The 70838-nt window shown below is 41.2% G+C and overlaps 5 protein-coding genes and 2 non-coding genes across 7 annotated transcripts; 1 reads left to right on the plus strand and 6 right to left on the minus strand.

The window, feature by feature from the left end:
- Positions 1–29578: 29578 nt before the first annotated feature.
- On the minus strand, positions 29579–31184 carry LOC122001541 (receptor-like protein 51). The gene has a single exon (XM_042556336.1). The coding sequence runs from the start codon at positions 31182–31184 to the stop codon at positions 29931–29933; it is 1254 nt and encodes a 417-aa protein (XP_042412270.1). The 3' UTR covers positions 29579–29930.
- A 118-nt stretch (positions 31185–31302) lies between these two features.
- On the plus strand, positions 31303–36728 carry LOC122001542 (protein CONTINUOUS VASCULAR RING 1-like). Its single transcript, XM_042556337.1, has 7 exons — positions 31303–31732; positions 32216–32268; positions 32993–33102; positions 34182–34349; positions 34419–34516; positions 36269–36398; positions 36471–36728. The coding sequence occupies exons 1-7, from the start codon at positions 31598–31600 to the stop codon at positions 36557–36559; spliced, it is 783 nt and encodes a 260-aa protein (XP_042412271.1). The 5' UTR covers positions 31303–31597; the 3' UTR covers positions 36560–36728.
- A 111-nt stretch (positions 36729–36839) lies between these two features.
- LOC122001539 (proline-rich receptor-like protein kinase PERK2) lies at positions 36840–40161 on the minus strand. The gene is made up of 8 exons (XM_042556334.1): positions 39149–40161; positions 38575–39039; positions 38426–38512; positions 38250–38320; positions 38103–38179; positions 37859–38006; positions 37538–37699; positions 36840–37221 (listed from the first exon to the last, which is right to left on the minus strand). Exons 1-8 carry the CDS (start codon positions 40077–40079, stop codon positions 36955–36957), a joined length of 2208 nt encoding a protein of 735 aa, XP_042412268.1. The 5' UTR covers positions 40080–40161; the 3' UTR covers positions 36840–36954.
- Positions 40162–41200: 1039 nt separating this feature from the next.
- On the minus strand, positions 41201–44555 carry LOC122000182 (mitochondrial adenine nucleotide transporter ADNT1-like). The gene is made up of 8 exons (XM_042554671.1): positions 44257–44555; positions 44011–44059; positions 43135–43298; positions 42821–42858; positions 42302–42414; positions 42094–42207; positions 41498–41842; positions 41201–41431 (listed from the first exon to the last, which is right to left on the minus strand). The coding sequence occupies exons 1-8, from the start codon at positions 44424–44426 to the stop codon at positions 41360–41362; spliced, it is 1065 nt and encodes a 354-aa protein (XP_042410605.1). The 5' UTR covers positions 44427–44555; the 3' UTR covers positions 41201–41359.
- A 2501-nt stretch (positions 44556–47056) lies between these two features.
- On the minus strand, positions 47057–47129 carry TRNAK-CUU. Its single transcript has one exon. It is a non-coding gene; the product is annotated as a tRNA-Lys (tRNA).
- A 15150-nt stretch (positions 47130–62279) lies between these two features.
- Positions 62280–62352, minus strand: TRNAK-CUU. The gene has a single exon. It is a non-coding gene; the product is annotated as a tRNA-Lys (tRNA).
- A 545-nt stretch (positions 62353–62897) lies between these two features.
- LOC122001543 (protein NUCLEAR FUSION DEFECTIVE 4-like) lies at positions 62898–66628 on the minus strand. The gene is made up of 2 exons (XM_042556338.1): positions 66126–66628; positions 62898–64289 (listed from the first exon to the last, which is right to left on the minus strand). The coding sequence occupies exons 1-2, from the start codon at positions 66579–66581 to the stop codon at positions 63120–63122; spliced, it is 1626 nt and encodes a 541-aa protein (XP_042412272.1). The 5' UTR covers positions 66582–66628; the 3' UTR covers positions 62898–63119.
- Between the last annotated feature and the right edge of the window lie 4210 nt (positions 66629–70838).

The raw sequence follows: 70838 nt of genomic DNA on the forward strand, positions 1-70838 counted from the left end.
GGTTCAATCGATTGGAACCCAACTCCAATCGATCCAAGTTGCTGATTTTGGTTGGGAAGGCCTGATTTAAGCATCTTTGAACCTCTTTGAGTCTAGGTAACCATTCCAAACCCCTTAAATACATTTGTATACATACAAAGGGTGTTTTCATGTTGAAAACAAAGATGGATTGGTTAACGACGACTAAGTAGAAGTTTAGGTTGAGGTTGTTTCAAATTTTGAATATTTGAACCTCAAAACTTCTAAATTTGGGTTTCCTAATGTTTTAGGGATTCCAAGTCATTGTTGGTGCAATGACAGAAGTTACCACCATGTCTTTAGGGGGAGGGACTCTTTAAAGACATGAAAATTATTTTTCATGAACCTTGGAAGGTGGTTAACCTTCTATTGTGGACTTGCTCAAGGTTGAGCATTTAAACTTGAAATGGGAAAAATGGGGAGTGGATATCCTCATTATTTCAAGTGGACACTCAAGTGGTAGATAATGCTCAAGGTTGGGTAGTTGTCTACATTGAGGGAGAAGTTAAGGATAAATGAAGGGTATGGGACCTTCATTATCGTGTTGATCACAACGAGTGATGTTGTGAACAACGATGAGCAACTCTTCAGGGGGAGAGTCTTCAACAAATGGATTTGGTGAAGTGTGCCCAATTGGAGCATAGGTTGATGTGTGTCCAACGATGGGTTGATGTGTGCCAATAGGGGAGAATGTATGGTTAAGCTTAGTCCTTCATTACCTATGGGAAGGTCATAGGGGAGAAAAGGACTCATGAAGAAAGTAAGTTAGGCTTTCATTACCTAGGTTTGCCCTCTTGGGGAGAATGAAGAGCTTAATGCTTTCATTACCTAGTGGCATGAAGGAGGCTATGGGATTAGCCTAACTTACATATGGGATTGTAAGTGTTATTGTGGTGCATCAAAAAGGGGAGATTGTTGGTGCATATCCCTCGGGTCAAGGTTGACTGCAACCAAGTGCGAGTCTTGGTTTGGGTTTAGATGTTTGACAATAAGATGATTGAGAAGAGTCAAGTAGGTCAGGTTGATGGGGTAAGTCCTAACTGGGATGTTAGGCAAATGAAAGTCCTGAGTGAGTAAAGTGAAGCGGAGAATGAAGCCGCGGGAGGAAGTCCTAGTGGTGGAAGCTAGGCGGATGGAAAACCACGGTGAGTGAAGCGGTGAAAGTCCTAGTGAGTGAAGCTAGGCGGATGGAAAACCCTAGTGAGTGAAGCTAGGTGGAAAGTCCTGGTGAGTGAAGCCGGCAAGGGAAAATCCAGATGGATCGAGGATGATCGGACATCCGGTGTTGGGAAGTCCAAGTAGGTCAAGGATGGTGGATACTTGGCATGAAAGAAAAGTCCAAGTAGGTCAAAGGATTGATTGGGATGCACAGAGAAAAGTCAAGTGGGTCAAGGATTGAGGACACTTGGTAGGGAGTCCTAGGTCAGGGTGACTAGATGCTGGCATGGTACAAGTAGGTCAAGGTTGGCCGGATGTTGGTTTGGGAGGTTTAGGACTTGGTTTTGGACAAAAACCAAGTCTTTGATCGATCGATGGATCGATCCGAGGCTGGATCGGTGGATCGATCGGACTGTGAGCTTACGGATCGATCGTGGATCGATCCGATGTTCCAATCGATCGGTGGATCGATTGGGGGAGCCTCTTCGCCGAGCGATAAGTTGGATCGATCCGTGGATCGATCATCCGGATCGTTCCAAGCGCGGCTTCTGGATCGATCCGTGGATCGATCCAAAGCCTCGTCGATTGGGAACATTCGAATCGATCGGGATCCGACCGTTGGCGTCGTTTATACTGCAGCGATCGATGTGAAAAGAAGATCTTCTCGATTCACTCCGAGCTCTGCCAACTCCTCCACAGCTCCAAAGCTCGGATCGCCCTTGATTCTTGAAGGATCTTGGAAGCTCTCCAAGTCAAGAGGATCAAAGCCAAGAAGAGAAGCTAGGGTTGGGTTTTGTACTCATTGTGAGCTGAAGCTTGTATTCTTGTATCATTTCTCTCTTCTTGTGTATTGAGTTTAGGGCTTCTCCGCCCTTAGTTATACAAAGGAGAGTTTTATTTAGTGGAGGGTGTGTGTGTTGGTGTGGATCCTTGGATTAGTCACCTCTTGTGAGGTGGATACCAAGTAAAACCAACCGTGTTAGTGTTGTGTGTTTGTTTCTGTATTTTCCGCTGCACATCTTTGAAGGAACAAGCAACGCCGAGCACCGAGCGAACGCGACGAGCTATTCACCCCCCCCCTCTAGCTACTTTTGGTCCTAACAGCTGAGGCGCAAGAGAGTAGACACACAACATGTGAATATACAATATATATACTTATAGAAAGTCTTTGCTACTACTAGAAATTTCATCTATTAGAGCATTCACAATGCTATATTAAATGAGTATTATAGTATCCCCTTTGATGTTAAAAGGGTTGTGAAGGGGTATTATAACACTCCTTCACTTGAACACGTTGTGGGGTGGGATGTGCCCCACCCCACTAGTTTATGTTTTTTTTATTTTTTAAATTTTATTTATTAAAAAAATTATAAATTTTAAAATTAAAAATTGAATAAAAGAGATAAAAAAATATTTTTTAAAAAATAAGACTATTATTAAAAATAATAATAATAATTTTAATATTTTAAATTATATTTATTTGATATGTATTAATTTTAAGATAATTGAATGAAATGTGATACTCATAAATAATTAATGTTAATGTTAAAAAGAATATAAATAGAAGAGATATATTATTATAATAAATATGTGATAGTGATGATGATAATGATAGTGATAGTAGATGAGAGGATGAAAATTATAATAAATTGACGTTATTGACACTCTTATCGCTCTTTCTCAGTGACATTTAACTTAAAATATTTAACGACACTTATTAAAATGGATTACTTTTAAAAATAAAATTTCATAACCTATATAATGATATTTATATATAAATGTCATTATACTATACTATACGTATATATTATTAAATAGATTAACCAAAGTCATTTACTTTGCGTACCCTAAACTTTCCAACTTCTCTCGCAGTACGACCTTCCCGCTCCTTCCCTTCCTGCGGCAAAATCTCTGCTCGCCAGGTCGGCCAGGCAACAAGGGGCGGCTGCTCGCGAGGCAACTTCTCCCGCAATACGACCTTTGCGCTCCTTCCCTCACTGTAATTTTTTTTCTTGTTCAGTAAATACTTCTGTCACCGACGAGGATGCAGTGAGCGCCGGTTGGCGAGGCAACGAGGGGCGGTTGCACACGAGGCGACAGCTACCTCGCCAGGCAACAAGCGACTGCTTCGCGTGCGACAGGCTCGCGAGTGGATGCACGCGATGCGGCCACTGCCTCACCAGGAATGATCGGCCGCCTCACGTTGTTGAATTTTAAACAACGCCCCTTGTCTTTATAGATATTCCATTGATAGATAAGTAGTAGCAATTCAATATGTTTCATATTTATCTTATTTTGCTCTAAATGATATGTCGTAGTCTAATCCTTTTCCTGATAGGGTTCAAAATGCACTGAATGAAACTCTACTAATGTGTTTATATAGACGAAATGGAAGTGATTTCTGCAGTGGTGCACTTCCCAACCCTCTGTTTCTCTTTCTCCTGTTTTGCCTTCGTTTCACTGCAATATGTGGAACCTAGCTTTTTACTGATTTAATTTTTTATCCTTTATGTTTGTAATGAAAATGCTCTTCATGTTCATCTCAAGTTGATAAGGACTGACAATATTCTTAGTGTTTGATGCACATTAGTAAAGTACACTCAAACTATCTTTGGATCTTGGATCAAATTAGAGAAGATATGAACATTGAGATTTGTATGAAACATAAACACTTTATTCTCTTCATGCAACCAACTCTTGAATCATTTTGGTATTTTCCTACGACCCTCAGTCACCTATCCTGCCCAGCATTAACCGTGATTTACTCCCTCTGGAATCTTGTGGGGCCGGGACCAGGGGACCGCTAGGGTGGCGGTTCCACCTTTTTGCCAATTTTGGTATTTTCCTAACTATCAGTTCTGTCTCTATTAGAATAATGCAAAATCTGCTACTTGAAATTATACTTTAGTAGTGATACGGTTAGTGATGGAGGGGCCCAAGAGGAAAGGATTAGAAAAGTCCAGGCTATGTGGCGGTCAAAAGTCACGAGGAGGTGGCGGTCAATAGTCATGGCGACTTGGCGGTCAAAAAGGCAGGCTGACAGGCGATCGGGGCTCGGCGGGCGGCGGGTTGGGGGCCGAGAGGCTGAGAGGAGTCGGCTCGATCCACGGGCCTGCAGAGGGGCCAGGACACACACAGCCAGGTAGTCGGGGTCGTGCGTAGTGGAACCACGGACACTGCGGTTGAGCCGAAGTACAAAATGCAGGATGCAAGTCGGTGATAGCGAACCAAGCGGTTGAGGGGGCCCAGTAGGGGTATGGGTGCAAAGTAGAGGCCAAGCTGGAAGGTTGAGAGGGCGTGAGTAAAGTGTATGAGTGGTCGAGCTAAGTGGGGAGGCGGAGGTCGGTCGACAGGCGGCCGACCACGGAACCACCTGCGGTTGAGGCCGGAAGTACAAAGTGCGGGATGTAAGTCGGTATCGGCAGAGCTAAGCGAGGCCAAGAACTGGAAGTATAGGCCAATGGGTCAGCCCGAACCACAGACCTGCGGTTGAGGGCCAGGAAGTACAAAGTGCAGGACGCAAGGCGGTATCGGCAGAGCTAAGCGAAGAGCTGGAAGTATAGGCCAATGGGTGGGCGGAGCAGTGCTCGAGCGCCACCAGCGGACTGGGTTGAGGCGGGAAGTACAAGCGGGCGGGAAGATCAGCGTAGCTATGTCTAAGAGATTAGGGCTGCAGGTCTGGTCTGCTGAGTCGGTAGGGGGCCTGAAATCTCGTCGGAGGAGCTAAATGTCAGGGGGCGGAGAATCTCAGCATCCGTCGGGGTAATCATTACATACCAACAATGCGGCGCAGGCGAAGGTTCTAGCGAAAGATGCCTCGTAGCGGTGGTAGTATCGCTGTCTCCTCGAGACAAAACCCAAGTCAGGCGGAGGTTCCTAAGCAGAAGATGCTTTCAACAAATAGAAGCGACAGTGTCCATGACTAGAGAGGCCAAGGCGTCAACGTTTTCGGCAGGAGGGGGTTCTAGCGGGAGGACGGATAAAGGGAGAAATCCTCCGCAAATGCGCATGCAGCACACTCTCGTCACTTTTCACAACTATTTTCCTTTACGCTTCTGTTCTTTATGGGAAAAAGGACCTGACTTGGCGTCGGAGGGCTGATCAGGACTTTCCCGGGTTTGGTCTCTAACGTGGAAGGGAGATCGTTTGAGTGTGTGGTGGTCCTGCGGCCGCCGACCACCGTGGCACACGCTCACGATTTCCGTCAACGTCTCGATCACCATGCGACCCCGTCAACTCGGCTCGGAGGGATCAAATTTGGCATCGTGGGAACACAACAACTGCTTCGGGCGTGAAGATGGAGGACTCGGTTGAAGCTCTAGCCGGAGGATCAGCGTAACTAATATGAGGGGAGTACGAGGCTTTCAAGGAGGTTAGGAGGCGGCGCCTCAGAAAGAAGAACAGTTCACGACCTGCTAACCCTCGAGGTATCAAAGAACTAGCTCATTGTAGGACCAAAAGTAGCTAGGGGGTGAATAGCTCGTCGCGTTAGCTCGGTGCTTGGCGTTGCTTGTTTCTTCAAGAATATCGGTGATACAAAGAAACAATCACCTGGCGCTAACTACGGTTGGTTTACTTGGTATCCACCTCACAAGAGGTGACTAATCAAGGATCACACCAACACACACACCCTCCACTAAATAAAACTCTCCTTTATGGTAACTACCAGGGGCGGAGAAGAGAAACAAAATACAAGCACAAGGCTTACAATGAGTAAAAACCCTAACCTAGCTTCTCTTCTTGGCTTTGATCCGCCTCTTGACTTGGAAAACTTCCAAGATCCTGGCGTCAGAGCTTTGTGAGTCTGTGGAGGGGTGGCGAAATCTGGTGAATCGGAAAGAGATCTTGCGACCCACGCGCTGCTCAAATCCAGTCGGATCCCGTCGATTCGAATATTCCCAATCGATCGGGAGGCTTTGGATCGATCCACGGATCGATCCGGCGCCTGTGCTCTGGAAGCGCTGGATCGATCCACGGATCGATCCGCTTATCAGCTATCAGCGTCAATCGATCCAGCGATCGATTTGGACATCTGGATCGATCCACGAATCGATCCGGCTCTCAACTGGAAAGGTAGGCAGATCGATCCACATCGACGATCGACTGTTTTGCCCAAAACCAAGTCCCAAGCCTCCAACCAACATCCGGTCAACCTTGACCTGTTGATACATCATGCCTAGCATCGGTCACTCCTTTGACGCTAGGACTTCCCACCAAGTGTCCTGGTCAATCCCTTTGACCCACTTGGACTTTACTCGTCGTGCCAAGTATCCGGTCACTCTCTCGTCCTACTTGGACTTCCACCGGATGTCCGATCATCCTTGATCCATCTGGATTTTCCCTGCTTCACTCACCGGGACTTTCACCTAACTTCACTCACGATTTCCTACCTAGCTTCCTCACTAGGACTTTCACGGCTTCACTCACGGATTCCAATCTGCCTAGCTTCCTCACTGGGACTTTTACGACTTCACTCACGGGACTTTCCACCCTAGCTTCACTCACTAGGACTTTCACCTTGCTTCACTACTTTCACCTAGCTTCACTCACTAGGGCTTTCCAATCAAGTATTCATTCAACGGGACTTTCACCTAGCTTCACTCACTGGGGTTTTCACCTGGTTTCATTCACCGGGACTTTCACCTAGCTTCACTCACTAGGGTTTTCCTTTTGCCTCACCGGGTCTTCCCTGTCAAGTATCCGGTCAACCTTGATCTATTTGACTCTTCTTGATGAATTTCTATTGTCAAACAACTCAAACCAAGACTCAGCGGTCACCGGTCAACCTTGACCGAGGATGTGCACCAACACCGGCCGGGGCTCAGAGGAAGCAGTAGGAAGAACTCCGTGCTTCATTCAGAGCCGCGCGATTATCATCGGGCGGATCTGGTAGTCGAAGAAGGAGCCGACCTCGGTGGGCGAAGCTCTACACCTCGGGATTCGGGAAGGGAAGGCGTGATCATGGTGAAGATCGCCGAAGATCCGACGATAAGGTACCTTTCTGCCCGGATCTTGAAAGACTGCCGCGAGGTTACCGAGCCCCAAACGATGGAGAATATGATGGGAGCAAGGACCCGGAAGAGCACTTGAGAAAGTTCAAGAACGCGGCTATATTGTATCAATATAGCGATGCTGTCAAATGCCAAGTCTTCTGCACATCTCGCTTCAGGGACTTCAAACGGCCTTCTTGCGTCGTTTCGCCAGCAGTCGTAAGTACCAAAAACCGACCCATCTTTTGCCCTCAAGCGAGTCAGCGGGCCCTGTGACTACATCAATCGATTGATCAAGTAGCCAACGCGTCCCTCGCCACCTCACGAGATCTCGATGGCGCCTTCTCCACGGATTGCGAGAATTCTTCAGGATCTCAAAAACCCTTGGGAGTTTGCGATATGGTAGAAAGCCGTGCTACATTAAAGTGAAGAAGAGCGGTGACCAAAGGCAGTGGCACGAGGCAGCAGACACGAAGAAGACCCATTGACCCTTCGGCGCATTATTGCTGCCCCGACCGTTCGAGAGCAGGAGCCGACTCCGCGATCGCCGCCATATAAGCGGCACACTGGACCAAGGGAGCACCATATTGCATATCATCGGTCCAGACACACGATCTACAAGCGCTGGTCGCCGGGATTCAGGAGGCTGCGAGCAAGGTTGCCCGGCTGGCGCTTCATCTGAATGGAGGAAGAGGTGGGCGTGCTGGGCGGTGACCCGACCCTAGGACCTAGGTGGCCCGTGAAGAAGCCGCGGAGAACTCGATAATCGAGGCAGCGTGGGCATCTGAGAGATTGGTATGATTTGGGAGGCCCATGGCGGAGACTCGGTAAGGCACGTAAGCCTGGCCGACTATATAGGGGAGTGGGATGCACTGAGCAAGCATCAGCCCACATCCTCGACTTTGGGCCCCAAGACTTGGAGGTGACTTGCGATGATGCCCTCATGTCCCGTTATTGCTAATAAGAGTGGCTCGGGTCTTTGTGGATACCGGGAGCTCGGTTAACATTTTATTTAGAGCTGCGTTTGAGGAGATGCAGATCGATGCTGCTGAGCTACAACCCGTAACCACTTACGGATTCACAGGTAATGAAGTCAAGCCCATGGGTCGATCAAGCTAGCCATTTCCATGGGCACTGAGCCATTGGTGCGCACGCGGAGGAGCACTTTCATTGTGGTGGATTCGCCTCCTACAACGTTATCCAGGAGGCCGATGCATGAGTTCAGACTGCCGTTTCCACCTTTCGAGAAGATCAAGTTCCGGTCGTGACGGTCGAGAGGTCGAGGGGAGCAAAAGCGTCTAGTAGGCTACATAGACATGGTCAGAGTAGGCGGCGCAAGGAGGGCCAAGATGGGGGAGTACTCGCTCCAAGAGGCCGCTCTCTATTATTGAAGAATCGATCTCTTGGGAGGAGGCTACACCCGGATCGAGAGCATCACCGCATCGCCGATGATTTACCTCGAGCTTTAAGGAGGGCTGATATGAGTTATAGAGCATGGCAGAGGCGTCTTTGCTTGGTCGCCGGAGGAGTTGCCGGGGTCGGACCGGTGGCGAACACTGTGCATATTATCCCGAGGCTAAGCGGTCAAGCGGAAGAAGAAACTTCCTGAGGCGAGAATAAAATTATCAGGGCTGAGTAGAAGGCGACTCTGAGAAGGTGGACACGTCCGAGGAGGTGCAATTCTGTCTTGGCTCTCTAGCGTCGTGTTGGTAAAGAAGTCAAACAACAAGTGGAGGGTGTGCATAGACTTTCGCGACCTCAACAAAGCCACTCCCAAAGACTGTTATCCTCTCCCGCGTATTGATCAGGTGGTGGACTCAACGGCTGGTTGTGAAAGGATATACATGATGGAACGCTTATCGGGATATCATCAAATACCCTTAGCCCAGAAGACCAGGAGAAGGTCAGACATAACGGCTGACGGTACTGTCTGCGATACCGTCATGCCATTCGGTCTCAGTAACGCTGGAGCTACCCACCCAAGGTTGCTGGACAAAGTCTTTCTGGCTCAGAACTGACGGAACGTAGAAATTTATGTTGATGACATCTGATCAAGTCCCTCTGGCGTCAGTTTGATAAAGATGTAGAAGAAACAGTGGGACTACGAGGCAATATGGGGTGGTTGAATCCTTGAAATGTACCAAAGGAGAGGCAGGGGATGAGGCCAACCACGAGAAGGTGCAAGCACTTGAACATGGATCCTCAGAATCAAAGAGAGGCCAGGCGGTCGGCGGGATACTGACCTTGTCGATTTATCTCAAATCTGCGAGATAAGCGGCGCCCTTCTTCAAAGTGCTCGAGCGGCAAAGTTTGATGGACGGAAGAATGCACCAGGCCTTTGAAGAGTGAGCGATGCCTGGAGTCTTTGCCATCCTGTTCAAGCTGTTGTGGGAGGCCCTTTGGGTCTATTTAGCCATACCCAGGGCCGTGGGGCCGTGCTAGTTAAGGGCGGGATAATGTACAACGGCCGGTGTATTTTTTCAGTCATTTATTGAAGGGGGCCGAGTCTCGGTATACGGCCCTGGAAAAGTTGGTCTATGGACTTGTTCTCATGGCTCGGCGTCTCCGACCGTATTTCTTAGCGCATCCCATTACCGTCTTGACGAACAGTACAATGGGCCGAGCTCTCACCAAGGTGGAAGTGGCGGGTCGGCTCATCAAGTGGGCAACTGAGCTAGGGGAGTATGACATACAATATCAGCCTCGAACCGCAATCAAAGCACAGGCTCTGGCAGATTTCCTGACAGAAGTATACCCCGTGGATTCAGAAGAGGTCTGGAAAATCTACGTGGACGGATCGGCTACCCATCGGGGAAGTGACATAGGAGCACTGCTCATATCCCCACAGGGAGATATCATGCAGTTGGTCGTGCGGTTAAATTTCAGAGCCACCAACAATGAGGCAGAATATGAAGCTCTACTAACAGGCCTGCAAGCAGCTCGGCATGTGGGGGCGAGCCGAGTCATCATATATTCCGATTCCCAGCTGGTAACGCAGCAGGCAACCGGGCAATTTGGGGTGAATAGCGAGAGGATGCAAGTTTATAAGGAGGCTTATGAAAAGATGAAGGGAGAATTCAAGGAGGTCACAGTCACGAAGATTCCTAGAGCTGAAAATGAAAGAGCGGATGAGTTGGCTAAAATGGCTAGTTCCCTGAGTACATGGACGCTCGACCGATCTATAGCGCAGACCTTCCTTGTAGCCCAGATAGATTTACAGAATAGCGCGGGAGAGGTAATTGATTGGAGAACGCCCATAATGAGCTTTCTTCAGCAAGGAACCATATCCACCAACCCCGAGGAAGCGCGTATGATCAGGAGGCAAGCCCACTCTTATGCAATGATTGGGGATCAGTTGTACAAAAGGTCTTTCTCCAGACCTCTACTCAAGTGCCTGAATATGGAGGAAGCGGACCAGGCCTTGCAAGAGATACATTCGGGGTGCTGTGGTAATCACGTTGGGGGAAGAACGCTGGCTCGGAAGGTATTGCTGGCTGGTTATTTCTGGCCTACCTTGCAGAAGGACGCACAGAGGTTGGTGAATACTTGTCTATCATGCCAGAAGTACCAGAGCCTGACGCACAGACCTACAGAGTTGCTGAGAACTTCCACAGTATCCTGCCCTTTCGACCAATGGGGTATGGATATCGTGGGGCCTTTCTCGATGACTACCGGGCAGAGGCGCTTCTTGTTGGTAGCAGTAGACTACTTCTCCAAGTGGGTAGAAGCAGAAGCCCTAGCCAGAATCACTGAAGATGCGGTGATCCAGTTCCTGTGGAAAAATATCTTTTGCAGATTTGGCTTACCCCATAAGTTAGTGTCGGACAATGGCAGACAATTCCAGGGGCACAGGATACAGAATTGGTGCAAGGGGTTCGGCATAACTCAGGCCTTCACCTCAGTGGCTCATCCTCAAAGTAATGGTCAGACCGAGGTGGTCAATCGGGAGATAGTACGCGGGCTTAAAGTCAAGCTGGATCACATGGGAGGCAGCTGGGTGGACGAGCTCCCAGGCATTTTGTGGGCCTACCGAACGACGCCCCGAGAGAGCACAGGTCTGACACCCTTCCATCTGGTCTATGGTAATGAAGCGGTGGTTCCTCTGGAGGTCGGGATACCTTCTGTAAGAAGGATGATGTACGACGAAGAGAACACCGAGCGGCGGCTGGCTGAACTGGATTTCATCAGCGAAATTCGTGAGCAAACAGCTGCCAGGTCGGAAGCCTACAGACAGAGGATGAGACAAAACTATAATAGGAAGGTGATCCCTCGGTTCTTCGGAGAAGATGACCTGGTCTGGAAGCAAATAAAGCCCTTAGGGGAAGTGATGAAGTTAGCTCCTCAATGGGATGGGCCGTACAAGGTTATCATGAGATTGGCATCGGGAGCCTACTATTTACAAGACGCTCAAGGAAGGAAGTTGGATCGACCTTGGAGTGCCAACTACTTGCGGCCCTATCGAGTTTGAGGGGGTTGGTTCTGTGGACGTAGGCTGGATCAGACGAGGGGCATGGAAACAGTAGAATAGTCAAGTGAAAACTCGAAAAGACATATGTACATGTAACGATTTCCCAGTTTAAGTGGCTAGTACAGATCATTTGAAAGGAGCAAAAATCTCATCCGGAAAGCCTTGAATGATTAGGTTGTGATTCAAGAAGTCTGCTGCGGGGATGGAGCTCAAGAAGCCCTGCGCGTTTAGTTGCCTGATAACTCCCGCCGCCGTATATGGCACGGTCATAGCAAAGCGTGCTGACTGGGATAGAAATCGGGAAGTCGAGATCGACATTCGACCCATGACAGCAGCTTCTTCTCCTCTTGATAGGAGAAAGGTAGACACTCCGTCAGTCGCAGGGGCGGGCAGTTCCTCCTCAAGGCTGGACTCTACTTCTGGTGCATGAATTGCTACTGAACCTCCGACAGTGTCCTTCTCCCATAGCAGGGTATCTGGTGAGTCTCCCCAACTGATGGGCGGTGTTCTTGATGTCCGCCTCTTGTGCGGCACTTTCTTCACGCACAGTTCGGAGCTCATCTCGACCTCAGAGACCTTTTGTCGCTCATCGGTTGGTTAAAGCTCGAATATCGGCTCATAAGCGTGGCTTGATCAGGATCATTCAGTTGTAGCTCTAGTTCAGAGACTTTGTCCCGGAGATCTTTGCTCTCATGATGGAGGGTGTGGAAGGATTGGTTCAACACCAGGGACTCTGCGTGAGTCTGGACCACGAATAATGACCCTCAGTTAAAACAAACTCACGTTCAGGAAAAGGAACAAGGTACTTACTTTAGCCCAAGACTTCGAGAACCTATCCATTTGAGCTAAGGGCGACAAACTACCCATTTGATTCATGCTCTCTGCCCACAAGCTGCCAAGGCAGCCTTTCATCGCCAAGACGCTAGTAGAGACATCATGTCGTCGAGCCTGAGCTGCTTCAGAGGGGATAGTGGTCCTATAACAATGGCGGGCAGGTTGAGAAGGGCCGGTGGGTTGAGAAGGGCCTGCGTCCGAGCCGGGAGGAGCAGGAGGCGACTCGGGAGTGGGCTTCCCTGATGCCGGGCTACGTCGCTCACCGGGGCTGTCCTCCTCCTGAGGAATAGGGGTGGAACGAGATGCAGAGGGTCTTCCCCTGTAGGGGTTGGGGGAGGCTGCCATGGAAATAACGCAACAATAACAAGAGGAAATGATGTTAGAACCAGCCATGATGACGGCAGGGAACACTGCGGCGATAAGGGAACAGTGTCGAGTCCGTGAGAAGTCAGACCTGGTCTTCGGCGCCGTCTTTGAAGTTGGGGCTGACCATCAGAGCCAGAATCGTCAGAATTAGGCAGACCCTGGGAGGGGGCCGTGGCATTGCCACCCGCAGCGCCTCGACCAGACAAGTTTCGACCCGCGCGATGAAGAGCCGCGCGACCCCTTCGGGAGGCCCGGGGGCTCCTCGGAAGACCCGCCTAGCTCGATGGCTGGTCTGAGCGTGACCCCGATCCCCGCTTGGGGCGACTGGTGGAGGAGGAGCTTCATGCGCAGTAGGGTCGGAAACGGGTTGAACTGCCGCCCCAAAGGAAACGGGGCCGGGATGAGGGAGTAGCCTCCTCTCCAAGATTACTCGACCACGTCGCATTATTTCCAGATCATCTAAGGGCAGGGGCAGAACTTCTGAGGCACGATACAAGGCCTCCACTGTAGGCGTCGACACGGAAGGTTACCCTTACAGAGAAAACAAGCTTAAGCAGGAGAGGAGAGCTAAGCGTGGATTTACCTAAGGAGCGCGGAGCCCCGGAGAAGGAGGGATTCAGCCGGAAGAAAGAAAGCATGTCTTCAGATAACAGTCTCGTCAGATCCAGGCGCCAATGCTCCATTCTTGTCGCGGCTGCAGCATAGGAGAGGTCCATGTGAAACTCTTCCAACGCCGGAGGCGGAGGAAGTTCAGGTTGCCAATGCATAGGCCAGCCTGTCTCTTCAGGAAACCGGAGAAAAAAGAATTTTTTCCTCCAGTTGGCGTGAGGAGGAGGAAGACGGGAGAAAAAGGCAGTTTGATTGCGAGCTTGAAAGTCAAAAAGAGCGAAAAAGCAGTGAAAGAGAGGTGCAGACCAGGAAACTTCGCAAACCTCACAGAGTATCACGAAGCCACATAAAATCTTTATGGAGTTGGGAGTTAACTGACCCAAGGGGATGTGGAAGTAGCGGCACACTCCAGATAGGAAAGGATGTGGAGGTAGACGAAGGCCAGACACAAATTGCTCAGTGAAAAAAGTACACGAACCCGACGGAGGATCGAAGTAAAGGTTTGCACTAGTAGGGATGATAGGGCGGAAGCTAGCAGGGATTTCATAAGTGTACCGTAGGTCATCCCAATCTAACTCGGCGAAGTTCGAAACGCCTGGGAAATGCTCCGCCAACAGAGAGGCCCAGGAAGGAGAGGCCATGGAGGAAGATAACACCTTAGAGGGTGGAAAGGACAATCGCAAAGGAACGCCCAAGGAGAAGGGACGGATCACGGCAAGGTCTCGGAGGAAATTAGTCGGCGGCGGCGACGTTTAAGTGCTCTACTGTGATGATGAAAGAAAGAGTCAGATGATACTTATAGGTATGGTGGGTGCAGGACATTTTCGTAAGTTAGCAACGGACGGTAGATGCAGGGTTTGGAGTAGACGAGGAACGCTCTGTGATGAGCTTCGAGAAGGTAACCAGGGGGTATTAAGGGAACGACAAGGGCTCGATATACGAAGCACCTCCCTAGGAAGTTGTTCCAAACAGGACAGAAGTGTACGGAGGGGTCACCAGAAGGCGTATAAGTCAAATCAGCGGGCTGCACGGACACGCGAGGTAACCTTTAGCCCAGGCAAGCTCATTAGAAGGGCGGCGATGGGAGGAAAGGCTACGTAGCGAAGGAAAGTAGATAAGGGAAATCTGATCATCGGAGCTCGGTCGAAACAAACGAGCAACTTGCCGAAGAAAGCAAGCTATAAGTACGCGAAGGGGACGCGGCACAGTTGTAGGATCGCAGGGGAAATCGAAGACAAACGGGCCGAGGTCAGTACCATTACACAAATACCACCGAAGAAAAGCCGGTATCAACGCATCAAAAAGTAAGCAGCATAACATAGTTCAAATTACACTACATTCGGAGAAGGAGGAGACGGGTCATCAAAAGCCGACAGAGGGGGTGCCGGGTCGGCCGGCTCAGCAGGAGGAGGGGCAAGGGCATCAGAAGCTTCGGGGACGGCGACAGGAAGATCCTGGGGAGACACCTCTATGGGGGTTGGATCGGCCGCAGGAGGAGGAGCAGCCTGGAAGAAGAGCCCATCATCCGCCCAGGCGAGCAGTGTCCAAGAAAGTGGCGGGGGGTGCTGCACGCAAATAACCTTGCTCGAGGCTTGTCTCACCTTGACAGCCGTCTCAATGACGGGACCATCCGGCGCCCACCAGGAAGAAGGAAGAACGAACATAGGCCAACGCCGAGCTCTCCCTTGGTACTGCCATGGCATCTTTGTCTGGGTAGCCTCATGCGAGCTGCTGCCAGTCACTCACTGAGACCACGCCTCCTGGGCCCAGAGCTCCGTGCAAAGATTGAGCTGGGCTGGCGAGGCTTCCCAGAGCTCGCGGGGTGGTTTCCGACCCAGCGACCTGGACACGGTTTGGGCTTATTGACCCCTCTGTAGGAGCTCGAGCCTTGCTTGTAGAGCCAACTCCTGGGCAGGCAGCTCTGCCTCTCGGTTTTCAGTTGATGCGCGCTGGCGTTTCACTTGAAGAGAGGACTCACTCGCCTTTAAGGCCGCCTCCAATGCCCGCAGTTTGTTGGATGCGGCGTCAGAAAGGGCCCGGCAGAGGGCTGATTCCCCTGCGGAGGCAGACAGGAGTCCAGGCCTCCCAGGGAGGGCTCAGAAGGAGCTGTGAAAGATGAAGGGGGTTCCTGTTCCCGGAGACGGGCCTTGAGTGCCGCATTCTCCCGCTCTAGCTCGGCCGCTCGCTGAACTACACTCAAACTCGCCGAGCAGGTCTGCAAGTGCCCATAGGAAGGGAAATGAGGTTATGGAAACACACACATGCCCAGAAGAAGGAAAAAAGGAAAGAAGAGACTCACCACGACCAGAGAACAAGCAATCTGATCGAACTCTTCCAGAGGGCAGTCGCTTTCCCAGAACTGCCGATTAGCCGATTGCCAAGAGTTGGCCAAGGCCCCGTGGAAGTCGACCCTGCCGAAAAAAGGGGAGGGGTTGGCAGCCGGCACGTTGGCCGGGTTAGTCTCCGAAGGAAGCCTCCAGAGGGACCTAAAGGCCCAGTCCGAGGAGGGCGGTTCCAAAATAGGCACGGCCGAGCTCGTTGGCATCAGAGGGGAGGAGGCTGGAGGAGTCAACGAATCCAAGGGTTGGCCACTAGGAGATGAAGGCGGGGCGGGTAGCACGCTCTGGAGTGGCGCCGTGGTAAGTCGGTCTAACGGCGGGCTTGCCACCTCCAGGTCATAGGCCTGTTCCTGGCCCAAACTTGTCTCCTGAGCTGAGCTCGTACCCGAAGACTTGGAGGGGGAAGAAAGAATCACCACGCGTTGGCGCTGTGAAGGTGGAGGAGAAGTGGCGGTGACCGGGACCGTCCGTTTGCTATTGCGCGTCACACGCAGCCGTAGAGTAGGACGGAGAGGAGGAGCCTGTCTAGTGGGCGAGGAAGCAGTCGCCGGTTGATCGGAGGTGTGAGACAATGCTGGGTCTGCAGCACTGGGGGAAGGTAGCATTGAGAGCGGCGGGGCAATCACAACATCAGAGGTCGGGGGCGCTGGAAGTTGAGGACCGAGGGCAGCAGCTGGATCAGAAGGTAGGCCTGGTGTCAGCTCCTGATGCAGGGCTTCAAGGACAGCAACTGCGGGCGTCTCTTGGCAGGCGAAGGAACGGAGGATAGCGGCCGCTACAAGAATAAAAAAGAAAAGGCACCTCAGTTAGCGAAGAACGGCGTGCAAGAATAGACAACTTACCAAAGAGAGCTCCGATTTCCGCAGGGACGGGACTAAGACCGAAGGTGTATAAAATGCCTTCCAGCATCAACACAGACAAGCGAACAATAACACCAGTCAACTTGTCTGCACCTGCAAAGCAGGCAGATTCATGAACATGTGGGGGAAAAGCCGAAGCCGGGAGAGGGCGCCACTGAGAAGACCCGGCTAAGGGGGAAGGCGGTTTAAGAAAGAAAAAGCGGGACCTCCAGCCCTTATTGGAAGAAGGTAGGCCGTCAAAGAACTTAAAGCCTGGCTTGGCCTGAACGTTAAATATCCCCGCCTCGGCTCGCCGGAAAGAATAGAAGTGCTGGAATAGGTGAGGCGTCAAGGAAATTCGATAGATACGACATAAGATGACGGTTCCACAGATCGCCCGAAATACATTGGGAGCAAACTGGGAGACGCCGATGCCGCAATATTGGCACAAGTCTGAAATAAAGGGGTGCAAAGGAAAGCGAAGACCGCCCATAATCTGATCTCTAAAGACAGTGATACAGCCTTCAGGAGGGGACGAAGGATGTTCATTAGGTGATGGGAGTCGAAGCTCATAGGAGGAATCCAATTGCAGAAGGGATTGTAATACCGACAGGTCACGATGGTCCAAATCCGAAAGATAGCATGAATACCAGGGGAGGTCCTTACCATCCATCGTCGCGGGGAAGAAGCAAGCAAGAAGGGTTGAGGCGAGAAGGATCACAGGCCAGGAACGATCAGAAGGGCAGAGGGGTCGCGAGCTCAGGCCGGAAGATGGCAAGTTGCACTGACAAGGACGAGCACGGAGGAGGAGAGGAGGAGAACGAAGCGTTGGAAAGGAAGCGGCAGATGACCTTTAGGGTTTATAAAGCCCATTCAGGCCTAGGAAGCATCGAGAATCGGGCCGAGTATCTTTTTGGGTAACCCGCCTCGCACCGTCTAAAGGGAAGTAAGCACGGAGGCGTACGAAAAAGGTATGGAAACTGACGTCAGGAAGCGTGGGCCATAAATGCAACGGACAGGTGTCAGCATAAGAATAAACCTATTAAAGATAGGCGCGGCGGGGTAATCATGACAAGGTGTGGCTCTAAAAAAGAGGCATCCCTCGGTAAGGTCAAGCGGGAGATTTTACAGAGCTGCAAAGGCCAGGCGATTCAGTAGGGATTGCGCAAGAAACAGGGCTGATCAGCGGAGGTTAGGAAGGCATGGGTGGGCGGCCAGGGGAGCTGCTTACTCGGAATAGCTAGGCAAGCATCTCGGTGGAGACAGCCCCCAGGCTGGTTCGTTAACCACACCAGCATGCAAAGGCATGCGAAGCTCCCACAAGCTAGAAGAGCGTTGCGTGCCCGGGGCCGAATAAGGTTCAGGTTCCCTCTCTTCCGCCCACATCCTATACTATGCATGATATGCTTGCAGGAAGACGAGGGATGCGGCAGAACGAGCGCAAAACTGGCGAATAACGCCCAGCCCGGTAGAAGTAATTAAGGCGGTGCAGATGAGGCAGATGGAGGCTGAAGAGAGCATCACATTTGTGCTACTAGCGAGGAGGGTCCAGCAGGTCTCGGACCAGCGCCATCGCCACCGGTCTCGGACCGGAATAACCCAGACTCTCGCCCCAGTGCGAGTTATAAGTGAGCTCTGTCCTCACGCCCAACGACCTTCTTAGGTCGGCTCCCATCTGAATTAAAAGTGAGCCCACGCTCACATGCTGCCCCAGGTCGGTAGTCAGAACTCTCGCTCGGTCCGAGTTATAAGTGAGCTGTCCTCGCCCAGCGACCTTCTTGGGTCGGCTCCCATCGAAATTAAAGTGAGCCCAGCGCTCCAGCCCAACACACAGGTCGGTGGTCCCAGACTCTCGCCCCATGGAGTTATAAGTGAGCTCTGTCCTCCAGCGACCTTCTTAGGTGGCTCCCATCGAGAATTAAAGTGAGCCCAGCTCCACGCTGACAACACAGGTGGTGGTCCCAGAACTCTCGCCCGGTCACGAGTTATAAGTGAGCTGTCCTCCACGCCGACCTTCTTAGGTCGGCTCATCTGAAATTAAAGTGAGCCCAGCTCCGCCCAGCGACACAGGTCGGTGGTCAGAACTCTCGCCCGGTCACGAGTTATAAGTGAGCTCTGTCCTCCAACGACCTTCTTAGGTCGGCTCCCATCTGAAATTAAAGTGAGCCCGCTCACGCCCACAACACAGGTCGGTGAGTCCTGAACTCTCGCCCGGTCACGAGGTTATAAGTGAGCTATGTCCTCACGTGCGACCTTCTTAGGTGGGCTCCCATCACGAATTAAAGTGAGCCCAGCTCCACGCCGACTTATAGGTCGGTGGTCTGAACTCTCGCCCGGTCACGGGTTATAAGTGAGCTCTGTCCTCACGCCACGACCTTCTTGGGTCGGCTCCCATCGCGAGAATCAAAGTGAGCTCACCTCTCACGACCAACGACCTTCGGGTCATTATCTGGGGAATCAAAATCAGCCCCTGCGAAAATCATAAGCGAACTCGGTGCATATGCCTAACTACCTTTCCGAGAGATGTGCCTCACCTTGAGCAGAGCGTTTTCCATAATCAGGTCAGCTATATTTGGATTTATTTTATGCAAATTGCAAATATGCAGCAAACACGCAGGGCAAGGGGTGTGAAAGGCCATCTACCCTCTCCTACAGCGCCAATATTAACTACAAAATCAGGTTTTACACGTTCATCTCAGTTGCAGTTTTCAAGCACTACATTGACTTTATTATCCGAAATACATGCATGAAAAGAAATCATGAAGCGACTCTAGGCTCTTACCCAAGGGTCAATTTCTAAAAATATGTTTGCTAGATGAAAATTGAGCAGGAGAAGCTGGGCCAAAAGGGGATGGATCGACGAGCGTAGCAACGCCGTTCAGCAAGGGAGGGATACAGCCTAGGCCACAAGCAGAAGCGCCGTTTGGCAAAGGAGCCACTGAGACAACTATTCCCCAGGCCAGCTTTTACTCGTGGAAAGAATTGGCCCGGGGGAATGAACACTTCCGCGGGAAGACCTGTTGGGGGATTCGGGAGCGTTCACAGCTTGAGCCAGCTCCGCGCGCAAAGATCTGATGACCGCTTGCTGCTGAGTGATAGTACGTTGCTTATCCTCAAGGCCTGCGCGAAGGAGGGAGAGCGCTTGTTTATGCTCTTGACGCAACTGTTCCTGGATACCGAGTTGACGCTGCAGGCTAGCCTGGCACTGCTCCTTCCTCGTCCTCTCCACATCCACGCAGTACTTCGCAAGGCGGTACTGGTCTTCCATGGAATGCAGAGCAGCTACCTGGCGATCTCGATCCTGAGACACGCGATTCAGCTCACGCTCTTTTGAGACAAGTAGCGTGGTGAGTTCGTTTACCATCACTCGAGAGGGTGGTTGGTCAACTTCCTGAGAAGAAGGAGGAGAATGCATCGTGTGGAGAAGCGGTTGGCGGAACGCAGGAAAGACAGCGTAAAAAAGAAGCGATAGCACGGAGAAGCAACCTTAAGGCTCCTTATAAAGAGGAATGGCAGCTGAATCCAAGCAACTAAGTGGGCGCGGCGCCCCAAGCGGCTGGCGACACGGTAAAGGAGGCATGATATCCCAAGCAACGTGACACAAAAGCTGATGCGTGACGCAGGAAGCAAGGTGCGCAGAGATATGCTGAGATCATAGAGATACGCTGAGGTAGATACACAGAGATCTGCTGAAGTCACAAAGATAGGCCGAAGTCACAGAAATGTGCAGAGGTCTAGTCAGTCAGACTGTCGTCCTCCTTCGACTAGACTTGTGGGGGAGGCTTGTGATACGGTTAGTGATGGAGGGGCCCAAGAGGAAAGGATTAGAAAAGTCCAGGCTATGTGGCGGTCAAAAGTCATGAGGAGGTGGCGGTCAATAGTCATGGCGACTGCGGTCAAAGGCGGTGACAGGCGGTCGGGGCTCAATAGGTAGAAGCGGGTTGGGGCGGCGGGGAGGAGGAGGTCGGCTCGATCCCAGGAACTGCGATGGGGCCGGAACCACAGTACATGGGTCGAGTCCATGAGGTTGAGGTCACGAACCCTAAACTGCGGTTGAGGCGAGAAAGTACAAAGTCGGGGATGCAAGTCGGTGTCAGCGAGCTAAGCGAGGCAGAACTGGAGTATAGGCCAATGGGTCGGCAGCGGAGAGCTGATCGAGCGGCCAGACCCACAGACCTCGGTTGAGGCCGGGAAGTACAAAGTCAGGGATGCAAGTCGGTCAGCGGAGCTAAGCGAGGCCAAGCTGGAAGTATAGGCCAATGGGTCAAGGCAGCGGTGATCGAGCGGCCAGACCACGGACTGTGGTTGAGGGCAGGGAAGTACAAAGTGTAGGATGCAAGTCGATATCAGTGAGGAGGAGGCCAAGAGCTGAAGTATAGGCAATGGGTCGAAGCGGGCTGATCGAAGCGGCGAACCACGGACACTGCGGTTGAGGCAGGAAGTACAAAGTACGGGGCCAAGGCGGTGTCAGCGAGCTAAGGAGGCCAAGCTGGAAGTATAGGCCAATGGGTCGGAAGCGGCAGAGCAGCCCAAACCACAGACCTGCGGTTGAGGGCCAGGAAGTACAAAGCGCAGGATGCAGGTTGAAGATCAGCGTAGCTATGTCTAGACAGTTAGGGCTGCAGGTCTGCGAGTGGGAGGCCTGGAAATGCGAACCACAGGTGCAGGCTGGTGCGGGGGCACAACGAATCGGAGGAGCTAAGTAATACGGGAGCGGAGAATCTCAACGGTCCGTCAGGGGTAATCATTACATACCAACAATGCGAGCGAAGGCGAAGGTTCCTGAAACGAAAAGATGCCCTCATAGCCAGTAGTAGCCTGCCAGCTGTCTCTCACTACAGGACAAAACCCAAGTGCGAAGGCGGAGGTTCCTAAATAGAAAGATGCTTTCACAACAAATAGAAGCGCGACAGGTGTCCATGACTAGAGGACAAAGCCGGGCGTCCAACGTTTTCTGACAGGAGGGCAGGTTCTAGCAGGAGGACGGATAAAAGGGGAGAAATCCCTCGTACGCAGGTACGCGCACACACTCTCTCGTCACTTTTTTCCACAACTGTTTTTCCTTTCTGCTTCTCTCTGTTCTTTCTGGGGAAAAAGGACCTGACTTGAGCGTCGGAGGGCCTGATCCGGGGACTTTTTCCCTGGGTTTCGGTCTCTAACGTGGAAGGGGGAGATCGTCTGAGTGTGTGCAGGGTCCTGCAGCCGCATCAGCCACCCGTGGGGAGCCTGCGCCGCCCGCGACTTTCCGTCAACGTCCAGTCCACCGCGACCGGCCTTCGTCCGACTCAGCTTCCGGACGGGATCAAGTAGTTTTTAGATTTTTGTTGAAATGCATGGTTGCAGTATAATATGAACATATATAAAATCCCAACTGAGAACTAAGGTGAACTTGGTGTACTGAATTTCATCACTGATAGTGGAATAAAGTCTCTTATACATTGAAATGCACTTCTTAGGATTTCTTTATTTATGAATGTTAAATTTAGTAATTGAATTTATAGATGACAATCTATCATAATGTTAAACTTATTTTAATAAGTGTTTTTTGTAGAATCATTATGGATAAGGGTTGGATGTTTTTACCAAGATAAACGGAGAAGTATATGTCTCATAATAGTAGACTATGAAATTATACACTGTGAAGCTAATCCATTTTATTGATTCCTCATAATTTTCTTTATTGCCCTGTTTAATGTTAAATTATCATGTCTCTGCCTAGCAAACAATACAAGCTCAATACTTTATATCTGATCAATTATTGAGAAGATATGCCAATATTAATAGATCTTGGAACTCGATCATGTCTTGCTAATGCTCCAAATTCAGTTATCATTTCAAGTTTCTAAAATTTGCAGATTCCACATTAACCCTGCAGTTCTTTGTCAAATTCTTTTCCTCTGCAGCTTCCTGGTTCTTCCAAATTACAATGGTGCTGCCAACTTCAGTTAAAAAGCCTCCAAGATGCAATTAATTTCTGCATTTCACATTTCAGGAACAAGATTCAAGATCAATTTCAGAAATAAAACTGATTTCTGGATATCTGGTTTCTCAAATTCCAGTTTCAGAAATCTAAGTTCAAGGGAGTTTTGGCTTGAATCATGAAGAGTTATGCTTAGGGAAGAGTTCCATTTAACACCGAAATGATGAGAGGTACTTGTTGAACTTGATGAACTTCAAGATCGAGAGGTTGGAGATGGGACTACATCAGTGGTTATCCTTGCTGCTGAGTTACTTAAGGTGGCTTAGAGACTGTCTATTGAGTTCTTTTGCAATTTACATTATAATGTGAATTGTTGATGGGTTGCTATCCTTTGTTACAGAGCGCAAATGATCTTGTGAGAGATAGGATTCATGCAACGTCTATAAACAATGCCTTCAGGGTAGTGAATAACTAAACATTTTAAAATATTTGTGTTTTTTCTTTAGCAGTAGCCCATGTATAACAGAATTATTTTCTGTAAGCATTTCAGTTTTTATATATATCAAAGTATATGGTTTATAAAATATGCCAATTAATGTTTCTCAATATCTCTTGATAGCTTGCAATGAGAGAAGATTGCAAATATGTTGAAAAATAGCTTTCTGTAAAGGTATGAACCTGTTAATTAGTTTGTCAATATTGTATACTTTCAAAGTACTTGTACAATTTTCAATTTCCTCTGCTCACTTAGTAAGGATGCCATGTCCAAGGTTGAAAAACTTGGCAAATCTCATACAAAACTATGCAAAGACAAGCGTGCCCTCGAAATTAATTGCAATTGACAGTGATTTTTGCAAATTTGGTAAGATCAACACAATTACTTATTTTCTGTTTAACTTGTCCCTTACTTTGACTGAATAGTACTGAGCTCAAGGCAAAAATATATATATATAGTCAATATTTAAAATTATGGTTAACTTAAATTTGAATCAAGATTTATTTTCATAGGTAATTTTAATTTTTTATTAATTAAATTAGATTTGATCAATAATTTTAACTTTTTAGATTTAATTAATTTTTTATAGATTAAAGTTAAATTTGGTCATTTTAAATTTTTTACTCGTTAAATTTAGATTGGATTGATAATTTATTTTTTTTTTTTTTTACTTTAAAGTTAGATTTGGCTGTCAATTTTTTTTTATTTTTTATTATAATTTATCAGAAATTTTTAATTTTTATTAATAAAAATTTAATTTACTAACAAACATTAAGTTTCATTAATAAATTAAAAATATTTATTAGTTATACTTATTAGTAATTGATATATTTTTGAAAGTGCATTATTATTTCTCTATAATTTTTATTTTATTTATTTTTCTTCTCCTTCATTATCATTTTTACATCCTCTTCATTATGCTCGGGCTCTCCAGAAGTTATTATGCTCTCTCTATTGATGTTTATCAACTAAATTTTTTGGCTAAGTAAATTTAATTGATAATTTGTCAAAATTAAAATTGATAAAAAAAAAAAATTGCTCGATGCATAAAACTTCTGCTAAGTAGAATCTAAGGAAATGATCTATCATAAGTCATGACTATATCTACTATTCAAACATATTATTTCTAATTTATACAACAATAATTTTAATGTTTCATTCCTTGCAAAGTTAAAATTGATGGATAAAAAATTTTAAGATAACAATTAAATTGTATGTTAATAGTATTATTATAACTTATTACTCATTGCCAAGTTATTATTTTTAACATTTCATTGATGAAATTTAATTTTATTTATTTAATTAAAAATATCTATTACATAAATATATTATTTTTTTAATAAATTATGCTAGAAAGTTCAACATTAAAGAATTTTTATTTTTTAAATTTTACTAATAAAGAAGTAAGCTTAAGCGACCTAGTTAGTAATTGCTTCATATTGTAAAAATAAGTTTTTACAATGTATAAATTATCCTTTTAAATTTTACTAATAAAATTAAATACCTCTAATAATATTTTATAAAAAATATATTTTTTAAAAAATATTAAGGCCTTAAAAAAAAATTTTGCCTAAGGTCTCAAGAATCGTTGAGACTATTTTAATTGTACGTGTATATATTAGTTATGTTTGGTGCTCATCACTACCGCCAAAAGATTAGGCTTTTGATTACAGGCAATAATCCAAATGCTATTTCTGTGGAGTTTCTGCTTTAACTTCTTGATCCATCAAGCAGAAAGTTAATTATTTGGCATACAAGAAGCAGCATATGTAACCAGCATGGTATAGAAGTGCACAATTTAATATGGTTTACCATCCAAGATACAAATAATTGAACATTGGTATTGCTTAAGGTTGCGTATGAAGCTTATGTGAAGATTGAGTGAATCGACTGCAAGGTTAAATAAGAGAATGAATTAGATAGTAGCCTCCATACTGACATCACTACTGATAATCAAATTAGATAGTAGCCTCCATACTGACATCACTACTGATATTCAACCTCAATTACTAATGATTTATGATGTGATATATTTCCTTATTTGAATCAGTCACTTGTACGTGCTTGGCCTACGGATGTAATGGACATCAAACTGTAGGATGGATGTAAAGCTAAAGCAAATTTATTCTACATTGAGAATTGACTATTGAGCAAGTTGGAAGAGATACGAATCTGCTTGGCCAATCAATTTTTTGAGTGTCTCTGTTTTATATATGGATATAATTGCAGCATAAGGCTATCTTAGTGACACATTACAAAACTTGAATTTTTTGGTTCCTCTTTACCTAAGTTTCAAGGCTAATATAGTTCTTTGCTACCTATTTTTTGCTTCTATGTGTAACCATATCATAGTATATGTTATGATATAATGTGCTTGACTTGTGACCTGTTTAATTTGTGACCTTCGTCTGCTTGATATTTTTTATAGTTTAAGAAAATAAATTTTTTCTTGGAACCAAAGGACTTTAGTAAAATTCATACTGATTATGTGAAATATAGTTTGACTAGTAAGAAAAAACATTGAGGGGCTAGTTTAAGTAAACAAACAAGATCCTTTTTTTTTTTAATTTGATTAAGATTTTAGTTATATTATATCTGGTATTCAATTGAAAAGGGGTCTTAAAGATATTGTTAATAAGATAAGTAGCGGATAGTTAAAATGGAAATGAATTTAATTATGCGATTCTCATGTGTCACTTTGTTTAAAGGGTGAGATTTATGAGATTATATATGTTGTTAGCCTATTATTTTTGCCAATTCTGTTCATTGAGTTTAATGTATTGCTTATATGTGTTGCTTCATCTTAATTATAATGTAATAATTTTCTTCCTCGTAGATGAATGTGTAAGGAAATTGAAAGTGGATTTTTTTTTTTTTTTTGCCAAGAAGAGTACTCATATTTTCGGAGAAGATGTAATATTAGAAGGGTTATAACACATTTTTAGTTCAATAGTAAGAAGACTGATCAGTTGTATTTTTATTACATTTTAATCGATGTTATTTATAAGGGTTTAATTAAAAAATTCGTGGTATAAATATAATAGATAACGGTTTTGTAATAGATTTATTTTTTGCTAAAAAGTTGAATTTTAAAAAAAAATAACATTTTTTATCCATTAAAAAATGTTGTCTCCGTTAAAAATGATAATGTTTTTTAAGCGTTGTAAAAATATTATCTTTGCAAAAAAAGACAATGTTTTTTAAGTGTTACAAAAACGTTGTCTTTGTAAAAAAGTACAATGTTTTTTAAACGTTGCAAAAGCGTTGTTTTTGCAAAAAAAAAAAAAAAACAATAAGATCGTTTAAGTGTTGTCTTTGAAAGGAATTTTAACAATAGTACTTTTAACAACGTTTTTTCAGTCATAGACAATGCATAAACAGTATTATCTTTAAGTTTTTTTTCCGTAGTGATGAGACGTAACTTGGGAGATATGCTCGCATACTCCAGGCTCAATGATCGAGGTAGATTATACATGACGTGCATTTATTAAGCATGACGACATTTAATGCAAAATGTCATTTGGAGCATGTCTTGAATTTGCCACATGGCCGTTATAGTCAGGTAAGAGATAGTCGATATATTCGACTACACAACAATCCAGTTAGTTGAATTCTCGTCTCCTTCGACTAGACTTGAGGGAAAGATAGGTGATGCGGGAGATAATTAGAGGGGGCCACGTGGTTAAGGAAGTCAATAGTCCTGTTGATGTGGCGGTCAAAGTCAATAGGAGGTCACTCTGACTCCAAACAACCCGACTCCATGCCGATCTCGAGTCTGGATTATTCCTGGCACCATGCAGCCCCGATTCCAAGCAACCCCGGTTCTATGTCGATCTCGAGTCTGGATCATCCCCAGCTCCATGTGCCACTCTTGATCAACTCGACTAATCAGAGTGGCACACTCGACTGCCAACAACTAAAGTGATAAGTTGGGGTTTGCTGAAGATGTGCACAACGTAGCCATTGTTCGGTGAAGAACGTGGGAAACACCAACTATTTAATCCAAGAAATGTCGGCAATGTAGCCATTTATTTAATTAAACGTGGATGACACCAACGTAGATCTTGGAGCATGTGGAGCATAGCCATAACCCTAGAAAAGATAGCCCGATCCTACAGATGTAGGTATGCACACACACATCCAAAAAAATTCTAAACTGCTATCCTTCGTTGTCCTTCCTCCTCCACTAGAAACTAACTTAAGCTTTAGAGTGGTTGTGTTGGAGAGTCCTCAGCTATCATTCTAACCCTCTCTTTTCTAGTATCTTCTATCTAGGCCTCAACAAATCTCTCCACAAGTCATCATTGTGCCAAGGCGAATGACAACAAAGTCAGCATCCACGTCAAATGACTAGTGGCTCGTTCATTGGTGTTCTTTGGCAAGAACACGAACGTTGTTCACGTTGAGATGCATTTTGAGTTGGTGAGTGAAGAATGAGATTATGTATGATTTGAGAGGGTGAGGAATGAGTGCACACATCATGTGAGAGTATGCCTCTTGAGCGTGTAAGCATGTATAGTATGCCTCTTGAGCGTGTAAGCATGTATTCGATGGTGAGGATTTAGGTGAATAGATTCATCTTAAATGATCTATCTAGTCTAAGCAAATGATTATTGATAAAGGCATTCCAAACCTGTTTATGATTGAGGCTTTGCTAAAAAACCTACGAGGGTGAATAAATCTACCAGAATGATCTATCTAATCCGCAGTAAATTATTCGTGATAATTAAAGACATTAAAAATTTATTGATAACTACCCACTTGCTAAAAGTATTCAAGAGCCGATGATGGAGACCTTTGGATGGTTTGAGGAGATGAGAATATTTGTATCATTTTGGCTCCAGATGAGCTTGTCCACTAGAGGAGGGGTGGCTAGTGAGGACAGCTAGCGAGACGCATGGAGGCAATGAGATTGTTTGATACTGATGGCAAAGACATGTGGAGCCACCTATGGATGAGTGATGACACTAAAACTGTTTGATACGAATGACCGACACCGATCAATGCCCGATCTACTGTGGATTGTACAGAAGATAAATAATTAACCGGAGTACATATGATGATAAGGTATGGTGAGAGAGATATTGATATACATGAGTATGATGGTACACGTGAAAGCACTTGTACATCATACCTTACATACCCTAACAAATATGTCATTTCGTCATACATGACATAGATAGGGATTTTTAATTTTTTATATGTATATGTATTTCTTTGATGGTATATATTTATTTTTCAAAAAAATAAATATTATTCATCAACGTTATTTATGAATATTAATAAATTGAAATTATATGTATTTAAGTTTGTTTATTTAATTTAATAAATTATTTAAATTTATTCATTTAATTAATCTTATATATCTGTATTAAACGAATATAAATAAATTATTATCAAACCGAATGCTAAATTTATATATGAATATTTAGTTAAATGAATGCTAAATTTATGTATGAATATTTAGTTAAATGAAGTTTGATGATCAACTTGACTGGTTTACAACCCAAGAAGTTATTTATTTTTATCACTTTCACTTTATATGCGAAATAATTGCATATCTAAATAATATAATGTTTTTCAAAAGATAATGACAGAAAATACTTTGGCCCTTATTTTGAACTACGCACCAACAGATTTCCAGAAAAGGGAGAAAACCCTTCAATTTTGATATTGAATGCCATTCACTTTCCTTCAGAATCCACTCACAGTTTGACTTCTCCTTTACAATACAAAATGGATATGGATTTTCCTGTGAACTTGACTACATATGATCATAAAACAAAGGTCACCTCGAATGGATCTAATGACTAACGTATGAGGTATTGTCATAATGATATCTGTGATTCGAATCTCAGCAAGCCGAGATAAATATCTTTCTTATGTGCTAGTTACTATTCCAAAGACTAATAGTCATCCGTGATTTATCTTTTCCGTGTTGACCCTGGGACAGATTGACGGAGATGGATTGATAAGGACGCTGGGAGCGAGCGTATTCACTTTTTTGTCATGATAAAACAAACATATGAGTTTAACATGATTTATTATGTAGACCCATCTCTGAGCATCATCAGATGGTGTTTAAGTGTTCGTGTAATTATTGTCCTGCATTTGTAACTAGTCTAATCTATCGAAAACTTATAGATAAAACATCCATAAGTTCTGTCAACTCTGCATCTAGAGCTATAATTAAGTCATGCTAATTCAAACTTATTTAATAAGATAATTAATTAAATCATTTAACTATTAAAATGAAAATTTTACATTGATTATTAATTTAATAATTAACTCTTGTTTGTTCATTTGAAAAATTTTCTTTGTTTTGATGGCTGATTAGAATTTTATGAATTTACATAATTCGTGGAACGTTATTTATATTTATATATATATATATATATAATTTAATTAATTATTTAAGTTTATTTATTTAATTGATGGAATATGTATTGAATAAATATAAATAAATTTTTAGCCAATCAAATATCAAACTTTTTCATTAATATTTGATTCATATACATCCGGCAACAACACCACAATTCCAGCTAAAAGAAGCCACCCTTTGCCTGTAGAGTTGAGACATGTATCAATCCTGGGGCCATCAATCTCGTTAACTCCCACAACGATTTGTTAGTTATTTAGCCAACATCACTCGAATTATCAGAATTAATTAATCTGCAAGAACATATCTTAGTTAATAATTGATGATTAATCTGAAAACGAGGAACAAAGACACAGAGATGAGATCAGATCACGCTAAATCTACTCTAAGTCTACGAAACTACGAAACTACAATCAAAAAGAGCTTTTTTTAAATGGAAATTAGTAAAATAGAGAATTTTGGCGTTGATATCGAATTTGTCTGGAGAATTGAAGCTGTTCTGCTGATTCAGGCTTCAGCGGCAGATTTTGGATAGGCAAATGAGGAAGATGACCAAGAAAACGAGGCAGGAGAGGGCGATCGCCACCCCGAGCACCAGCTTGCTAGGCCCGTGGTGGTTTCCGCCTCCGCCGCCGCCATTGTCTCCGCTTCCTTCGTCGCTGCCATCGTCGGCGTAGTCTGAGTCCGCCCGCGTGGAGCGGTCCGGTGGCGGCGACACCGGCTGGCCGTACTTGTCGCAGGGCGCGATGCCGAGCTTGAGCTTGAGCTTGGAGGGGAGCTGCGTGCGGTTGTAGCAGAGGTTGGCGTTGCCGCCGACCTTGAAGACGTCGAGCTTGCGGAGGAAGGTCGCGTTGAAGGGGAAGACTCCCTGGAAGTTGTTCTTCTCCAGGTTTAGGAATTTGAGCTGCTTCATTTCGGCGACGAACTTTGGGATGCTTCCGTTGAACTGATTCGAGCTCAGATCGAGGTGGGTCAGCGACGAAAGCTGGGAGATTGAGTCGGGGATCGGGCCGGAGAGCGAGTTGTGGGCGAAAGTTGCGTTTTTCAGGTCGGCGAGGTCGCCGATGGAGTCAGGTAGGGTTCCGGAGAGGGCATTGGAGCTGAGATCGAGGTTTTGGAGGGAGCCGAGGGCGGAGATCGAGCTGGGAATACGGCCCTTGAGGCGGTTGGAGGAGAAGTTGAGGTAGACGAGGTCGAGAGCGTGCCAGTGGCGGGGAACGCCGCCGGAGAGGTTGGTCCGAGCTATGGTGACCGAGCGGAGGCGGCGCATCTGGGAGAGGACGACGGCGGGACCGCTGGTGGAGATGGGGACGCCGACAACGGAGAGGTCGGTGAGGTTCTGGAGGCGGGAGAGCCACACGCCGGTGAGGCGGCGGAGGGAGGTGTCACAGGAGAAGGAGCGGAGGGAGGAGGCGAGGGAAACCGGGAGGTGCTTGGGGGCGGAGACGGGACAGCGGAGGAAAGAGAGTGAGCGAAGAGTGGAGAGGGCGCGGAGGGCGGTGGTAGGGAGGTCGAGGTCGGGGGAACAGTTGGCTAAGCGGAGGGAGACGAGGTGGCGGAATGGGGCGGAGTTGTCGCAGGCGGTCGCGTTGTCGCGGGCGGAAGGGACAGAGCAGGGGTCGCGGGAGGTGGGGAACCCCATGGATTGGAGCGCAGTCAGCTGCCGTGGGTCTAGATCGGAGCCTCGCGAGGGGACCTCCGGCGGAGGAGCGGCGGCGCCGGAGATTAGTAGGATTAGCAGAGGGAGGGCGGAAAGGGGCTGCGCCATTAGCAAAGCTCGACGAGAGGAGAGAGAGTGGAGAAGAAGAGGCGGGCGGGTCTGTGTTGTTTTAGAAAGAGAAAAAGTTGCACACTCCTGAAACTTTTTGCGGGTGGGTGCGTTGTAGACTTTTGCCACATCACCCGCAAGTATTTCACAGGTAACCATTAATATAGAAAGTTTTCGATATTTACATCTTGATTTCGTTAGATCAGGACCGTCCAATTCCCACTTCATGCCCTCGCCGTCCTCGTCCTCACCGCCTCGACGCTTCGCCATCGTCTCCTCCCTCTTCGACTCCCCCGCGGCCCCGCCTCTCTGCTTCACCTGCGCCATCGCGTCCCGAAATCACGAGGCGAAGCGTCTTCCAATTGCCTTCTCTCTTCCGGAGAGCACGAGGAGGAGATCGTGTCGAGCAGCGCATGGGCGAGGAGGGGTCGCCGAGCTCGATGGGGAGCCTGGAGAGAGATCGGGAGCTTCTTATTCCCGTATCCATGGAACTCCACGGTTCCACCAATGCTTCTTCCTCTTCCTCTCATCACCATTCCGGTAGAGAGGTAACGCGATCATTTCCCATCCGATCTTCTCTTTCTGGGCAGTAGGATCCATGAAGCATGCGTATTTGAAATAATTATATTTCTCTTTAAATTTCTGCAAAGGATAGGTCGATTATACAATTTATATGGCAATGTGAATGAGTTTGAAGACTAATTAGCTCTTGTAGTCTATTGTAAATTTCGAATTCGTCATAAAAACAACTCCGGAATGCTCTTAATTTTGTTTACCAAATTTAATTTGGTCTCAGTAATGATTTTCTTATGCATGTGGGAAACTGTGTTAAGGTGGAGGCGGATGTTTCTGAAATATTTTCTTGTGCATTAAATAAATAATTAAATATCTTTAATCGTGTACGGTAACTGCTTGGATATGTTTTGAAGTGGATTGATGCTTCTAATTGGAGGTTATAATACATGTAATCTTTATGCTTATTGCTATTTTTTATTAAATAATCTGGAAATTATTCACTTCTTAAACTGCAGGCTTTTTATAAAGTCATCCGTAGTTGGACTTCGAAGAAGTTTATGACAGGATGGTAGGGTCTTCTCTTTAGTGTCTTAGATAATTCTTGTGCTCTCATTGTGATCTTTATTTGTAAGTATATTACTGGCGTAATGTATCACACTTCTTCAACATTTTACCATATGCAATTTGCTGTCAATCTGAAAATTTTCAAGAAACTTAAAAACTCACAGCATGATAGAGCAGTAGTCCCTGTTGATATCCTTACAACTTTCAATCAAATTATAGAGTGACAGTAGTCTGTTTCCTTAGCCTTTTATTTTGTTCTACGTTAGGAGAACTTCCATGCCCAAGTAACTAAACGTAAAAAAGAGGAAATATACATAAATCTAAAGGAAGGAAAATAGGATTTTGAACGTTGTCTTAATTCCTTTCTCATACTTCTGGAAAATTTTATTTCTTACCTAACTTTTTCAGTTTCATTCAGACCAATAATTTGATCAAATCCCTACTTGTGCAATAAAATGTGCCTTTTGACCCTAGCCATTTAAGCAAGGAAAAGAAAGTAACAAATAACTAAAAGTTGCACAACCAGATAGCATTTTATTTTTGAGAATTTGCCTATGTAAATCGTACTGCTTATGTTTTTCAATAATTAATAATCACAGTTAGTTGGAACAAACATGGTTTGGTGAGATGATTATAATCAATTAATAATCAAAATGAACTTTCATTAGCAAGTTATGTCTGATGCACAGTAGTTACCTCTCATCGCTTCATTTGTCTTTAATTTTCAGTGTCATTCTCTTTCCTATTGCAATGACGTTCTATATCACTTGGTGGTTTTACCATTTTGTGGATGGATTTTTTTCTCCAGTCTATGCTCAACTTGGGATAAACATATTCGGTATGGGTTTTTTCTTTCCTATTTTTATTTTGTGGTTTATTATGAAACTGTGCACCTGTTCTAGCTTTACTGATACTGCTTCAAGAATACATCATGTGTATGCTTTCAACTACTGTAATTGATCGTTATTACACTTTCTGTGTGGAGGGGTATGATTTTGTTCTCGGTCTTGTTGACATCCTTCTCATTGTCTCATGCATACTTCTCTTGATGTTTAATATTACAATGCCTAAATTTTTTCTTGTTTGTCTACTTTTTTTTTTAGGGGAAATGAGGTCAAAAACAAACCTATAGAATATATAAAAATGCAAGTATGCACAGATGCTCTTTATGCCTTAGTCATCCAACTACAAACAGGTGCTGATAACATTATATTCAAGGTCCATGTTTAATCTGCAAATATCCATTGGGTATTACATGCTAGACCTAAAAGCTCACAGGCTTAATCTGTCAACTCTCGGTTCCTCGTTAACCTTTAGATTCCTATTCTGATTCAGCATTTAGTTTTCTGTGTCAACAATAGGAATAACAAGCTGAAAGTTCCAGCTGTTTAAGATTGGCATTTCTGTTTGCATGCTGAAGCTTTTGTTTTCCAAACTATGCTATGAGATAAAACTTGATTTATATTATGCATACGCCACTTGTAGATATAAGGTTATCCATCTGCTCAGAACTAGACCTGCTATGGGTAAAAGATATACTTGAGATAAAGCACGAACATAGTGGCTTAAGCTGCTAAACTGTCTCTTGAAGTTCAATACTAAATCAATTGTCTTCATTGTTGAGGTTATCAATTTGTCTTTCTCTTAGTTTAGTTCTAATTATTGTAGCCATACTCACACTTAATAAGCATATCCATATTCAGAGATTTACTTGCATTCTAGCAATGCAATATATCTTGCATTATCCTATCTTATGCTAGGGCAATGTCCTTTGCACTTTGGAAATTCTCCTGATGTCAAAGCAAGTATGATTTTACTCTGTCAAGTTATCAAAGAATTTCATTATCAGCTCTTCCAACTTTTACTCTGTATGTTGATCCTGTCAACATGTTTTGTGTAACTGGAATTGCTTTCCAGGACTTGGTTTTGCTACTTCCATAACGTTTATCTTCTTGGTTGGAGTTTTCATGTCATCATGGTTGGGTGCATCTGTCCTTGGCCTTGGTGAATGGTTTATTAAGCGCATGCCATTTGTTCGTCATATTTACAATGCTTCTAAGCAAATAAGTTCTGCTGTCTCACCAGGTGAATAATTCTAATTTTGTTTTTTTTATACTTCAATATGCATTTCTAACTTGATTTTGCTAAACACAGACCAGAATAAACAAGCCTTCAAGGAAGTCGTGATTATTAGGCACCCTCGGTTAGGTGAATATGCATTTGGATTTATCACATCTGCGGTTTCCCTACAGGTGCTTGTCATCTTTCTCATAACTTTGGCGTGCTTAGTGTTCTTTCTAAATTAATGCTTGTATATTAAAATTTTCTTTACATTTTTATCTTGTCAGTCATGTTATCTCTTTGACCTTTTCTAGTATAAAACTTGATGAATGGTAGAGATTACATTCATTATATCATCTTTACATCATCTAGCTGTGGTTGTCCCAACTATTTATTTAGAGTTGACTACATGAATCTTTTTCCTCTGTAACTTCTATACAAGGTTGTATCACTAGTAATCTTCAAACTAATTTAATTCTTTTGTTATGTTTATTAATATGTTGTTTAATCTCCTTCTACCTTTACACATTCACTAATAGGTAACTCTTCTAATTAAAGAATCTATAGACCTTTTCGAGCATGGCCATACCATCTCAATCTCGTTGGATCATCGGAGCTACAACTAATTTTTTATCATCTTTACTTGCTTCATAGAAGAGGCAATAAGCAGAAAAGTTTTTCCTATTGTGGAAAACTATTTTCCTGTCAATAAGAAGTGGCTATAAACTAGGCATGTTTAGCAACTACAAAGTCCGGGAGCCTAATTGGAAGAAGGCTTCCTTCAGGATTTCTAGTTGGTTTGTAGGTTTTCCCTTCTTACCATTCAGGCCACTGCTCAGATGCTGAACTGACTGAATACAAAATTAGTGTGTTTTTTTTTCCCTTAGTACTGACTCATCCCAAATTGAACTTTACATCGTAAATGGTTTGAACCAACCTGATAGATTATATTGGTTGACCTGAAATTTGATTCACTCAAATGATAAGTTGGTTTTTATCGTTTATTCTTCAATTTGAGTCAATTTTAGATACCGACCTAGAAATGAAATGACCAATTTTCATTGGGTTTTGGGGAAAAAAATGCCATGCGAATTCATGAGGTTGGATAAGAAATAGTTTTTCTTCATAAACTTAGATTAATGTTTGACAAACACATCAAGTTGTAATTTCACTTTTGTAGAAACTTGACATCTACCATGGGAAAGATAGGCTCTTGATTATAGATGATGATTCTCGTTTGTTCCAAGTTTTTTCATCTTTGCTCATTCTAGTTTTCCCCATTTCTTTCCCGATTCAAATGGTAAAAACCATAATCCTTGACAACTTTGGTCAAGAGTTATAATGCATGATCATTCTAATGCACCACCAAAATTGAGACCTCAATCACTGAGAAATCTGGAGATAATCAATCTTACGTAGAGAATCAGAATGAGAATTTATTAGCTGAAAACTATTCTAATATACGAAATACTAACCCCTTTTATACATTGATAATAAGTGTTGCTCTTTGTAAAATAATGACTTAATTTATCCCAATAAAATTCTATTTGACTTTTCCTAAAAAATTCAAGAGTTTTTAAAAATTCTCCCATTATTTTCTTAAAAATATCATAAATTATAAAAATTTTAAATGACTTGCGTTTCTTTAAAATTTTCAACGAATTTGAACAAGATTTGAAAATACTAACTACGTTACATTCCCGTCTCCACTATTTTTTGCAACAATTATTAATCTGAGTGAAATTTCTTCTGCAGTGAATCAATTAATTTATTGGTTTTTTTTGTTCTGAAATCAGCTAATTTCCTTGTTCTATAATCTTTATCTAATGTCATGCATTAATTTCAAGATTCAGAACTTATTTTTGCTTGTTCACAAATTTATTGCTATGTTTCTTTGATAATAGCTTATCTTACATATATGCCTATTGTTTCTTGATTGATAGCATACTTATTCCGTTGAGGAGGAACTCTACTGTGTTTATGTCCCAACCAACCATCTCTACGTTGGCGATATTTTTCTAGTCAGCTCGAAAGATATTATTAGACCGAACCTTTCTGTCCGTGAAGGAATCGGTAAGTTCCTATCATCCTTTATCGCAGCAACCTACCTTTGTGTTCTTATACTGTGTCCATCTTCAAATGCAGAGATTGTTGTTTCTACTGGCATGTCGATGCCGCAAATTCTCACTACACTTGATCCGCACATGGTACCAGTTGATAGAACTAAGATCTAACCTGAGTTTCTAGTGGTTGATGACTATTTCCCACACTACACGACTGGCTTTCCACCTCGACATTTTGCATACAAAAGCATGTTTCTTTTTCTAGTTTAACTCGATCTGTAGATAAGACACAAGGATTTTGGTAGATGCTATTGCTTATGTTCTTTTGAACCTTGAAAAATCTGTATTCCATGCTGAAGTAATTTTCATGAACTTGGCTTTTTTTTCCCAATCAAAACCTAGTGACTAGTGTATTAGTTTTAACATCAACTAGCAATGAGCCACTCAGCCATGAGAAGAAGAATCTTATAGACTATGATTCAATGAACAATGTTTTGCATATAAATGATGAAGAGCAACCCGAGTGAAAAGATACTGTACAATGAATCAAAGATCAAATCAATCTCCTATACTTCAGAACTGAAATCTTTGGTGCTTCTCCTCGACCATGCTATCTCATATGGATCATTGTCGACGAATGAGGAATCTTGGTTCTCATTTGACTCACTCACACTGTAAAGGCTGCTGCTTGTATCTTCTGGATTCCCAAATGCCATCCTCCTCAATCTTCTCATGAATTCCGAGTTGGATGAACTCTCAATGGCACTGTGTCCAGGCAAAACTTCTCCGTGCAAAACCTCGAGAGGTAACTCCCCTTCCAAGAACCGAACAATCTGCATAACTTCTTCAGTTAGTTCAAACACGCGTCCTAGAAATACAGACCAATGCTTGAGTCTCAATCAAGAAAAAGTATGCTTTCAATTCAGAACTGAAACCTTGATCACATAGAAGAGGAGATAAATGATTATGATACATTAGCAAGGTTGATGGCACTAGGATACTTGGTGAGAAGAGATGACACTATCATTTGCGGAACCACTATTCGGAATCGTATCGCCATCACATAGAGGATAATCATGATAGACTAGCATGTTTAGGCAAGTTTAGTACAAGGTACTGTGGTTAGAAGAGATAACTAAGTTTACTTGCCTCACTCATTCGCGGCCGAAGTTTTGCAGACTGGCGTACACAGGCAGCGGCGCAAGCAACCATGCGTGTCATCTCGTTAGGACCGTAGACTTTCTCAAGACATGGGTCGATGAGGGCATCATAGTTGCCATCCTTTCCAGCTTGTGTTAGCAATGGTCTTGCCTGTGAGAATTTGAATAACAAAAAAATGTTCCTTAGTTTTGTTATAGTGAAACATTAATAGGGTAGGAAACATTTGGTTGACGGATCTACAAGTCGAACGAGACCGAAAAAAAGGAAGAGAAGAAAATGGAACTAGATATACTTAATTAGGCGACTAACCCAAGTAACCAAAGACTCATCCATGTAACCTTGACCTGAAAACACAGGTCGTCTTCCACTGATCAATTCCAGCAGCATTACTCCGAAAGAAAAGACATCAGACTTATCGCTTAGTTTACCGGAAACTGCGTATTCAGGTGCCACATACCTGCCCGAAAACAACATATAAACACTATCTAGAATTACAATTCCAAACCCAATTTGTGAAGACTGATAAGGAAGCAAATAAAGGAACATTTCAGACCCGAAGGTTCCAACAACTCTAGTCGAAACATGTGTGTCGCCTTCGCCTTGAAACTTAGCCAGCCCAAAATCTGAAACCTGAAAAGGAATCCAATTTGATTACATTCCCATTCGGAAAGCAAACTACACAAGTGATTTTTTACTTCACCTTCGGCTCAAAGTTCATATCAAGGAGAATATTGGCAGCCTTGATATCACGGTGAATAATTTTAGGACGGCCTGTTGAATTCAAAACACAGATATCAGATCAGAGCTACAAAGTTTCATTCACAAAATCACTAAAAGATTGGTGTTCTTCAAACGGAAAGGAACAATGCAACTGACAATCTTCGTGAAGATAAGCTAACCCCTTCGCGGAACCAACAGCAATCTTGACTCTGATCGACCATTCCATCGTCGGCTGATCCTTCCCTGCACAAGTATACACCTATGAAATAACACAAACTCAAATTCATATGAGTTTAGGAGGCTACCATGTAAGTGAAACTCCAGAGTCTTGTTAGGAAGATACTCATACACAAGCATCCTCTGGCTTCCAGAAATGCAGTAGCCTTCCCATGTCACCAAGTGTTTGTGATGAACACGACTGAGTTTTTCGACTTCGGCAAGGAATTCTCGGTCGCCCTGCCCACTCCCGGCCGTCAATCTCTTGACGGCGAATTCCTTGCCATCGAGTGTGCCTTTGAAAACCTGGCCAAAGCCACCTCTGCCGAGAATATTAGCGTCGGAGAATCCTGCGGTTGCCCGTGCCAGTTCTTCGAAAGTGAAGTTAATCTTTGCAAAATTGAGGTTGAAGGCTGGGGAAGAGGGCGATAATGGAGTTTCACCGGAGGGGTGGCGGGATCCTGAATGGCGGCTCGGTCCACTTGAAAGAGGCATTGTCTCTGAGGAAGAGAGCTTCACCGGTGAAGGAGTATAATGAGGAGGATATGGATAGTCTGAGAATGAAAGGTCTATTAGTACGAGATGTTAAGAACAATTGGCCAAAAAAGATCGGTTTTTTTTTTGAAGAATTATTGGGTAACGGTTTGATCTTTGGAAGAGTACCTGGGTGTGGGGAAGATGTTGGTGTCGGAGGTCGTCGCCGGCGACTCCTCCGGCAGAGGAATAAAAATACGCCCAGCAAAAGGGCGAGGACCACGGCCGCCGCTGCTCCCCCTCCTGCTATTGCTCCAGTTGAGGACGACGAGCTTGAGGTGTTCGAGGATGGAGGTGGCGGACCTGGCGGTGGAGATGGTGTGAGTGGAGGCGACGGTGGAGATGGTGTGAGTGGAGGCGACGGTGGAGATGGTGTGAGCGGAGATGAAGGTGGCGGCGACGGTGGAGGTACGTTACGCGGAGGAGTGATTGGTGGAGGGGGCGACCGAGTCAAGGGTGGCGGAGGTGGAGAGAGGACCGGCGAGGGAGGACCCACTTGGGGTGGAGGCGGTGACCGAGGAGGGAGGAGCGGTGGCGGCGGCGAGGCGGCCGGAGGGGAGGCAGGGGGAGGAGCGGGATTCGAAGGAGGGGGCGGCGACGGCGAGGTGGCCGGAGGGGAGGCAGGGGGAGGAGCGGGATTCGAAGGAGGGGGCGGCGGCGGAGAGGCGGGCGGAGGGGAGGCAGGGGGAGGAACGGAATTCGAAGGAGAGGGCGGCGGCGACGACGATAGTGGAGGAGGGGATGCCGGCGGAGGTGTTGCTGGAGGAGGAGAGGTGGGAGGCGGCGGCGCTGAGGTAGGCGGAGGGGACGTCGCCGGCGGAGGAGTTGCCGGAGGAGGAGATGTAGGAGGCGGCGACGCCGAATTAGGCGGAGGGCTGGAAACCGGAGGGGGCGGGATGGGCGTCGTCGGAGGCGGCGCTGAGTTGGAAGGGGGCGGCGCAGCATTCGAAGTCGTCGGAGGCGGCGAGGAATTCGTCGGAGGAGGAGGCGCAGAGGCCACTGGAGGAGGCGTCGAGGACGGCGGCGGGGGGCCCGAGGCCGTCGGGGGCGACGCAGACATGGCGGCGTCAAAGCCGGGAGTGACGCCGGGCGGGAAACGAGTTTACGCGTTGCTCAGCTCGCTTTTCCCTATAATCCACGGACGTTCCACGACGAAATGCTTATTATAAAATTAATATGCCATTTTAATTAAACGATGCTTACACAGCATAATATCACATTTTTATTTAAATTTAATATTACAAGTTAAATTAAATTCAATAGCAAATACAAAACTCCAAAGAATTAAAGACATGTCAAAGTCAAACCCTTCACATAATTATAAAATGCCCAAAAAAATCACCCCCCTAAAAAAAATAATAATAAGTTGCAGCGACCAAGTGCACGTTGTTAGTAATTTATCAAAATAAATTTTATTATATGATAATTTCATGTCCTCGATAAGAGTTTTCCTAATAGGCGCACATTACTTGTTCTTACCCAATGGGAGTTCTTGACTTTTTTTTACGTCGAGGGCAAAAAATAAATAATTAATCATTTTAATTTGTCATTTTTTTTAAAAAAATATATTAATTTTGCCGAGTCTTCTTCAAGTAGATCGACGATGATCGTTGAAGAATTCTTCGACATGCTGATGTTTTTGATGATATTAGTAATCCTTGGGATACTTGTGAATTTAATGGATCTTAGAGAAGAAAGAATTAGAAAATATAAATGAATCAAATCAAGTTTAAAATATTAATATTTGAATTTGAACTTATATATATATATATATATATATATATATAAATATATACATACATATATTATATTTAAAATAATTAGTATTCTATTTGCGACTCATAAATAATGAAACAAAATATTATATATTCAAATTCAGCAAAAAAGTTTTCAATTCCAACTCGAATAATTTCAAATTAAAAAAAAAGAGAATTCGAGGAATAATCCAGCCTGGCAGAACAAACAGAGCATAGAGCATGGAGATTAGAAAAGAAGGCGAGAGAGAATTCAACACACGGAGTTGTCCAAAGAAAAGTAGGCACAACGACTTCAGACAGAAGCCTATACGGTTTTGAGTAGGAGGAGAAGGTGCACAAGCAAAGAGTTTCAACTACTCATTTGAACATTCAAAAAACTCAAGAAACATAAAGCATAAAGAAACAATTTGTTTGCGCGTTATAACAAAACTTGATGGCCTGATGAACAAACCTGACTCCAAGATACAATTCCCTCTTCGAGCCGAGAAACAAGAAAGTAAAAAACTTTAGCGGAGCCGATTGTTTCGGTATCGACTGTCACAATGTATGGAAGACAGTGGTTGGAACTACATCAATCCAATGTTCACTTCTCTACTCCAAGGACATCCTTTGTGGCCTCATAAGTCACAAATGTAATGGCAATTGCCGGCGCAACCTGGAAGAAGAAGAAGAAGTAAGTCAAGCTGAAATCATTTCAGCTGCGGTGGTGGGAAGCACAAACCTTGACACAGTTGGGGACCAGACCCTTGTACAATGCACGAAAGCCTTCGTTTTGGACCGTCTTCCTGAAGGCATCAACCATTCCATTGTACTCCAAGGGCGCTTTGCTCTTACCCTGGCCTGTCACGATTGTGCCAGCGTCCTTCCAGCCCACCATTTGCATTCTTCTCCGAATTACATCGAGCGGGTAGGCAAAGGTCTGGCCAGCGATTCCGGCTGTAGCTCCGCAAGCCAGCTTCGTGGAGATATTCAACTCAGAATCTTCAGCAAGTCCATATGGATTAGTTTTGATCAGCCAATCCTTCAGAGATTCATAGACACCAAAGTTGAGGCCGGCGTAGGGGATCTGCGAATCCAAAGAAGAGTTGTGAGGTATGAAAATTAGTTCCTTAACTTTCATGTTGCTTCAACTAAATCGGTATCGAAAGAGTTTTCAGGTCACCTTTTTCTATATGACAGAAAATGCACTACTAAGGAAGAGAAAATGCGCCTAAGTGATTCGAGATTTCAAAAACACAACCTAACGATGATGATGAAGATGTTGGCATTGTTTTTGAATGTTGGGGATTTCAAGCTCAACATAGATCAGAAACTTACGACTCCAATGACCGACGGAAGCCAGCCTCTGTAAAGAGATCGAAAACCTTCTTCCCTATAAATGGTTGCTAAAGCATGAATCATTCCTCTGTACTGGCGAGGGGACTTGTCTGTCTGCATAAAAAGAAAAGCCAATAGAATGAATAAAATATCACTCAATCTAAAAACAAGTTGATGTTCAGACTTGTCGAAGGAAGAGAAGCAGAACCTGGACAGTGATCCTTCCTCGAACCATGTCCATGGGATAAGTAGATGACATTCCGATAATTCCAGCACAAGCTCCCGCTCCAAGGCGCAACACAGGAGTAAGTTGAGCATCTTCTGAAATTGTTGCAACCTAACAAATGAATCATAATTTGAAAAAAAAAAAAAACGATATGTATCCATAACTACAAGTCTTTTAATATTATTTAAACCATTTAATGGTATGTCGTTCCATCCTTAGTTTGCAATTCAGGGATGTCAAGATTGAGGTTTCTGCAGGGTACCTTTGGACTCGACAAGTTAGAACCCCTTTCTCATAGTGCAAGGGCAGAAAAGATTGGAGCTATTCTCGTTGTAATGGTCCATTATGAAGTCATCTTCCATGAGCAAACTCAAACTTTACAATCCTCATCATGTGTTTGTTTTTGATGTATAGTGTTTTCAGATGAGTTGGATAGCGAAAAAGGGAGGAAAACCAATAACAACAAACAAAGAACAGCTCAACATGAAGGAATATGCATACCGTTGCCGGATTGCCACCGGTAAAGCCACAGAATTTCGCTGTACAAAATATAACATTGGTATAAGAATAAAGTACAGGATTTGAATAACTAGCCGAGCCTTATTGAAACAACACACAGGCTTTGCTTCCAAGAAAACTTTAGAAAAAACTTCTAAGGTCCTTGAATAGTGAAATGAACTCGACATTACGATATCTGTTCATTTGTTCCTTGAATATTAACAGCCTAGATGTGAAGATCACAGAGATGAACTATTTGGTAGAATATTCTCGAAGCATTGTGAAATCTGGGGAAAATAGTAAAGATATGGGCATACCGTGAAGCTTGTTCGTAAGTAAAGAATTTAACTGCAGAATTTGGGATGATTCGTGCACAATTGGTTCCATTGCCTTTGAAAAGCCCTATAAAACCCTCAGATCTCCAAATGTACTTGAGGCCTTGTATTGTTCCATTATACTGAATATAGTGAGGATTTTGGACCTGTATGCATTCGTCTTTGTCCGGTTAAAAACAGAACAAATACATTGTGTATATTCCTTTAGATAATGACTTTTTGCAGATATATATATAGTCCATATGTAGGATAAGAAGAACAAATTCACTGTATAATGACTGACAAATGCAGATACATGGTCCATACTTTCCAACAAAGAAAACAAACATAGATTGTTGAACACAAAGATAAATTGCATTGATCATTGGCTGTTTTGATTCTTTGGAGCAACTCGATGAAATTAGTAAATTCTTTTAGGAGGCCCCCAATGACTAGATCGACCTCATCCCATTTTTACAGTAAGATGGTTGGCTGTTCACGGACTAGCTGTACCTAATTTTTCTTTTTTGGGATCAATATCAGCAATGCAATTCATCCGATGATAAACCTAATCCTCAGTCCTCTTTAAAGCCCTTGTTGAAATTTTTTATAGTAGAGGAACTTGAGTGAAACCCCTGAATGTGCTGTATAAAAACTTGTTTGCTGATGATTCTGTCCGGTTCAAACAAAGCTCCATAATATCAAACATATTAAATTCATTAAAAACAGAAATAAAATCAGGCTGCTACAACCAATAAGTGATCTCAACCAATGTAGGAACTACAGAAATTCCACCAAAATAAGAGTTGAAAAGAGAGAACATCTAATCTTCATTTGCAAAAAAAATAAGAAAACACGCAATGGAAAATGAATCTTCACCTGAAGTAAGATTTTTAATCGTTCAAGTGGAGCAACAGCAGTCCTTGATCTGCAAAATAGTTCTATAAGATGCCGAATTCTTCTTTAAATGAATACAATAATAGAATTTTATCAGTGCTATACTGGTAAATCACAAATAATAATAATAATAATAAGAAGAAGAAGAAGAAGAAGAAGAAGAAGAAATGGCCTTATTTTTACAACAAATGAGCCAAAAGGAGAGGGAAAGAGCACGAATCGACTCACACTCCTCCAGCAACACCTCCGGCGACGAGGGATTTGCAGATGCTCATAAACGAGCGGCCGGGGTCCTTGACTCCCTCCCCCGAGAGCTTCGGGTCCTCCGCTAGGTTCACGATCGCGTTGGGGGCCGCCGACTCCTCCGTCCCCTTCCGGCCCAGATCTTCCGATTCCATCGCACAACGTAGGCGATGGCAGAGGAGGGCAGCGGAAAAGGGGAGGCGGCCGGAGCGCTTGTCGGCGGCGCTCGCTCTCCCTGTAGTTTATATAGTCGTCGGAGAGATGCCCTTTAATTTGCTTCTTGTTTAAACGATTCAAGTCATCGCCACCATCGCTCGTTAGGAACGTGACGTGAGCGTGAAATTACGAAAAATTTCCTAATTATGTTACTAAATTACTCATACACCCTCTTAACTAAAATTAATTATAGACATAATTAGAAATTCTTATTTTTAGAAAGCAAGTCGTTTATTAAAAATATTAAATTTTCGAAACATACGGGATCTACCTTCCTTTCTCATATTTTAAAATAATAATACTATATAGATCTTTTTAAACCACTTTATCTCTTATTGTATTATCGTATATATATTTAAATAAATTTTATTTTATTTTATTATTATTAATCAAGTCTTTTTTTATATTATTTTTTCTCATTTGATATATATATTTGTAATAGTTTCACATCATTTGAAGTATTTATTGATCATTTAAGTATATGCTCGTACTATTTTAAATATGTCTTTAAAAATTTTCTCTTATTTATTATTTTATCCATTCTCGTATGTCCACACATCTACCTTAACATCCCTATCTTCGTAATTCTCATCTTCTACTCATGTCTGTGATTTTATAAAATTTCCTTTTAAATTTTAGAGGTATTTAACGATCATATAAAATAACTGATATTTTTTTCTATTTTATTCTATGTAAGACATTTTTCTCAATTTTAAAAGTAAAAAAAATATAAAAACATATATATATATAGAGATTTTTATTTGGCAAATTAGGGTATTGAAAAAAAATAATTGATATTCTTTTAAAATAGCTATTGGATTGTATTATGTTCCATATAGTAAATTCGTGTACCTTTCTTTCTTTTATATTTATTGTAGTGATTTAGGTAAACTTATAAGGCCGCGTTTGGTAACATGTAATCTACCTTGTAATGTAATCCAGATTACATTACAAAGTCGATTATTTTGTTTGGTTTGATTTAAAACTTGTAATGTAATGTAATCTGGATTACAAAAGGTAGTGAAGATTTGTAATCTGGATTACAAAGCAAATGCTATGTAATCCGATTACATTACGAGGTCATTGTTTCACCAAAGTTTAAATGCCGAATATACCCCTAGTATGTTGTCGACCGTCGCCCGCCACCGGTAGCCGACCTTCGTCGCCGGCCACCGCCGGTCGCCGGTCGCCGGCCGCCGGCCACCGCCGGCCGCCGCCTGCCGCAAACTCCGGCAGAGGTATGACGACCGCCGATAGAGGTCACAGGATATTTTTATCATTTTATAATAATATGAATTACATTTTTTATAAAAAATAATGGACACCAAACAAAAGAATGTAATCATCTTTGTAATCAAAGATTACATACATTACATTACCAAACGTAGTAATGTAATCAAGATTACATTACAAATTTAATTACATTACAAGTTAGATTATATTACACCCAACCAAACGTAACCTAAATGTTGAACACGTTACAAGTGTTAAAAGCTTCAAATAGTTGCATCTCATCATCCGTAATTACAAGCACCTAATAAAGACTAAGGCTACAACGAGATTTCGAGTATGTGTGAAGTTCAATCTCCTTGCAACGACAAGAGGTGATTATAGGGAACGAAGAGGATGTGAAAGCAAAAAGTCAAGAAAAATGATCCAAGAGAAAAAATAACTACAATATCTCTACCACAATCGGTGCTTTATTGAGACTTTCTTGGCAAAGATAGAAAGGATGGTTTGAGCAATGGAAACAGTGAAAATTAAATCAGATCTTGAGACAGTGTATCAAGTTTTTTTATGTCCTCATGTTTCTGTCTTCGAGATTATAGTACAATGATAAGATATTTAAGTTGTCATCTATATATTTATAATTTGAACTTCAGCTACAATGAATTTGTAAAAAAATTTTCTCTTAATGGGGCACGTAATTAAAGGATACTGAGATCCTGGGCTGCTCGCTACGAGCGCTTCCCGATTTACTATGGTGGTCGATGGAAAATTTCCGTGGAGCCGAGCCGATCACCTGAGACTCGACGTTACCCAGCTTGATTAATTTTTTTTTTGTCCTCATGTTTTTTCATCGATCAGATGGTCATGACATTCTTGTGATGCACATTGCATCCATAAGATATGATTTAATCCTTCCGATCGACGAAAGGACATGGGAATATAAGAATCTTGGAATAAAAGATCTGATCTCGTGAATAACTATGAGTTAGATATTTTTAAAAATAGTTTTTTTAAAAAGTAAAAGTTAATTGTAAATGGCTGAGAGTAGTGTGTAATTTATGAAATTTGAAGAGTAAAGGAAAAATAAGATTAATTAGTGCTAAAGGAAACATATAATTTCCTTAAATAACTGTCACTTGCAAGGAGGAAAAAAATCTCTTGAAGAAATAATTGATTTAAAGAAGTGAATTAAGAGTTAGGGACGTTTCATAATGGATATTATTATCATGAAATAAGGGTGATATTAAAATTTTTAAAACTTAACGGTAAAAGTGGAAAATCATGCGGGAGGACAGTACAGGCCTGGTTTAAAACTTCACGTGCATGATAGGAAAAACATCGCCCACCGTGGGGCTCGAACCCACGACCACAAGGTTAAGAGCCTTGCGCTCTACCAACTGAGCTAGACGGGCTGTTGATTATTTTTTCAACTTTTATTTTTGTTGATTACTATAAAACTATTTATTAACGATCTAATCACTCATTCATTGCTACTGAATCATTTATATAAGAAAAAATTTATTTATTTATTTATTAGATCATGCATTTTGACAAGATAAATTACAGTCAAAATTTAAATAAAATAATAATGTGCTAAAAATGTAAATAATTTGTGTTGTATAAAATTAATTTATTGGACTGATAAAATTATGAGAATTAAATAAATATGATATAAAAATTAATATATCAAATGAAATTATCTTTGTCAATAATAATAATAAACGATTCAAGTCATTGCCACCATCGGTGACAAAAGACGAATACGCTCACTCCCAGCGTCCCCGCCAACCTGTCCCAGGATCAACACGGAGGAGATAAATCACATGTGATTACTAGCAGGGCGTAGCCACCTTAAGGAGAGGGGGTGCGACCGCCCCCTCTCACATTTTATTAAAAAAATAAGATATATATATATACATATATATATATATATATATGGAAGTCCTTATCGTCATTCACCATTCAATGTCTAAAATTGAAATTGATCATATATTTTGAAAGTTCATTATTTAAGTTATCCATTAGTACCACTTCTACGAGGAAATATCATGATTTGAAATGTTAAGTATTGAATTTTAAAAATAAAATATATAATAAGAAATAGATGAAATAAATCGTAGGGCACAAAGTAAGGAAACTAAATTAAAATTGAATCGAGTTTGAACTAAATTCAACGGGTAGATATGGAGATAAGAATTATGTTAGTTCTAATTGGAATTGATTTGGAGTTGAATTATGATCGAACCAAGTTTAATGTTTAAATGAGTTCGAACGATTTAAAAAGAATTAGGATATTTTTAATGAAACCTTTCATTTTTTTTATCTCCCTCTTCTCTCTATGCATGTTACATCCCAACGTATCGTATGCCAACCCTTCACCCATTCCTCTCTTTTATTTTTTTTTCTTCCTCTTCTTCCTCATTTGCTTCTTCTCCTCTTTTCCAACGTTAGTAAACCTACAATTTTTTCCTCTCCTCTTCTACAGACACGAGCTTTTTTCTTCTCTTTTCTCTTCTCCAGAAACAAGAAATACAACACCGGTTGTTGCCCTTTCTAACAACAAGATCAAGCAGCCATCAACCTCTCTATCTTCTTCCTCTTCTGGTATTTTTTAGAATTTTATTGGCACGACAAAATAGTCATGTTTTATCTTACCTTGCTCTCTTTGTGTTATTGTCGAACTCACCGAAACTAGTCAAGGTTGTTAACGAAGAAAGTAAAGTTCTCCTTTTTTTCTTCTTCCTCTCTATTTTTCTCAAAAGCAATGATCTTCCAAGAGTTGTAAGTTATTCCTTTCTCGTTTCATGAATTTTTGAAAATTGCCCCTCCTAATCGAAAATCCTAGCTACGCCACTGGCTACTAGCCTTTGGAATAGTGACTAGCACATAAGGGAGACATTTAACTCGGCTTTGCCGAGATTCAAACCCCAGATTTCATTAGTGGCAACACCTCATGTGCTAGTCACTAGATCCATCCGAGGGGACAAGTCATCGCCACCATCGCTCATTAGGAACGTGAGCGTCAAATTACGAAAAATTTCCTAATTATTTTACTAAATTACTCATACACCCTAATTAACTAAAATTAATTACAGACATAATTAGAAATTCTTATTTTTAGAAAGTAAGTCGTTTATTAAAAATATTAAATTTTCAAAACATACGGGATCTACCTTCCTTTCTCATATTTTAAAATAATAATAATAACAATCCAGTCTTATTTGAAGTTAACTATATACATCTTTTTAAACCATTAAATTTTATTTCTTACTATATTATCACAGATATATATATATATATATATATATATATATATATATATCCTGCGCGCCCGTACAGTGCGCGACTGTGCGCGCAGGATATCAGTGATTTTAGTTTTTTTTTAATTTTTGAATTAAAAAAAATAATTAAAATATTTTTTAAAAATTTTATTTTTAGGGTTCAGGCTTTGGGTTATAGTATCAAAGTTATTTTTTTTAGATTTTACCTATGGGGTTCAGACTTCCCAATTAGATTTAGTGTTTGGTTTTAAAAAAAATTAAAATAAAATTAATTTAAGTATTTATTCAGTATTGTAATATGTTAAGGGGATATATTAATGTATTAAGAATTTATATAAGGAAATGTTAATTTTTTTAATTTAAAATATTAAAAAAAACAAAGCGATCTCCTGCGCGACGCGCACAGTCGCGCACTGTGCGCGCCGCGCAGGAGAACAACACTATATATATATATATATATATATATATATATATATATATATATATATATATATATATATATATATATATATATATATATATATATATATATACAGGACTGATGTCCTGAGGGACTTCATTTTCGCGCTTGTGCGCGACTACAGAAAAGTCATAGCCGACGTGGCTTATTTCCTTCTTTTCCTTAGCCATTACGTGGCTTTAATTGTTTCTTTTATTTGGTTGTAATTGTTTCTTTTATTTGACTTTTATTTGGTTTTCACTTTTTCACAGAACGTCGCGAAGCTCTCTTCGGCAAATCAAAGGGACGAAGTTAGGGCACGCCGTCCTCTCACAGCGAAGCTTTCCCTCGTTGTGCGGTGTCCTCTTCCCTCGACGGGGAAGCTTCGCAGCGAAGTTAGGGTAGCGAGGCGAAGCTCTCTGTGCTCAGCAAACTCTGGGCCGCGAAGCTTCGTGACGCTCTCTGTGCTCAGCAAACTCTCACAGCGACGATCTCTGTGCTCTACATTCTCGCCCCGACGCTCGCCGCATCCTCTCACAGCGAAGCTTTCCCTCGCTGTGTGGTGTCCTCTTCCCTCGACGGGGAAGCTTCGCAGCGAAGCTAGGGTAGCGAGGCTTGGGTAGCAAAGTTTCTCCTTCATTGTTCCTCTCGCCTGTGCTCACCGTCGTCTCCTCTTCAGGCATATAGGGTTTTCTACCGACTTCTAGCCCTAGTTTCGCCCCTCTATGTGAGACTCCTATACCTCATTTCTATTTACAATTCGTTTTTCCTGATATGTATCTAAAGGATCACACTGTTTCTATTTTCATGCAACTTTAGAAGATCCATTCTTCTTACCCATTCCTAAATGAAATGATTCAAAGCTTAATATTAAAATTTATGTTTATGTTTAGCAACTTGATAGCTAATCACCATGGTAGATAATTAATAGTAAGATTCAAGATGAGTTTGGGCAATCCGGTGGTTAATAACTGATTTTGGTTAACGATTCAATTGAGATTTTTAGCAACTTATAATTGGGGAAATGTGCATTTTTATAATATTTATTTTTCCTTAATAAAAGTCCTTATATCAATTTGTATTCGTTAAAAAAAATGCACATCTACATGCATTTTAAGCAACTGATTGTGTTTTTTTTTTGGATGTCTTATTGTTATCTTTGTGTTTTTATTCAGGTTGCATGCATGAGCTTGAAGTATCACTCTTACAATGTTTTTTCTGACTATTTGATAATGATATGCAGAATTTCATTTCATCTGCATCTGAAATTTCTTAGCAATGGGTGAAAATCATGGTGAAGATCAGCTATACATTCCTCAAGTTGTAGATGATCGAAAGCCAAAATATGGGATGGAATTCTCATCAATAGATGAGACATTTTTATTCTATAACCAATATGCACGCGAATCCGGATTTAGTGCAAGGATAAATAGTAGCAAGAAAAATAAGATAACAAATGAGGTTGTGTGGAAAACATTTGTATGCTTTAAAGAAGGGCATACGGATGATCAACGAAATAAACAAGCAAAGGGTGATCAACGGACAAGGGAAAGAACAAGTGGTGAAATTAGAACTGGTTGTAAGTTAAAGATTTCACTTGTCAAGAAACAAACTGGATCTGCATGGGTTGTCACTAATTTCACAGAAGGTTATAATCATCCACTATCGACTCCTTCAAAGGTGCATTTGCTACGCTTACATCGTACTGTTTCAGCAGCAAAAAAAGCATTGACTCAACGGTTTTCAGAAGCCAATGTGTCAACTTGCCAACAAATGCGATTATTAGAGATAGAATATGGAGGGCCCGAGCAAGTAGGTTGTACAGAAAGAGATATTAGAAATTTTGAGAAAGAACTAAGGGATGAACAAAAAGGTATCGATGCTGAAACACTAATCGAGCTATTTGCATCTGAGAAAGAGAAAAATCCATCTTTTTTCTTTGAATACCAGACTGATTCAGATAACAGATTCAGTAGATGTTTTTGGGCTGATCATGTATTAAGAACGGCATATAGTGTATTCGGTGATGTGGTTGTATTTGATACAACATATAACACCAACAAATATGGGTTGATTTTTGCATCATTTGTAGGAGTGAATCATCATCACCAGACAATTATTTTTGGTTGTGGCTTTATAAGTGATGAGAAGACTGAATCTTTTGTGTGGTTGCTTAATAAGTTCATAGAAGTCATGCCTAAAGGTGCACCAAATGTGATTATCACAAATCAGGATCCTGCTATGACAAAAGGCATTTCCCAAGTCTTCCCTCAAATAGTGCATTGATATTGTTTATGGCACATACTGAACAAATTTCCAGAAAAATTACATCCTTTGACTTTTCGTGACTACTATCAAAGTATAAATAATGTTATTAGAAATTCTACAACACCTGATGAATTTGAGAATTTATGGGAAGAGGTTATCAAGTGTGCTAACTTAGAGAAAAATGATTGGTTATCTTTGATGTATCAATTGCGACATAAGTGAGTGTCAGCTTATTTTAGCCATGTATTTTGTGCTGGAATGTCAAGTAGTGAGAGATCTGAAGGCTCCCATGCATTTTTCAAGAGATATGTCTCAAATAAAAACTCATTGATGGACTTTATCACCCGTTTCAATAGGGCACTGAGACACCAAAGACACAATGAGTTAGTTGCAGATCATATTGATATGAATGACCATCCTAGGATTAAGACAAATTGGCCAATAGAATCTCAAATGGTTAAGTTGTATATGAAAAAAAATGGGTGGTGTTTCAAAGTGAAATGAGTAAGAGTCATGATTATTATGTGCAACAAGTATCTATGGGACTTGACTCAGTGGTTTATCATGTGATGAATTTTCAAAGTTGTTCTTCCTCCAAACCAAGGGTTCTCACGCAAGACAAACAGAGGGATAACATATCCTGTAGCTGTAGGAAATTTGAGTTTGATGGCATTCCATGCAGGCATAGGTTAGCTTTTTTTTCGTATCAACCAGGTGTTTCATTTGCCTGATAAGTATATACTCAAACGATGGACACAAGATGCAAAGGTTGGAGCAATATATGCTTTGGGGGTGCAAAATTTTATTGATGATCCAGATAGGGTTTTGATGTCAAGGCACTCAAGGTTATCTTATAAAGCTTCAGTATTAATTGATGATGCATCTTTGACAGATGAGGGGACAAACTTCTTAGATGAGCAATTGGATTGTATTTACAATAAAATTCAAGAGATGAATATTAGTAAAACATGTGACAATAGAGATCAAAGGAAGAAATCTATGGATGAGTCCCCTAATATTATTGATCCTTCTTTAGTAAGAACAAAGGGATGTGAGAAGAGATTGAAATCATCAAAGGAGAAGTTAACCTCAAAGTCCCGGTTATGTCGTGGATGTGGGCATCGAAGTGTGTCACATGACAAGCGCAATTGTCCCATTTTACAGTAAGGGTATGTGTCGATTAATTCTCCATTTGTATGATAATTTTATTTGCAAATCATCTTTTATTAAATGTGTATATTTGACATGGTGTTGATTGCCATATCAACTTTGGATAATCATCATAACAGCGATGATGACACATATGAAGAAGAATTGACATCTATAGCAGGCAAACACTATCAAAGTTTAATTAAAGTTAGTGGTTGATTGATTGAGATATTAAAATTAATAATTGTCTTTATTATTGTAGGTTCTAACAATATTCATTAACAAATAAGAAATGAGGTAATATTATGTTTATTCAGTATCGTTTTTCTATGGTAGAGATAAATTTGTTAAAGTTATCCATGAAAATATTGTTAAGGTCTTTCTTGGGGTTCTCTCTTGCAAGCAGGTGGGTCCTCTAAATCTCAATGCATTTGATCTAGAAGCATTATTTGACCGAAGGCAGGTAGGCATCATTCTACAATTGGTTTGTCCATGATGTTTTTTACAAGAATTAAATATTTGGCATTATTTAGATTTGGCATAATTAATGGTTGATTGATTGATGCAGAAACAGAAACAAGCTTGAGTTGGTGATGCAAAAACAGAAACATTTGAGCAGGCTGTTTTGAACTCTTTATTTATTTTTGTATCTATTTAAACAAGCGTTATACTTTTCACCTTTGAGTAGACTATTGTAAACTCTTTAAGCATTTCTGTCTTTAAGCATTTCTGTATGGAAATTGGGTGTTGCTATTTAAATTTGTCAATGTAAATTTCATCAAAAATTGCTCCATCTATTATCAGTCTTTGCAAATTTATTTTGAGACTAGTAGATTAACAGCAAAAGGTAACTCTATCTGTACTCTGCGGGACTTAGAAAATGCGTTGTGCAGATTATTGTGATGGCAGGTATGAATTACATTGATTAAAAGTTTTTGAGATCTATAACAGCTGAATTTGTCACTGATTAACAATGACAATGTTGTGCTGGCAGGTATGATTCATTTTCTCTTCCAAACGCATACTTTTGTTGGTCTCTACTTTGTCCATGTCTCGAAGCATATCTGTTGCTTTGTTATGCTTCTTCTGTTAGAGTGTATACTAAAAGCCTAGCTTTTGGTATAAATATTTATCTAGAAATAAGAATCACATTGGTCAAATGTCTACATTTATGATAAATTTAGTTGCTCAATTAATTTATATTGTAGATAACATGGTGTGTGGTGTCACATACAGAAGATCATGTTATCGGTTCCTTATAAATTATAAACAGTAGCTCACGACCAAGATGGAAAGGAACAAACCATTGGAAGGTCGTAGTGTAATTAGGTATTAGTTTATCTTAACTATATAATTACATTAGTACACTTAGAGTGTATTGAGTAGGACCATTTGAGGTCGTTCCTTTTATACTGACTTTATAAAGGAACAAAGACCTCAGTTATTATGGAAGTGTGTGCTCTTAATCCTAATATAATAACAATCACATATATTTGATATTTATTTCTTTAATTTATCAATGGGTGAGATTTAGTTCGATGAATCAATAAGCCCGATAAGTTGGGAAATGATATCACTTATAGTGTGTGTTGTTGATTATAGAAGGAAACTGTGTCCTAGTAATCTAGGTTGAGAATGTCCCCAAGAGGAGCTCATAAGGATTGTCATGTTAAACCCTGCAGGTGGACTTAGTCCGACATGACGATGAAGTTGAGTGGTACTACTCTTGGAGCTAGATATTAATTAAGTGAGTTGTCAGTAACTTACTTAATTAGTGGACATTTGTTATCTTAAACACAGGGAGACTAACACACTCATGATAAGAAGGAGCCCAAAATGTAATTTGGGATTGGTGCGGTAGTTCAATAATAGTTCTCTAGTGGAATGAATTATTATTGATAAAATTAAGTTGTGTGTTCGGGGCGAGCACGGGATGCTTAATTTTATCGGGAGACCAAAACCAATTCCTCCTCTCGGTCCCTATCGTAGCCTCTTAATTATAGAGTACTATACCCACCTATACCCACCTTCTTACCCATCCTATAGGGGCCGGCCAAGCTAGCTTGGAGACCAAGCTAGGGCCGGCCATGGGTATGTTCATGGGTGAATTCATGTGGCCAACCCTATTAAATAAAAAGGAATTTTAATTTTAAAATTTTTCTTATGTGGATAATATAATTTAAAAGAGAGTTTAAAAATTTAAATCCTTCCTTTTATAAGATTCTACAAAAGATTAAGAGAAGAGTTAAAATCTCTTTCCTTATTTGTAGATTAAAAGGTTGATTTTAATTTTGGTAAAAACTTTCCTTTTAATTATATTCATGATTTAAAAGAAAGTTTAAAAAATTCTCTTTTATTAGTTTCTACAAAAGATTAAGAAAAGATTTAATATCTTTCCTTATTTGTAGATTGAAAGGAGATTTTAATTTTTAGAGATAACTTTCCTTTTTGGAAATTATCCACATGTTTAAAAGAAAGATTTTAATTTATAAAATTTCTTTTTATTAACCAATCATGAAGGGATTAAAATTATTGGAGAAATTTTTATAAATTTCTAGAAACAAATTAGGAAGTTTTAATTTTTGTTTTAATTAAAACTCTCCTTGTTTTGGGGAGAAGAGTGGCCGGCCATTACAATTTGAAAAGAGAAAATTATTTTAATTAAATAAATTTTCCTTTTCAATGGTAAAAGAATTAAGGAAGTTTTTATTAAATTTTCCTTATTTGCCAAAACCAAGAATTATAAAAGAGGGGGTAGAGGAGGCTTCAAGGTGAACGACTCTATTCTATTTTCCCTCTCTTTTCTCCTTGGGTGTGGCCGGCCCTTTCTTTCCTCTCCTCTCCTTTGTGTGGCCGAAACCTTCTCATGGTGGAGATAGCTTTGGTGGCCGGATCTAAGAAGGAGAAGAAGGAGAGAAAAGAAGCCTCTTTTCTAGCATCCCTTGGAGCATGGTGGTGGTGGGCGAACCTCTTCATCCTAGGAGAAGTTTTGATGGCCGAAACTTGTAAGGAAGAAGAAGGTGCTTGGTGGTTCTCATCTCGGAAGATCGTTGCCCACACAACGTCCGAGGTTAGAAGAGGAATACGGTAGAAGATCAAGAGGTCTTTCTAAAAGGTATAACTAGTAATTTTTCTTTCCGCATCATGCTAGTTATTTATGAAAATAATACCAAATACAAGAGGCTTACGTTCTAGTATTTCGAATATGTTTTTTGAAGTTGTGTTCTTTTTTTTTGTATTTTTTCCCTTGTGATTTGATTGTTCTTTTCGGTTAACCTAAAGTTATTTTAGGAAATTAAATATTAGCTTTCTATAAAAGGTTTTGTCTAGTCGGTGGTGGTTGCTCCCATATCCAAGAAGGCCGTGTGCCTCGCCACGTCAGTACTGGGAACCAATTATGGAAATTAATATTTAATGGAATTAATAACTTAAGGTGATTTGGGTCGAACGTGTTAAGTTCCGCAGGAGATCCAAGTCAAAACCTAAAAGAACAAATAGATTAAGTTTTGGATCAAACGTGTTAAGTTCCGCAGGCGATCCAAAATTTAATTTAAAAGAACACATGGTAGCTAGGAAAAGGTTCAGACCTTTGTACAAAATTTTTGTACAGTGGAACCTCTAGGTTTTTCAAGTAGCAACCAACATCTTCACTATCATTCGAGGTGATCCAAAGGCTGTCACTAGAGGATAGAATGTGACTTACATTGATAGTGATTCCCTTGCTAGAATTGTAGTGCACCATACCCAATGCCTTATAATTTTTTGTATCCACAGGTACCAGAAAAGTCTGCACAAGATTGCTTTGACAGAATCCATGCCAATTTTTCCCTTGCCTCACTGCCATCCAAGTCAATTGAAGATGTTGGTAAATTCATTTTTCTCTCCTTCTATTATTTCCATCCAAGTGGACACGGCTCGCCAAAAACATGTTCTTGTTCATCTGATTATTTTTTCGATTTTTGATTTGGTGCAGCACTGCCCGTCGAGCCACTACAACTCCCCCTTCTGGACAACCAACGCTGGGGCTCTTGTTTGGAACAATAACTCTTCACTCACTGTCGGAATCCGCGGTAATGGAAGATTTTCTAATATAGCTTCTGTCGAGCGTTTTATCACCTCGATCGATCTTTTGTTGCTGTCTGTGTTTCTATTATACAAGCTAGTTATTTAAGTAATCTACCAAATATGTTCATTCTGATATTAGATTTGATCATTTGGGGTTTTTGTAGGATTTTTTTTTAATGTTTCTTTGTATTGATTGGAATGGAAGTGAAGCAGCGCATCTATCTGTCCGCTTCCCTATTTCTGGCGTGTCCACTTGGATGGAAATAATAGAAGGAGAGACAAATGAATTTACCAACATCTTCAATTGACTTGGATGACAGTGAGGCGAGGGAACAATTTAATTATATCCAATTTTTTTGTATCTACAGATACCAACATCTTCAATTGACTTGCTTTGAAAATCAGAAAGGCAAGGGGAACTCCAGATTCTTTGTTTACTACCGGTTTTCTGATGAAGTGCAGTGAGAGGTCTTCCTCAGCTCATAAGAGACCTTTTGTCTAGGTTCAAAACAAATGATGTAGATCCAAGTCCAGAGGTTCGGCCTGGTTAGAATGGCAATGGTGATAGCAATGATGAAATGAATACGATTGGTGCAGCATGTGGAGCTAGCGGGGTGATGTACACTCTGATCGCGACAGTGATCGGGTGCCAGTGGATATACTCGTGCTTTTACTGATCAAAGCTGAGGGCGCAGTACAATTTGCCGGAGTCGCCGTGCTGCGACTACTGCGATTGCTGCATTCATTTCTGGTTCGAATCCTGCGCCTTGTGCTAGGAATACCGAGAGCTCCAGGCCCGTGGCTTCGACATGACCATCGGTAACCTTATTATCTATTAATTATGAGCAACCCATTAAGGTAGTTAGTTTAATTGCTAAGTTAATCGATACATATAATTAATGGATGCAGGATGACATCTTAACATGGAAAGAAATCAACAAGCAGGTGGAATGGTCGGAATGACGCGACCACCAACAAAGCAAGATGGGATGATGCGATGAGAATACAATCGATGCAATGCAGCAGCCTAAAGCTTTATAATAATTAATTGGGCGTGTTCTTTAATTTCCATGTTTGTTTTTCTCTATGTAATGTAATGTGTGTTGCAAGGATATGTTACGTGACATATATAAAAATATGTTCACTCTAGAAAAATAAATGACATTTAAGATCTGATTGATTTCTGCAGTTCAAATCATCTAATTTTTGAACTTATCATGAGTTAGAATGGCAGCTATCCAACTAATCCACATAAACAATAACAAAGATGCTGCTTTATCAAAAACTAAGATGAAAACTTCTCGCAGAACAATTCTACTTCTCCGTGGTGTAATTTTGTTGCATGCCGCTAACAGCTTACAGTCGTTCCTCTGTAAAGAATGGATCCCTTATAACTTTCTTCGGTACACATAATCCTCGACCATTAAAACTAATTTCTTTTTTCATAAAATTGCTCCTTGACTCTCGTTCAAACTCCATGCCCAGTGGTCTCTAAGGCTGGTTCCTGTACGGGTTCTTTGAAAACCATGGTAAAGAAGGAGAACATACCATGGTAAAGAAAATCATGTCGTTAGTTGCATTAATATGAATGATACCAGGCCACAATCTGGAGTAAATAAAAGCTGCGATGGCTAAAACAATTTCCAGATAACATTTCCAATTGCAGTCCAGATAATATTTCCAGATAACATTTCCAATTGCAAGAGATGATTATAACCATCAAGCAAACATATAGTACGCTAAAACTATTAGCATTAACAATATTTTGATGCAAATCATTAATTCTCAAGGTGCATAGCAACTCTACCATAGCAACAAACCACATCATGAAACCAATTTAGCTTAAAGTATCATTTGATTTCGATACAACACTTGCAACTACTCAAAATAAAATTAGTGTTTGAAATTCAACTCATATAACGACTTGAAACAACATGCTTAATCATCATCATTATCATTACTGATCATAAGAGAATCCAACTGATGTTCTAGCTCTTTCAATGCATCTTTCAACTTAATAATTTTTTCAGTTTTTGAAAGTTTTCTCTTTAAATTTGAACTTGAACTTGAAGTTGCACATGATATTTCATTTCGACTTGGTGCAAAGGAAGTTGGTGCAGATTTTTTATCTACGTATGCCTCAAAAGCTTTTTTTTTTGCCTCCTCTCTACTTTTGAAAGATTTGTGTATAGCGCCCTTAAAGCGAATAACATGATCAGAAGCTTCTGCCCATGTTTCATAAATTCCCGGTTCACGCCCAACAAATACAACATATGTTTTCCCTACATTTAAAACAACATTTAGAATCTTATAAAGACAATATATTAGAACTTAAATGAAATGATTACCATGAATTGGATATAAAGAGTCGAAGTTTTGCAAGTTTCCTGTAAAATCTAGAACCAAAAGAATATAAGTTATCAAAGGAAAAATATTGAAATCCAAATGAGATATGTCAATTGTAGAGAAATTTCATAAATAACTGATTGGTATAATATTGATGCAACCGATAGACAAAAACATAAATTTTCAATTTAACATTTCTCTATTATTAACTAAATTTTATTCATAACACTTCATTTGACTAAGGACCCATATTTATAACACTTCATTTTTGGAAGTAAAAATAAATTAATAAAGAGGTTATAATTTCTTCATGTAAATAAACTATAAATATTGCAACTCTAACATGTGGCTATTGTATTGTATGTTTTAGCTAATCAAATTAAAGCAGTATATTATGACCAACTTATTAATGGTTAAAATATACAGAACAAAAATACTAGTGCCATTAGAAAAATGTAATTATATACAAAGATCCATGTTGATTTTCTTGGAAATACTAGTGGTTATTATAGCTGCAACAAATAGAAGACAAGATCTAGATCCTTCTCTTATAAGGTGCAAGGATTTGCAATCTGGCCATCACTCATACTTTTATAATTGTCTAAACATGCTATTCAGATAGTTATAAACTGCATGCTGGGTTTCAACTGTTAATTTTCTTTCTTCCAGCCGCTTTGATTCTACAAAAATATTTTTCCTACCGGATTTACAAACTCGTGTCGAGATAGCTGCTCAATATGCAAAGCACCTGTTGAAGATCGAATTACTACTGCTAGCTTCAGCTACAGAAGGGTATCGTAGTATTTGTTTTTTTTCCACTTCTATGTGCATTTGGTTAAATGACTAAACACTATCTTAGTCAAGTGGAAAATCATGAAAAGGTAAAAGTACTCCAAGCAAAAATAGGACAAGGATGTATGGGACAACAACATACCTTTCTCAATCTATCATCAAGTTAGAAGATTTTTTAAACAAACAAAGCTTTCGAGAAAACATAGATGAACAAAGATCATTTAGCCTTACATAGAGGTGTCCTCGTATCCGCGAGGCGGTGACGAGCTCGATCTGGAAGCTTCGTGCCCTAGCTTTGCGTCAGAGGTTTGCCGAGACAGATCGGGTTTGCCGAGAGAGACCGCCCTAGCTCCGCGTCGAAGGTTTGCTGACGGAGTTTGCCCTAGCTCCGCGTCGGCGAGGCGGGCGTGCCCTAGCTCTTCGTCCCTTTGGTTTGGCGAAGAGAGCTCGATTTGGAAGATTCGTGCCCTAGCTTCGCTTCGTCACTGTTAGAGTTTGCTGAGCACAGAGAGCGACCCAGAGTTTGCTGAGCATAGAGAGCGTCGCCTCGCTACCCTAGCTTCGCTGCGAAGCTTCCCCGTCGAGGGAAGAGGACACCGCATAGCGAGGGAAAGCTTTGCTGTGAGAGGACGGCATGCCCTAGTTTCGTCCCTTTGGTTTGTCGAAGAGAGCTTCGCGACGTTCTGTGAAAAAGCGAAAACCAAATAAAAGTCAAATAAAAGAAACAAATACGCCACGTAATGGCTAAGGAAAAGAAGGAAATAAGGCATGTCGGTTATGACTTTTCTGCAGTCGCGCACAAGCGCGGAAATGAAGTCCCACAGGACATCAGTCCTGTATATATATATATATATATATATATATATATATATATATATATATATATAATCTTATTTTATTATTACTAATCAAGTCTTTTTTGATATTATTTTTTCTCATTTGATATATATTTGTCATAGTTTCACATCACTTGGAGTATTTATTGATCGTTTAAGTATATGTTCGTACTATTTTAAACGTGTCTTTGAAAATTTTTTCTCAATAATTGCAATTTCAACTTTCTTTCTAATATTTTTATTTATTATTTTGTTCATTCTCATATGTCTATATATCTATCGTAACATCCCTACCTCCGCAATTCTCATCTTCTACTTATATATGTGATTTTATAGATTTCTTTTTTAATTTTAAAAATATTTAACGGTCATATAAAAGCTTATAAATGTTGAACGCGTTACAAGTGTTAAAAGCTTCAAATAGTTGCATCTCATCATCCGTAATTACAAGCACCTAATAAAGACTAAGGCTACAACGAGATTTCGAGTATGTGTGAAGTTCAATCTCCTTGCAACGACAAGAGGTGATTATAGGGAACGAAGAGGATGTGAAAGCAAAAAGTCAAGAAAAATGATAATAAAAAGATCCAAGAGAAAAAATAACTACAATATCTCTACCACAATCGGTGCTTTATTGAGACTTTCTTGGCAAAGATAGAAAGGATGGTTTGAGCAATGGAAACAGTGAAAATTAAATCAGATCTTGAGACAGTGTATCAAGTGTCTCCGAGATTATGGTACAATGATAAAATATTCAAGTTGTCATCCATATATTTGTAATTCAAACTTCAGCTACAACGAATTTGTAAAAATTTTTCTTCTTAATGGGGCACGTAATTAAAGGATGCTGAGATCCTGGGCTGCTACCTAGCCTGATTAATTATTTTTTTTTTATTCTCACGTTTCTTCAGATGGTCATGACATTTTTGTGATGCATACTGCATCCATAAGATATGATTTAACCCTTCCGATCGATGAAAGAATATGGGGATATAAGAATCTTGGAATAAAAGATCTGATCTCGTGAATAACTATGAGTTAGATATTTTTAAAAATAGTTTTTTTAAAAAGTAAAAGTTAATTGTAAATGGCTGAGAGTAGTGTGTAATTATGAAATTTGAAGAGTAAAGGAAAAATAAGATTAATTAGTGCTAAAGGAAAATAACTGTCAGTTGCAAGGAGGAAAAAAATCTCTTGAAGAAATAATTGATTTAAAGAAGTGAATTAAGAGTTAGGGACGTTTCATAATGGATATTATTATCGTGAAATAAGGGTGATATTAAAATTTTTAAAACTTAACGGTAAAAGTGGAAAATCATGCGGGCGGACAGTACAGGCCTGGCTTAAAACTTCACGTGCATTATAGGAAAAACATGAGCACCAATCCGCCCACCGTGGGGCTCGAACCCACGACCACAAGGTTAAGAGCCTTGCGCTCTACCAACTGAGCTAGACGGGCTGTTGATTACTTTTTCAACTTTTGTTTTTGTTGATTACTATAAAACTATTTATTAACGATCTAATCACTCATTCATTGCTACTGAATCATTTATATAAGAAAAAATTTATTTATTTATTTATTAGATCATGCATTTTGACAAGATAAATTATAGTCAAAATTTAAATAAAATAATAATGTGCTAAAAAGGTTAATAATTTGTGTTGTATAAAATTAATTTATTGGACTGATAAAAATTATGAGAATTAAATAAATATGATATAAAAAATTAATATATCAAATGAAATTATCTTTGTCAATAATAATAATAATAATAAAAATAATTCAAGTCAACCCAATTATACATTCAAATTGCATCATCTCACTTTCAATTTTTCTCCAAAACTTAATTACCTAAGTAAAACCAAACTAAATCAATTCAAACCAAATTAAATCTAAATCGAATCAAGCCATCTCTGCCTTAGCCGAGCATCACCAGGCCGAGCATGACCCATCGACACCTCTATGCTTGTATAAGTAAAGAAATATTCATGATAAAATTCAAATGGCTAAAAGGATACTTCATCCCTCTCGCATTAGAATATACAATATACATGAAACCTTCATGAATCCATAGTTAAAATACACATTATTCATCCCCACAAGGTTGTGAAACAAGAAGGCTCACACATGCCATGAACTTCGAAGTACAGTCGAAAGCAATGTTCCCCGAGCACTTGTGCGTGCCCGGGAACTTCAACAGCTCTTCGCAGCGAGGATATATGATTCTACTGGACTAGAGAACTATGAAGCTTTACATATACAACCTGCTCATAAAACCTTCTAGTCCTGTAGAACAAAATCAATGCGACAATGGAACCTAGAATGGTCACCAAAGCCATGATCATGAAGGATAGCATGAAGCAATGTTGGCCCAAGCACTCGTGTGCGCCTGAGGACTTTGAAGCTTCCATATCGTAGATGTATCCCACGACTCTAACAGAGAGGATATACGATCCGACTGGACTTGCAATCGCTATAGTATTAAAGATGGTGCCGAAGTGCCTGAGTCCAAATAATTCAGATGTGATGCTAGGCATCAGTGCCCACTGAGAGCCATAGCAGATGCCGACCAGCACAGAACCCATGTACAGAGAACCTGGAAGGCCAGTCGAGATGAGTGCATGACCAGCACTCATGAGCATGAGTGTCAGCGAAATGAATAAAGGCCGCGGCCAACCTTTATTATGGAGGAAGTAATCGGAGATGTAGCCGCTGCCGAATCGACCAAGGAAGTTCCAAATGCTCCATAGAGAAACCAGGGTACTCGTCTCTGTAGCCATGTAACCGAGAGCTCCTCCAATTTGACTGATGTTGTCTACGGTGGCCAATCCAGAACCCATGCCACATGCCATGGCTATAAACAATAACCAAAAGTCACATGTCGACATGGACTGTGTTAGGTTGAAATTGTCTCCTCTTTGCAGTAGGATCAAATCTTGGTCTAACGGGTCATGTCCACTCCCAGAAGGTAATCTGTTTGGTAAAATAGGATCATCATGCTTTACTATCAGAGTGGCTCTTTCATGAAGAAAATCTGCATCAAGCATCTTTGCTTCTGTCATCTGAGCTTTCATCACAACAGCTGTTGGAGACAAGAGCATCATCATGAGAACTGTAAATATCACTATCTGAGCTACTGATCCCATTCTTAGTATGCTCTCTCCAATTATAACAAGCATAAGATAACCAGCAACTATCATAGCAATGAGTGAAAATGCATCCAGAAATTTCTTCTCGCATACACTCTTTCTATGATCAACTTTAACAATGGGCATTAATAGTAATGTGAGGATATTTGGCAACAATGCAAGAATCAGTATGAAAGATGTTGGGTTTTCGTTGAACATTGTCTGATATATCTGGATCAGTATTGCTCCACTAAGACCCAGAAAACCCTGCACAATAAAAAGACATTAGATCTTGAGGATGCCGATGATAATGAACTCAGACACCTATTTGGTTATTCAAAGAGGGATTGTCAGGACAAACATGCTAATAAGTGGGCCAAAAGAATCACAAACTATAATCAAGATCTTCTGGTCTTAGGAAATATGACTTATGCCGCCACACTCATTCTTGTTTTTTTAGGGAAAAGGCAAAACATTTGTAGTATTATAGATATTATGTGTGTATCGCTACACACGCATAAAGCATAGTTCCATTTGTTTGAGCATCCTGAGTGCAGGATTACATTATTTAAAGGTTATTCAAAATGCAACATTTTCATTATAATAAACATCCATCCTTAATCAATCAACCATCAGGTCTAATAACCAATATCCCTATTGAGCTGTTTGGGAAATTATATTTCATTCTCCTAAGCACGTCGATTATCTTACTTGTTAAAGCTCGTTAAAATTTGGTTAACTATCATCAATGTTATTCTAGATGTTAATAGAAAGCTAAAAGATGATCCAATCAATACACTCATACAAGATTGCTACTAATAATCTAATAAGGATAGTAATATTTGCTTGAAGCTTGGATTGGCAAGTCCTATGTTTCAGCTCCGAGCTATAATTCAGCAAATGTGAATTGGGCAAATGGATTCTCCTATTCATCTAGATCTCTATTATTACTAGAATCGTTAGGGAAAACAATATCATGGCTTATGAGAAATCAACAGGGGGAATTAAACCCTGTAAAGCAAATATATAAGCAACCAAGAGAAATCAACATCGAGTCTACCAATCCTGTACAGCAAAGAACTGCTCCAGTTATTGCCTAAACATGGAATTTTACGACTATCATTTGAAAGCTGTTAAAGATTATGAAAAAATGTGATCCTACAACAAAGTTGATGAATTGGAATTAAATCATATTAGAGAACAAGCTATAATCTTTAGCAGAGATATTGAGAGGGTACCAAGCACAGTTTTGCACAAGATTACTCAAGTTTAGCTCCTATACTTGATCAAGGGGAATAACTTCTGTGCATAAAAAACGAAATTGTTCCTGTTCTTACCAAAACATGGAATTTTACAGTTATCATTTGAAAGTCAACGTGTTCATAAGTACTAAACTGTTCCAGTTTACGAAGAAATGTTGTCCCCCAACAAAGCCAATAAAGTGATAAAGTCATATTGCAGAACAAGTTATCATCTTTAGCCATGACCTTGAGAAGGTAGAAAACGTGGTTTTTACTTAAAGAGACAAAAAAAATATGAAACTAAATGATGCGGATGGTAAGTAAGGGCGGAGGACCCTTGACCCGGTCATCAGGGAGTTATCTGGCAGTATCCGACATTCCGAGCCGGTCCAATCTTCTAAGCTGATCCGACTAGCCAATCCGGTTACAACAATACCCTTAATGACCTCTTAATGAGCCTTGAATGAGAGGAGTCGCTAGGGATCTCTCTCTATAAAGGCGAGGAGGCATCTCTCGCCGGGGCAACTCCCGACGAACCATGTTTGTTACTCTCCGCAAGAAATAAGAAATCTAAGAGAAGGCTCGACGTCATCATTCTTTATGCCAGAATGAGATTTTCAAACCGGAACACTAGAATTGTCGGAATGGAGTGAAAATTTTAATCAAATTGCTCATATAATTGTCGATTTGACCTTTTCGATCCCTAGAATGTCAATCTTTGATTCAAGAATCAAAATCAGAGAAGGAGAATTTAAGGATATCCTTAACAGATGCATGATGTTCGAGTGTATAATCGCAACATCGATCGCTATCGAAGAAAAATCCTAAATGAATCCCTAAAGTTGTGGAAGGAATCGATTACCTTCATGATGCCGATTGCAGTTCCCCGGCTCCCCGGAAAGTTCTCGACCGCCGTGACCACGTTGGCGGTGTTGAAGAACGTCTGGGCGTGCGACGCCAGAAGCATGTAGAAGCACATCAGCGCCAGCGGCGGCCGAGCGACGTAGCCGGCCACGGAGAGCCACATGAAAAAGTACCCCACGAAGCACTGCGCCGCCCCGGCGAGGTGAACGATCCAAGGCCGCTCGTGAACGGAAGGAGACGAGATGAGGAGGCCGGAGAGCACGCCGATGTTGGCGCCTATGTTTTTGAAGAAAGCGACGGAGTCGAGGGTGGATTGATCGTAGCCCTGCGACGCCTTCAGCTCCGGCGAGTAGACTCCGAAGCAGTAGGATCCGCCGGTGGAGCACTGGATCCACGTGCTCGCGGCCATCGCCGCCCATTTGCTCCGCCCCGAGGTGGCGGTGGCGATTGGCATGGCGTTGTAGCTTTCGCCTCTCGAAGCCTCTGCATTTCTTATCGCGTCTTCTTTCTTTACGTGGCAACTTTGTGTTTGCTTATTTTGGCAGACGCTGTAGCACGACACACGCATTCACTGGGTGGTTTCCGTCCAAGAAGAACCTGCAATTTATGGGCACGATGGGGTCCACTAATTGAACGGTTCTGATGGCTAGATTAGATCTTCAAAAAAAGTCGATTTGGACTGAATCCTTGTTTGCGACAGCTGGATGCCAACTCTCTCTTCGATAATTTATCAATATTTTTAAGCAAAAAGAATAATGAAATTAATTGTAAAAAATGTATTTAATTAACAACGTATTGTTTACACAGATATGTTTATTGTAGGTAAAGCAAGAGCAGCGTTTTTTTTCCTTGGACAGGATAGGTATGTTTCGAAATTAATAAAGAAGTGTTGGGTAGAACTTAGATTTTAATTATATGAAAGTATTTTTAAATGTTTATGAATATAATTTTTATTTTAGTTTTTATAATTTTTGTTTAAAAGTTAGAAGTAAGAATTTAATATTTTTTTAGTTCTATAACTTGATATTTAAAAGTTAAAAGTTAGAAGTACATTTATGTATTTAATAAGTTTATTATTTTACATAATTATTATTATATTTTTTTATCTTAATGAATTTATCATTTTAAATAATTATCACTATACTTTTATGATATTTTATTTTTTAAATAATATTTTATATTTTTAAATAATTTATATTTCTAAAATTTTTATACATATTTTTGTGTATCTATATAAATTTTATCATTTTTTATTTATATTTTTTTAATAATTTTTATATTTTTTATTATAAAAAGTAATTTTATTTAAAATATAATAATAATTATATAAACAAATAGTGGATCAAAATTATAGTTAGATAATTAAAAAATATTAATTTATATAATTTAAGGATATTGGTGTCATTTAACTAAAAATGAAGCTTGAAAGTAATTATTCATCTAACACTTTAACTTTACCTTGTATTAGCTTTTGACTTCTATTTTCAAATATTTCATATTTTAGCTTTGTTGGGCCTAGTGGATGAATAATTGATTACTCACTTCTTCCCTTAGCTTCCTAAGTTTGCTAGCACAGCGAAGTACCAAAACAAATAAAGAAAAACTAAAACTTAAAGGCAATAAACAAAACAATCAAACCTTTAATACATTGATTTACATGGTTCGAAGATTAAGACTCCTATTCCATAATTGTCACTAAGGTGGACAATCCCTCAATCCGTCGGTGGATTAATTCCCGAAACTCTGGCTAGCTCAATGCTCCTTGTCGATGGAGAAACCTCACCATAAGTTGATCAAGATCTCTTGGATTATCTCCTAGCATGGGAGACTCTATTAGAGGTTAATCATCTCTAATTTCGTCACCCAAGTCAGCCACCTCGATCTCCATTATATAGAGCTTGGGAAAAATAACCAAGCTGTTTCTACTGTTATCAATCGACTGGTTCTCTGTGGAATTCGATCGTTAGAACTTCAACGGCTCGATACTAATTGACTGGTGTCAGGACTAGTCGACTGGTCCACTTCAATTGAGATAACAAAAATATTATGTTCTCTCCTCAGTCGACTGGTAAACTCGAAACCTAGGGTTTACCCTAAGTACATTCTCTCAGCACTCGTCCTTACCTGCACAACCTTGACCTTACCTTCTAGCCTCTTCCATTAGCCTTGCGTCTCTCAGATGCTTCCCTATCCTTCACACTTTACTTTCAAGAGCCTCCTTCGGCCTTATCCTTGTTATAGGTCTTCCATTGCCAAATCACACTTGGACTTACGTTGCCAAGACTACATGCTTGGACTTACACCGCCAAGATTCCACTTAGACTTTCACCTTTATCAAAATCCCACTTGGGCTTTGCCTTTACTAAGATTACACTTAGAGTTTCCTTATTGTATCTGCATCTTACACACTCACAAGTGCATATCAAATATAATAATAATCCTAACTTAAACCTTTGCCCAAACATTAAAACATAAGGTCATACAGATTGCTCCAACAATCTCCCCTTTTAATGTTTGACAACCCGTTTAAGTTAGAAAAATAATATAGCAATACATATACAAATAAATATATAAATCAACTTATGCATAAATCATGGAACCTAATCCTAGGCTCCCCCTTTACCTAAGCTCCCCCTTGAGCTAGGATTTCATGCAAAGATAAACATCTCCCCTTTGCCAATAAATAAGCAATTACTCATGCTTATATAATAGAACCTAATCCTAGGCTCCCCTTTCACCTAAGCTCTCCCTTGAGTTAGGATTTTTTACAAAGGTATTTTGGTTTCCCACTTAAACTTAAACTTCTCCCACTTTGACATACAACAAAAAGAGCTCCAATAATATCCCAATTATTAGACTCTTTAACCTCTAATGACCATAATTATCATGTATTAATCTCCTCATAAGATTACATATATGTATATTCCTCATTTGATTATTTTCTATTGCTGAAAAATAGTTTCAGCATGTATCAGTTAACTGCCATAGACCAGTCGACTGATCCCATCGAAATAACCTTATAGAACCATTCTGTACTTGATGAACACTGTTATTATTCGACTAGTATCTGAGCCAGTCAACTAGTACTCTATTTCAGTCCCAAACAACATTCCGAACCTAATTTTAGAAATGCACCAAAAATTTTACAGTCCTAAAAATTTTTTCAAATTTTGTGGAGATTTCTATTTTACCAATGTCTACTTGAAAAAAATATATATAAAGATATATTATCACCGATCAGAAGATTGACATAAAACCCAAAACTATTTAAATGGTTCAATTGAACCTTGACCTAAAGTTCTAGTTTTGGATTCCTCTTAATATATCTGCCCATACTAAATCATAATGCATCTCTAACATTAGTTTATATGACATGTATATGTTGAATCCCGTGATTATTTTGATGTGATCAACTAAGTTAGGTTAGGTTTTATTTTATTTTAATCCCCGTGTCTAAGTGTGCAAGAACTTAGGAGCGCAGGAAGTCGAGCGGAAGACGCAGCTAGCAAGAAGGACGGCACGGGAAGGGAGCCGACAGGCTTAGTGCATCCGAAGGACGAGAGAGCTGCGGAAGAGTACACTAGTGGACGAGAAAAACGTGCACGGCGTTCGAGGGACGAGAAGCCGGGTCTGAAGCTTGCTCGAGGAGAAGACCAGAAATTGGATTCGAGTGAGCCCTATTTCGGTTGGCCACAATCACCCAAGCAATTGGAGCTTCGGAAGAAGAAAAGGAGTCAAAAGTAGTTGGAAAAGCAAGCTGGAGGCGCCTTCAATGAAGTGTTGAAGGCGCTTGTGCTGCCTACAGTCTTGAAGGCACCCTCATTGCCTTGAGGGCGCCCTCAACCTTGTCTAGGGCGCTCTCAAGGCCATTGAAGGCACCCTCAACATTGAAGGCACCCTCAATGCCATTGAAGGCGCCTTTAACCCAGTCTAGATGACTGTTTCGAGTTCGGATAAAGTTTGATCCACTGACTCGGCTGGAGGCGCCCTCAAGGCTCGAGATAAGTTTTTCAGGAGCTATATAAAGGCCCTTGGAGCTAGGAACTTAGTGAATCAACTCTGTAATCAATTCCTAGCAACTTGTGAGCTTTCTTAGTGTGTAAAAAGACTTCTCCGCCTAGAGTGAAGGAGACTTTCTTAGTACTCTTTCCAACTGTTTTGGATTAACAACCTTCTTGGTTGTAACTAAGTCAACTTGCTGAGTCTTCCTGCTTTTATGTTATTTTGTTTTAATTTTATTGTTGCTATTTTAGAGTTGAAAGTTTTGAGGAGGGTATTTTTATTTTACAGGCAATTCACCCCTCCCCTCTTGGCGGCCCTGCTGCACCAACAAGTGGTATCAGAGCCCAGACCACTTCAGAAGGACTAACCGTCGACTGAAGCACAAAGATCAAGATGATGGCTGAAACAAGTATTCACCCCCTGAAATTTGACGGAGACTTCGCTACGTGGAGACGACGAATGGAGGTATTTTTTTAAAACATATTTCAATATTCTTATAACTATTAAATATGATTTTACTGCTCCAAAAGACAAAGAAGAATACGGTAAGTCGGATCGAAAACTACGACTCCGCCAAAGATCTCTGAAAAAAATTCCTGGTGCTCCACGAAGGCACCTTAGAAGCGAAAATAGCAAGGTGCGACATCCTCCGGACTCAGCTGACAAATCTCCGGATGAACAACGGCGAAAAAGTAGCGCAACTCCAAGC

The sequence above is a fragment of the Zingiber officinale genome, chromosome 7A, assembly GCF_018446385.1.
Source record: "Zingiber officinale cultivar Zhangliang chromosome 7A, Zo_v1.1, whole genome shotgun sequence".
Lineage (NCBI taxonomy): Eukaryota > Viridiplantae > Streptophyta > Magnoliopsida > Zingiberales > Zingiberaceae > Zingiber > Zingiber officinale.

Excerpts from the sequence above, each read along its gene's own strand:
- LOC122001541 (XM_042556336.1), bottom strand. The coding sequence starts at position 31,184 with ATGGCGCAGCCCCTTTCCGCCCTCCCTCTGCTAATCCTACTAATCTCC.
- LOC122000182 (XM_042554671.1), bottom strand. The coding sequence starts at position 44,426 with ATGGAATCGGAAGATCTGGGCCGGAAGGGGACGGAGGAGTCGGCGGCC. Across the intron at positions 43,299-44,010 it reads GATTAAAAATCTTACTTCAG|GTCCAAAATCCTCACTATAT; the intron begins GTGAAGATTCAT and ends GAATGCATACAG. Across the intron at positions 41,843-42,093 it reads TTCCGTCGGTCATTGGAGTC|ATCCCCTACGCCGGCCTCAA; the intron begins GTAAGTTTCTGA and ends TTGGATTCGCAG.
- LOC122001542 (XM_042556337.1), top strand. The coding sequence starts at position 31,598 with ATGGGCGAGGAGGGGTCGCCGAGCTCGATGGGGAGCCTGGAGAGAGAT. Across the intron at positions 31,733-32,215 it reads ATCACCATTCCGGTAGAGAG|GCTTTTTATAAAGTCATCCG; the intron begins GTAACGCGATCA and ends CTTAAACTGCAG. Across the intron at positions 32,269-32,992 it reads AAGAAGTTTATGACAGGATG|TGTCATTCTCTTTCCTATTG; the intron begins GTAGGGTCTTCT and ends TTTAATTTTCAG.
- LOC122001543 (XM_042556338.1), bottom strand. The coding sequence starts at position 66,581 with ATGCCAATCGCCACCGCCACCTCGGGGCGGAGCAAATGGGCGGCGATG. Across the intron at positions 64,290-66,125 it reads CTGCAATCGGCATCATGAAG|GGTTTTCTGGGTCTTAGTGG; the intron begins GTAATCGATTCC and ends TTTATTGTGCAG.
- LOC122001539 (XM_042556334.1), bottom strand. The coding sequence starts at position 40,079 with ATGTCTGCGTCGCCCCCGACGGCCTCGGGCCCCCCGCCGCCGTCCTCG. Across the intron at positions 38,513-38,574 it reads TCTGGAGTTTCACTTACATG|GGAAGGATCAGCCGACGATG; the intron begins GTAGCCTCCTAA and ends ATACTTGTGCAG. Across the intron at positions 37,700-37,858 it reads ATGAGTCTTTGGTTACTTGG|GCAAGACCATTGCTAACACA; the intron begins GTTAGTCGCCTA and ends AAATTCTCACAG.